The 72,089-nt window shown below is 38.7% G+C and overlaps 3 protein-coding genes and 1 pseudogene across 3 annotated transcripts; 2 read left to right on the forward strand and 2 right to left on the reverse strand.

Annotated features, from left to right (window-relative positions):
• Nucleotides 1-3,203: 3,203 nt before the first annotated feature.
• LOC118828671 (olfactory receptor 1361-like) lies at nt 3,204-4,148 on the forward strand. The gene has a single exon (XM_036735520.1). The coding sequence runs from the start codon at nt 3,204-3,206 to the stop codon at nt 4,146-4,148; it is 945 nt and encodes a 314-aa protein (XP_036591415.1).
• A 2,799-nt stretch (nt 4,149-6,947) lies between these two features.
• LOC118828752 (olfactory receptor 10H1-like) lies at nt 6,948-35,187 on the forward strand. The gene is made up of 2 exons (XM_036735637.1): nt 6,948-7,461; nt 34,238-35,187. Exons 1-2 carry the CDS (start codon nt 6,948-6,950, stop codon nt 35,185-35,187), a joined length of 1,464 nt encoding a protein of 487 aa, XP_036591532.1.
• Nucleotides 35,188-50,989: 15,802 nt separating this feature from the next.
• LOC118857069 lies at nt 50,990-51,792 on the reverse strand (annotated as a pseudogene).
• Nucleotides 51,793-57,116: 5,324 nt separating this feature from the next.
• On the reverse strand, nt 57,117-58,064 carry LOC118857060 (olfactory receptor 10H1-like). The gene has a single exon (XM_036767656.1). The coding sequence runs from the start codon at nt 58,059-58,061 to the stop codon at nt 57,117-57,119; it is 945 nt and encodes a 314-aa protein (XP_036623551.1). The 5' UTR covers nt 58,062-58,064.
• Between the last annotated feature and the right edge of the window lie 14,025 nt (nt 58,065-72,089).

Consider the following 72,089-nt stretch of genomic DNA (forward strand, 5'->3'; position numbering starts at 1 on the left):
CTGCTGCCCCTGGGGTGGTGGCCAAACCTCAAACTCCTTTCACTCAGTCCCTGTAGTTTTTTCCCTTTAACTTTCTCTGTTGTCTTTGGTGTTTGTGGGTTGAGAAGCCTGGCAACTGCCACAGCTCACTGATTCTGTGCTCTACAGCCTGTTCAGCCTGGCTCCCAGTCTGCTTGGTCTGGGCGCGGCCCACGCTGGGCTCTGCTCCGCTCTGCTCCCAGCGCCGTGTGATAGACCTTACCCAGTGACCAACCAGGCTGTTCTAGGCTGGAGCCCTTCCTCCCTCTGCTATTTTGTGGATTTTGCAGTTCTAGAATTTGTTCAGAGCCAATTTCCATAGGTGTTTGGAGGGTCCTGGGGGAGAGCCTTAGGCCATTCCCTGTTTTCCAGCCACCATCCTGGCTCCATTCCCCTGAGATGATACTTATAAACTACTTAATATAGTTCCTGGCTTATAATAGTCAATATATAAATGCTACCTATTACTACCACCGCTACTGCTACTACTACTATGATGACAACAACAACTACTACTACTACTGCTACTACTGCTACTACTATTACTACTACAACTGGTTGGTTGTTGCCCTTCATTCTCGAAGAGGACTAAAATGATATGACTATGTTGGGGACAAAGTACAGTATGTCCAAATTTCTGCTGATCAGACCAATACAAGCTCAGAAGGCTCTACCACAGGTCAGGTACAAATAGACTACATGAACATTTGGAGTGGAAGGTAAAAATGGTAAAATGGTATAGGTAATGTCTTTTGATTTGTGAATAAATTGGATTTAAGTGAGCTAGAGCTTTGAGAAGTTGTCAACCTCAGTCTCTCTTCTGCAGTCACCAAAGTCCATGCGCAAAACAAAGTCAAGATGACCAGTGATGACTTGGGATGCAGTGGATGATCTCGGCATTTTAGATGTCTAACTAAGCTCTAAAAATTATACAGCATCTGTTTCAGTCACTTTCATAGCCATTGGAACAAATTGTTCTCATCTGCTCATTCCACCAGGGGGAAGTCTTCACATGCTTAAGATAGACACTCCCCATCCCCCAAATCATCCCTTGATTATCCTCAACCTGGTTTAGCCTGTCTGTTGATATGGTTTACCAGAGGTGGCTGCTATGCATGCTACAGCTTCTTAGAGCCACTAATCACAGTTGGGTGAATCAGATGGACACTAAAGGTGGAAAACAGCCCTGAAAATGGCTTGGCAAGTCTCACACCAGAATAGTTGCCTTCCTGAACACACTCTATACTCCTACTACTGTGATGATGATCATAATGACTATTGTTGTTAATTTACAAAAGTAAGTGCAACATGCAGTATACAAAATGAATACCAATTAAGTAAATAAGTAATCCCATGTACCAGTTCTTTCATCACCTGAAACCCTAGTTGAACTAAGCTAGATTATTTGAATTCATCTGGATGAGGACACATGATCAGATATCCTTTAGGTATAGCACAGTGGCTGGCATATAATAAGCACCTAATAAACACACGTTGATTGTTTGCTTATTACATCTGACCCATTATTTTTGCCTTGCAAGTGTATAACTGGGACTTTTCATTCCAGCAGAGGGGCAAGTAATACTTGCTCTGGTTAGTTGAAAGTGTTTCCAGCAAAGCAAACTTCTGAGAACTAAAATCCTTGTCACAAAGTTCTTTCCCTCAAGAGTACTGAGTGCAAAGTCACAGAGTGGGAGTTAGGGGAAGGAAAGGTGGGAAGGCAATTAACTCTGTTTGTTTCCATCTAACAAGGTGCTCAGGGAATCCTTACTTAGAAGCCAAAACCCTGGAAAGTCTTCCTTCCATCTTGCCACTATGATCTTTCCACAGACCCTGATAAAACTGAATCTTTTGAAAACTTCAAAGCCGATTCTTTGGAAAGAATGTGAGTCATGGACCAGTTCTTGGCCAGGAATTTGTGGGAGAAGAGAATTAAATGAGTGAAGGAAAAGGAGTCCAGAGCTTTGGCTCAGTGTCTAACATCAACATTTTTTCCAGTAAGTACTTCCCCAAGAAAGCTTCATCTAGCACTGGAGCATTCCTTTATTCATTTGGTCAACATACATTTGTTAAAGACCTACTACACGTGGGAGTATGTGCTATCATAGGTTCCATGGATACACAAAGTCCAAAATCCTGCTCTTTGGGATCTTATACTGTATCAGGAGAAGCAACATATACACAAATAAATGAATATACAATATGTACAAAGTACAACAACCCTGCAAAGTAGGTGCTATTATTATCCCCATTTGAGTAAGCTGAGATTAAGTGACTTCCTAAGGGTTACTGCTAAACTCTCAAAATTAACTAAATCTCTCAGATATGTCATATGAGACTTTGATGTCCATGTCACCTCTGAGGTTATCAGCAAACTATTGAAACTGGGGAGGCCTGACTAACCACTCCCACAACCAAAATATCATCCAGGACTTATTTGAGTAAGGAAATTGTGGTGCAAATTTGGAGCCATTTGGCTGAACTTTACCACCTTGTGGATGGATTTGGGAGTAGGGAGAACAAGAATAGGAAACAGTGTTATGAATTTTGGTGAAGAGCTCCTGAAACCTCAGGGAACCCTTTTGATAACTGCTTTCCATCTCCCTACTGAAGACTTTTATTTGTCCTTATCTTTCTGAATTGTATTTTAGAAGCCTAGAGAAATGCTCCCACTGGAAGGTATGGGAATATATTGTTAGTAAAAGAACTGCTTGTTTTAACCCTCTGTTCTTGAGGAATGCATTGGAAGCGATGAGTAAGTTGGACCCCCACCTTTATTCAAATCATTGATATTAAGCAGCACTGGTCCAAGCCCAAATCCCTAGAGACTGTAGTTGATTTTGACTCATTAATTACCATCACTTGGCTTCAGCCTCTCAACTATTTAACTCTGCTATGATTTAACCCCCAGCCCCCTCTACATGGTAAGGATGAGGAAGTGGTTGTGGAGGAAGAATAATGCCCACTGGACCTTGGTTGTCTCACTATTGGCACCTCTGGACTGGCATGGTGGGTGGTTTGATAAGTGGAAGGGAGCCAAAAGACAAGAGCCCTTGTTGGCCCTGTGCCCTGGCTGTTCTGGGGTGGGTTGGGTATGTAACCCAATTCATTCCGAGCTCTGTGTTTTTGACATATCCTCACTGCATTTTCTTTTTCTTCCTGTCTGGTTCAAGGGATCTATAGAAATGACAAATCAAACAGGGGTCTTGGATTTTCTCCTTTTGGGTCTATCTGACCAACCAGAGCAGCAACAATTCCTCTTCAGATTGTTTCTGGGCATGTACTTCGTCGGGACCCTGGGGAACCTGCTCACCATCCTGGCAATTTGTTTTGATTCCCATCTCTACACCCCTATGTACTTCTTCCTTGCCAACCTATCTTTCCTTGATCTCTGTTTTACCTCCACCACAGTTCCCAAAATGCTGATAAATTACCTGTTAGGGAGTAATGCCATCTCCTATGAAGAATGCCTGGCTCAAATGTATTTCTATATTGCCTTTGGTGCTTCAGATAGCATCCTCCTCTCTGCAATGGCCTATGACCGCTACCTGGCTGTCTGTCACCCTTTACACTATGGCACAATCATGACCTCATGCATTTGTGCCCTATTGGTAACTGTGCCTTGGGTTTCTTCTCACCTCATTTCAATGGTACATACCGTATTGATAGCTCAGCTCTCTTTCTGTAAAAATAATAAAATTCCTCACTTCTTCTGTGACATAAATGCTTTGATAAAACTCTCATGTTCTGATGCCCATGTCAATGAAATTTTGGTCCTTCTTTTGGGGGTACCAGTTGTTTTAATTTCTTTCATATGCGTTGTGGTCTCTTATACTCCTATTTTCTTTGCTGTGTGGAAGGTCCCATCAGCTCATGGGAAATGGAAGGCCTTCTCTACTTGTGGCTCCCACTTGTCTGTGGTCTCTCTTTTTTATGGCACCATCATGGGTGTGTATTTCAATCCCTCCTCCACTCACACAGCCCAGAAAGACATGATTGCGATTGTGATGTATACAGTGGTCACCCCTACACTGAACCCTTTCATCTATAGCCTTCGGAACAAGGACTTGAAAAGAGCTCTGGGGAAGCTCCTTGGCTTGCAATGTTTTTCTAAGGGAGGATTGCAGTAGAATTTGTCCTATTCTAAAAGAGCTAAATACAGTGTAAAATAAACAGGCTAATGTGCTGAGCCAAGATCAATGGATTGGGGCCACCATGAATGGAGGCTTCTAGTGTCAACGGACTTTGCCATTCGTGCAATTGTGTTTGATATTTATTTTAATGAAGCATTTTGAAGATATAGATGGCATGCTTGTCAGATTTGTGGATGACATGAATCTGGGAGGAATAGTTCATGTTTTTTAACAGAATTGCAATGCAGCTTTCAAAAGTTGTGACTATGGATTGAATGTAATAAATAGGTGTAATTTAATAGAATTTAATAAGGGACAAGTATAAAATACGATGCTTTGGTTCATAATTTCAATGGCACAAGTACTAGGAAGGAGTGAGGTTGCCAGACAGCAGCTCATATAAAAATAGACCTGGGATTTTAATGATTGCAGTATATTTTTAACTTTGATAAAAATATAAAAATGAAAAAGCTAACATGATCTTAGGTTTAATGAAAAGAAGCATAGAGTCTAGAATGAAGACAATTATCATGCTCTTTCTTCTACTACCATAATATTTTAATTCATTGTTTCCTATTCTGGTACTGCATTTATGCAAAGATATTAACAAGCCAGAACATATCCAGAGGAGGGTAGCCAAAAAAATGAGAAAAGTACAAATTAGAAATTATTTCATACAAGAGTTAGTTGAATAGAACAGCGATATTTATTTTGGAAAAGAGAGACTCTTGGCTGTGAGGGCCATAGAAGGGACAACATGATAATTTTTAAATGTTTGAAGAGTTTTTATGTAGAAGAGGTACTAAGCATTTTGTTTGAAATCCAAAGGCTGACCTACAACCAATGAAGGAGAACTATAGGCAGGCAAATTTCATCTTACAAAGCTTCTTCATGAAAGCAATCCAAAAGTTTAGTGGAAGATTTAAGAGGTGTAAACTGCCCATCACTGGAAGGCTGCAAAAGACCTTCCAAATAACCATTTGGTAGGATGCCCTAGATGAGATTCTTATATACAGAGTAGAGTAGGTGACTTCTGATATCCTTTCCATCTCTGTAACAATATGATTCTATGATTTAGCATTTAAAAATAATATTGTATTTATGACACAATGAAAATAGGTTATCTATACTCTATATGTCACGAACATGGATATATAAGTAGAAAAGTTTAAAAGAAGAAAGTGTGTTGCATACTTTTCTGGCATTGCATTTAGTATTTTCAATTATGACAATTCTGATCTTTTATGTTATTTTAATAAAAAAATTATGTTATACTTGATTTGGGTCTTCCTATGAATTTCCTACAGAAATTAGAATCTTAGGTATTAGCAACCTTTTATAGTAAAGGACTTGGTTAGGACCCTACCTTCTCTCCTGAATTGTCCCGCCTATTTGGTTCCATTAAGGATCAAAGTCTAAAAACCCTTCCATACTCAATCTTTTTGTATTTCAAACAGTGGGAAAACATCCCTGTAACTGTTAATTCACAATAACAACCCAAAAACTCCCATTTAAATTCTTACTTTATGCCAAGCCAAAGTTGGACAATACCTATACAAAGGCCAAGATGAATTAGTACTTGCCTTCAAGAGGATTACTTTCTTGTGGAGGAAACCAATATGTTCTCATGTAATAGGAGCAAACAGGTAATCCTGAACACCATTCTCCATCTCATAGGGCCTCTGAGATCTAAAGGGCAAAAAATTGTTCAGGCTCTGATAGCAGTATGACAGTATTCTATGCCACAACAGAACTCAGCTAGAGACCACAGGAATTGATAAATGAGGGATAAAGTTGTGTTATACCCCATTAAGTCTTAGGGAAAGAGCCTAGAATTCAGCAGAAACCAATCTTTTCCAGCCAAAGTCACAGAAGACCAAGGTTTTTTTGTTTGTTTGTTGTTTGTTTCTTTTTGAGTTGTTGTTTTCAGTATCAGTAAATGCAATATACCATTGAGAATGCCCCAAAACAATGCGAACCTATACTGCTACAGTAGCTTAACTTCTGCCACTCTAACCTAATGGTAGTATTTTTGGTGTACCAATTACTCTGTAGTGCCCAAGTTTATTAAGGAGAACTTTAAAAATTTTTAAAACACAGGTGAATTAATAGCTACTTTTGTGAAAAGGAGTCATTTACAAATGGGTTACTGACAGTATCAAAATGCTGCTAGGAAAAATATAACAGCAAGGTACTTTGATAAGAGTACATTATTCCACATAGAATCCTAAATTGACTTTCCTCTCTAGCTTCTTAAATGAGTCCTCATGAGACTAGAGACAAGGTTGGATGTATCACAGAAGTAAAATAGAGTTCATATCAGCTGAAGAGTCCAAAAACTTTTAAAGTGTAAAGAAGAATTAAATGTTAATAAACCTTTGGTGTTTACCCATTAACAACATTTCCATTTTAAGTGACGATGAGATAGGTATAGTTTGTGGAGAAAAATAAAAGCAACTTGTTTACACCACATTCCCACTGTAGCTAATTCTTTTCATGTGTTGTTTTAAGACTGTCTGGCCTTAAAACATTTGGTCAATCAGTACAGAAAAGTAAGCCACCAAATATGACAACTTTTCACACTCCAGCAATACTAATGATTAAAATTATTGTATAGCCTTATGCATTTATCTTAAAACATTTTCTGTAAAGTAAAAGAATTATGTAAAAGACAAATAATCCCTTAAAATGTGGATGCCTTTACTTCCCTCGATCTTCTGTCTTTTTTTTCAGTACATTTGTCCCTTTTTCTCTTATTATTTCCTCTTCATTTTGAGCAATATCATTTATAAACACATGAAAATTAAAGCGACTCCACACTCTGAAGGTAGTCTTGCACGAAGCGGGAGAGCAGCCGGTAGCACTCCCAGGCAAGGAGCCCGGCCGCCGGGTACAGCCGCCGCCGCCGCCGCTGCTTCCAGCTACCACACGCTCACCTGCTGCGGCCGCCTGGGCCACCGTAGAGGCAGATCTTACCGCCCCTCTAAGGGCCGCAGCCTGCTGACTCCCTCCGCCATCGCCCTCTGCCGTGGACCTTCATATACCCTTCCGGGGGCACAAGTCCTAGAGGTGAGTGAGATCAGCTGTCCTCCCTCAGGGACCCGGGAGCCGGGATCTCTGGCAGTTCAGCCGCTGTGGTCCAGACGCAGTGCTCGGGCGTCCCGAACGACTGCTGGGCCTCTGTGTCCCCGTCGCTCCCACAATCTGCTCCCGGTTACCTACGTTACTTGGCTTCCACAGACCGTCCCCGCTCTCGTCCCGGACTTTTACCAAATACCCAGCGTGAGAGTGTCGGGGTGTGAGGGCGTGTGTATGTGCAGGTATGTGTGTATGGGCCCCTATCTATTTGGCGCCCCCTTCCCTCCAACTGCAGAAGACCATAGCCGTTGAACCACAAATTGCTCAAAGTTTTAGGAAGCTGAGAGTTTTTGAGATCTATCCCCTAGGGATGGGATGGTGATCCACTCCAGGAGTCGTTGGGGAAGGAGTCAAAAAGTGAGGAATAAGAGAAATAAGAAAAAACAATCAAATTCCGAGAGATTTCTGAAGGAGGAAAAGTCAATGAAAGAAAATTTGCATAAGTAAATAAACGAAAATGGAAGATAAACAATAGAGTAATAGGATACACTGTAGGCTCTAGATTAAGGAAATGGTTTTAGGTCTCTTTGAATAAATACCATAAAACAAAGGAAAATGAACCATCACCTGATGAGATAGCAGACCCTGTGGAATCCTAAAAGAGCACAGAGCAATGGCGTGATATTCCTGAATGCTTTAAGAGAGCAATGAGAATTGTGAAAGCAAAATTTGTGGCCTACATAGAAGAAATAATTGCCTGGAAAGAAAAACATGGATCTTTGGTGCCAAGTCTCAACAAAGAAATGAAAGAGAGGATAATCGATAAAAAATACAAGTCTGAGCCTTACAACAAATGAAAAAAGTTAGATGACCAATAAAAAGGAAACATTCTTAGAAAGAAAAGCAGACCTGAAGAAAGCATTTGCTTCCCAAATAGCCAGACAACAGAAATACAAGAAGTTTAAGTACCAAAGCAACCAAGGACAACAATAAGAAGAAGCAAATAACACCTAAGATGATCAAAAGATTTCTTTCTAAATACACATCAAGAGACAGGGGTTAAAGTAGAAGTCAAATAAAAGTTGTGGATGAGAAACAGTCCTGAAACATCATGGGGTAAACATCATAACACCCCACATACTGAAGATTTTATTTTGGTGGGACTAAATTACACAATGGGAGATTGAACAAAAGATGGGATGTGAGGAAGAAGATAGAGGGGAATAGATGATGTACATTTATCAAGTCAAAGGCTACTAACAGGGAGAACAAGTCTTGTAGTTTCTTTGGAAGAAGAAATTCTATAGGAATATGTGTGAGGAGGCAATAGTAGGGTTTTGAAAAAGGGAGAAAGAACTGGGGAAATTATAAATCCATGGTGGGAGGGGGTACTACTGATGAGTGTTTCCATGGGAGAAGAGAGAGAATCTATACAAGGAGATAGAAATAATGATTATAATTTTCAGTCATCCTGCCTCAGAAGAATAAGCAGAGCTCCTAGGTACAACTAACATACAAAAGAGTGGCAACTCGTGGGCCAAGGCAAGAGATTTTGAGGCAAATTGAAAAAAAGGGCTAATGGAAAAACCAAGGTTAGTAATGAACTGAACAATCAGGGATGTAGGAAAATTCCTAGCATGGAGCAATATCCTCTCTAACATGAGTCTGAATTGGTATTTATAAAAGTGAGACATCCAAATAAAGGGAACCAAGGGACAATATCTGTAAGGCAATAACATATAAAATATTTAGAAGGAATTTAAAAACATACCTCAAAACTTTAATTCCATGCAGAATGGAGAAACTAAAAAAGCACTATATAAAGGTCATGAATCAAAGGCAAAAAAAAATCTGGAATAGACAAAAAGGAAGATAAATAAGAAGAAAAAAACTTTTTTTGGAAAAAGTCACAGGAAATGAAAATTTAAAAACTATTGAACAAAACAAGTTGAAGGGGAAGAGAGAAGAGGCATTCTACTTGACTACTTAAGTAAGGGGAAGAATTAAGTAAATAGATAAAAGCAAGAAAGGAAAAGAAACTAATAACCAAAACTCCAAAACAAAATAAAGACATAAAAATTTGGGGCAGGGAAGGTAAGAAGATAAGATCTGGTGGAAATGGGCTTGCATTAAAATAGATAAGGTTAGGATAACTGAAAATACTGTCTTGTGTTTACAGAGGAGGAAAGAAAATAATCCCAATTTAGGAAAAATATTAGAGACAAATAGAGGACAATGTAAATGTAACTCTTACAACTTCAAATATGAATGCCTTAAACAATCCAATAAAATGAAAAAAGTGACAAATTAGATAAGAAAACAAAACCCCACAATATTTCAGCATTGTGCATATGCTCACAGGAAATTCATTTAAAGAACGAAGACATGTAATATAGAAAAATGAGAGATTGGAAAAAATTTACTATGCAGCAAGATTTTAAATAGAAGCTACGATCAGATCATCAGACAAAGAAAAAGCAAACATTTACAACATAAAAGAGATACAAAAGGAAATTACATTATGTTGAAAGTAACTATAGAAACAAACCAGTGTCAATACTAATATTGTATGCTCCAAATACCTTAGTGTCTAAATTCATATAGGTCATAGGAACTAAACTAAAAGTAGACATACACAAAGCACAGTAACATAGACAGTAACACAACAGTGCCTGGAGATTTCAGTGTCCCTTTCTCCATTTTGGATAAGTGTAATGGGAAGATAAAAGATAAAGATAAAATATAGAACTGCACAAATTACTGGGGAAACTAGAGTTAAAGATTTATGGGATTTCAGCATTACTTGGAACTTTTACAAAAATTAACTGTATATTTGGGCAAAGAGATATTGTAAACAAATGTAAAAATGTAGAAGTAGTAAGAAACCTCCACTATACAATAAAAAAGGGACAAGTTCAGGGATCTCAAGAAAAAGACAAAGACCCAAGTGGAGACTTAACAATGAAATCCTAACTAATGTGTGGCTCAGTGAGCAAATCATAGAAATAATCAATAATATTCTGAAAGAAAATTATAATGATGCAACAACATACCACAGTTTCTAAGATAAAGATCTAAAATTTAAGAAAATAAAAAGAGGAATAATGAATTGAATATACATTTAAGACTTAGAAAGCCAAGAAATAGAAGTAAATAAACTAAAAAATGCAAAAGAGTAAATATTTAAGACTAGAATAGAAATAAACTAGAAACCAAAAAATTTATAGAAATGATAAAATGAAAAGCAAGTTCTTTGAAAAGACTAAAAAATTGATAAACTTTTAGACAATCATTAAAAATATGAGGATGGGAAATGAAATAAGCAAAATGCAAATAAGGCAAATCCATCATAAAATCAGAAGAAACAAAAGGAATAAACAGACAAAATCAAGAATACAAAACAAATAAGAAAAATCTTCAAAAATATAAAATATCTGAACAGACAGAAGGTGAAATAGAGATCTTAAATAAACTAATCTCAGAAAACAGAATAGAACTAACTGTAAGGGAATTATGCAAGAATAAAATTCCTGGTCTTGATGGATTTATGGGCAAATTCTATCATCTTTCAAAAAGCAATTATCATCCATACTAAACAAATTATTCTCAAAAACTGAGAAAGCATTCTACTAGGTTTGTTTCAGGAGGTAAAAATAATTCTAACACATAAATCAGAGAAGTATACAACATAGTACTATATAGACCATAGAACTATATAGACCAATATTATTAGTGAGTAGTTATCCAAAAAAATTAAAACAAAATCTTATCAAATAGATTAAAGTGATTTATCCAAGAAATCATTCATTGAGATCAGGTTGGATTTATACCAGAAAAGAAAGGAAAACAATCATCATAATATATTAAAAACCCAAACACCCAAATCTGTGTGATCATAACAATTGATATAAGAAAGTCTTGATAAAGTGTGAGACTTATTCTGGCAATACCCCCTACAAAGTATAGGCACAGAGCAATTTTTTTAATGTCACAAAAGTATCTATCTAAAACCAAAGTAAATATTAGATATACTAGGGATATACTGAAACCTTTTCCAGTAAGTATGGGAGTAAAGTAAATATGCCCTTTCCTTCCACTATTACTTAATAGATTTCTGGAAATGCTAGCAATAATAATGACAATAGAAAGAAATTAAAGGCATACAGATAGTTGTAGAAGAGAGAAAAATATTGCTACTTGCTGATGATATTTACTGGAAAATGCAAGGTAATCAGCAAAGATACTAATTGAGACAATTTTCAAAGCTTTAGGAAAGTTGGAGGCTACAAAATAATCCCTCAAAATAGCTGCATTTTTTATATTATGTTAATAACAAAACTCAAAATGCAACAATAAAATGAGCTAATTTTCATTCTGAATAATGGTTTTCCAAAGTATTTGGGATTAATCTGCCATAATAAATAAAATATTTATGCAAGTATAAGTATATAAAGAAATAACAAGCAACTTAAATAGCTGGAGGGACATAGAGTATTCATGGCTAAAATATAATAAATATAAATAAGTATAAATGTGAGAAAATATAAATAAAATATCATAAATATAAAATAAATAAAATATAATAAAGTGATAATGACAACAATATCATTTAATATCAAGTGAAATAATAGGTTTATTATTATACCAAAAAAGTATCAAAGGGGGAATTTTATGGAACTTGACAAGATCATAATATTCATGTGGAGTATAAAAAATCCAGAATGACAAAGGAAATGATGAAAAGAGGGAAGGATGAAGTAGAAATAACACTTCCAGACATCAAACTCAAACATAATTCATCAAAACCATCTAGTGTTAGTTAAAAAACAGAGAGGGAGATCAATAGATTCATCTAGATATGAGAATCAGAAATAATAGAATTCTACAATCCAGTTTTTGTTATGCTGGAAAACAATTACTTAGAAAAACTCCCTAGGTGATTAAAAAAATTGCTGGGTAAATTATAAATTATTCTGGCAGAATGTAGGCTTAGCATAATATTTCAGAATTTTCCACAATAAATTCTAAACGGATATATGACCTGATATTAAAGATCATAGTATAAAAATATTAGAAGAAAAGCAGGTCATACACCTCTCATGGCTACAGGTAGGAAATATTATCTCAAGCAACCATGGTATAGAAACGGTTACAAAAAATAAAATAGATATCTTTGAATATGTGAAAATGAAAAGTTTTGTACAGACTAAATTAATCCATCTAAGATAAGAAAGGAAGCAGTTGTTTGGAAAAAACAACTTCTCTGATAAGAGTTTGGTATCCAAGATATACAAACAATCAATATGCACACAAACACACATATACACCCATGTGTGTCTCTGTTTTATATACATACATACATATACATATATAATAGCCATTTCCCAAGATAAGTTGTCAAAAGATATGAACAAATGATCACTTGAACTGAGCTCCCTTAGCAGCAAATGTGTGTACACAAAAGTGATATAAGGAATAAATATGAAATCATGAGAAGAAAAGAACTAAAATTAAGAGGCATTGGGAAATACTTCCTGTAGAAGGTAGGATTTTAGTTGAGATTGGAAAGAATCCAGGGAAGCCAAGAGATGGAAATGAGGCACGGGGGGTGGGGGTGGGGGTGGGACAACCAGAGAACATGCCTGAAGTCCAGAGACGCAGTGTCTTATTCAGGGAATAGCAAGAAGGCCAGTGTCATTAGATCAAGGAGTATATCAAAGATATAGGGTGAAAGAAGACAGGAAAGGTAGCAGAAGGTTAGGTTATGAAGGACTTTTAGTGCCAGAGGTGGCAAAGAGCCACTAAAGTTTGTTGATTATTGCAGCGACATGGTTGGACCTATGCTTTAGGAAAATCACTTTGGCAGCTAAATGTAAGATGGATTGCAGTGAACCCAGAATTATAGTTAAGGTTTTGTTCCCTAAGGCAGAGGTTTTTAAATTGTATGTATCCTGGAATCCCTTGGTAGTCTGGTGGAGCATATGGCCCCCTTCTCAGTATAATGTGTTTAAATATATAAATTAAATGTATAGAATCATAAAATAATGACATTCAAATTAAATTATCAAAATATTTAAAAAAAACAAATACACTGCCCTCAGGTTAAGAATCTCTGGACTAGAGTCTCCTACTATAAACTGTTTGCTGAACCACTGGATAGATAGTCAGAGAGAGAGAGAGAGACAGACAGACAGAGACAGACAGACAGAGACACAGAGACAGAGACAGACAGAGACAGAGACATAGAGACAGAGACAGAGATGTATACACCAGACACACAGAGACACACATAACACACACACACGTAGATACACAAGCACATACCTATCTATTTCTCTATGTCTATCTAGACTTGTATCTTGGCACATGCCCCTTGGCTACCCTTGGAGCCATCCTCCAAACTACTAGTTAGTATTTACATAGCAGTTACTATGTGCCAGGTGCTTTAAAAATTTGTTTCTCACAACAATCCTGGGAAGTAGGTACTATTATTCTCTTCATTTTACAATTGAGGAAACTGAGGCAGAGACATTAAATGACTTGCCCAGGGTCACCAAGCTACTAAATTCTGAGGTGAGAAGTGAACTCAGATCTTCCTGATTCCCAGACCCAGCACTCTATCCATTGGACCACCCAGCTGCCTCCTGGTACTTCAGAGGGTCAATCCAACTAGGTTCTAGGTTCTCTGGTCTGTAGTGGTAGAGAAAAGATACTTGGGACTGCCATTATTTTCCCCCATCTTTTATGTACCACTGGCAGTGGCTCAGGAATCACATCGAATAATTATTCAACAAGCATATATTAAACATCTGCAATGTGCCAGGTGCTAGCTAGGTAAAACCTGAGTATATAGTAGAGTTGAAACAATCTCTGCCTTCAGAGAGCTCATATTCTGTGGCAGAGGCAAGTACATATTTAAATAAAAGCAGAATACTAATACTAATTAATTCAAGAATGTTAATTGATTAGAAAAGTAATACCATATGCCAGTTCTTTGATCACCTGAAGATATAGCTGAATTGAGCCAAATAACTTGAATTCATCTGGACCAGAACACTTGGACAGATATGCCCAGTGCCTAGCAAACTACCTGGCACTTAACAAGGACCTAATCTATGAATGGCCATTGATTGCTTATTAAATATTGCCTATCAATTTAGCCTGCTGAATGCACAACTGGGGACTTTCGTTTTAGCAGAAGAGCAATGGATACTCATCTTTGGTTAGCTGAAAGTGTTTTCAGCAAAGCAAACTTAATTTTTTTATTTTTAATTTATATAATAAAATAAGCATTCCTACAATACAGTATAATAAAAAAAGATGTTTGCACATGAAACTGCAAAAGTACTATGTACAACTTGTTATTCCTTGTAAGTCCTCCCCCTTTTATTCCCTCCTTCCCGCTCAACCCTAGAGATGGCCACCACTAGACACAAATAGGTATAGATAGATAGATAGATAGACAGACAGACAGATAGATAGACAGATAGATACATATAGATATAGATATAGGTATGGATATGGATATGGATATGGATATGGATATGGATATAGACATAGATATAGATATAGACATAGATATGTAGATATAGATAGATATAGATATATATGTAAAATTATTCTATAATTCTATTTATCAGTTCATTCTTTAGATGCAGATAGTACCTTTATTCATATGTCCTTTATAGTTAATTTGAGTATTTATAATAGACAAAATAACTTACTGTCTCGAAGTCGCTCTTCAAAGAATATTGCTGTTACTGTATACAATATTCTCTTGGTTCTGCTCATTTTCTCTTCATTATTTCATGCAAGTCTTTCCATGTTTTTCTAAGATAATTGAGCTCATCTTTTCTTATAGTGTAGTAGTATTCTATCACAATTATATATGCAACTTGTTCAGCCATTCCCCAATTGATGGGCATCCTTGCAATTTCCAGTTCTTTGCTACCACAAAGAGAGCTGCTTCAAACATTTGAGAATATATAGGTTCTTTTCCTTTTCCCCTAGTCATCTTAGAAAATTGACCTAGTAGTGATATAACTGGGTCAAAGGGGATATTTAGTTTAAAAACTTTTGGCATAATTCTACAAAATTCTACAGCTCACAGTTTCATTAACAACGAATTAGTGTCTCAATTTTTCCACATCCCCTACAACAATTGTCACTTTCCCCTTCAATCATTTTAGCCAATTTGGTAGGTGTAAAATTATATCTTAAGGTTGTTCTAATTTGCATGTCTTTAATCAATAATGATTTGGATTATTTTTTCATATGATTACAAATTGGTTTTATTTCTTCATTGGAACACTGCCTGATCATATCTTTTGAATCAATTGGGAGAACTTCTCAGAAGAATTAAAATCCTTGTTACAAATGTCTTTATCTCACAAATATTTAAAGTCACAGAGGTGGAGCTGGGGGAAGAAAGGAGGGAAAAGAAGCCAATTAAGCCTGTTTATTTCCATCTAACAAAGTGCTCAGGGAATCCATTCTGAGAATGGATAAACATAAACACATACAAGTGTATGTTTGGAACTTTACATATCCAAGGTTAAGAACCAATGGAGAAAAGAAAGAAAGTCCCTCACCTTAAGAAGGTTTCATTCTAATGCGGTGGGGGAAACTCATAAATAGAAGAATGTTGACCCATGAAGAGAGATTTTTGTGGGGATGGTAGGTTGATTCACAGGGCATGTGATTAACATGCCTTTTCCAGAGGCCACAGTAGTGTTGGTTTAGTTACAATTCCCAGAACAGCTGGAAAGCAAAGCAGTCAGTAGATGTGCTGAGGCAGGGCAGATGACAAGATCCATGGGGAAGATGCCTGAGTGGGATATAAAGCCTGCTGTGGAGCTGGCTAGTTACACGTGGTTAGGTACATTTGCATTCACTCCCTCACCCCTCAGGACAGTTCAGCCCCAGAGTTCCAAAGCTCAGTGGGTTAACTACCTCCAGGTTATTGGGGGAGGATGGTGTGTGGAATAAATTTTTGTTGCTCAGTCATTTTTCAATCCTCTCAGACTCTTCATGACCCCATTTTCTCAGCAAAAATACTGGTATGGATTGTCGTTTTCCAGTTTAATTTACAGATGAAGAATTGAGGCAAATGGGGAGAAACGACTTGCCCAGGATCACACAGCTAGTGAGTGTCTGAGGCTAGATTTGAACTCAAGAACTGACTTCAGGCCTAGCACTCTATCCACTCTGCTGCCAAGCTGCCCCTGGACTAGATTGAAAAGTATTATTTAAGGTGGTGACAAGGTGGCCAGGGGCAGAGAAGATGACAAGGAACCTGTAATACAGGGCTAATTGGGATAGGAACGTGTGTTTGAGATAAGATTGGAAGGAAGTGTAGTTGGGTGGCAGATTGTGGAAGGCCTTGAATATCATGCTAAGAAATCTGACCTTTACTTCAAAGAAAATAAGGAGCTACTGAAGACTTTTGAGTGCACAAAGGAGAAGAACAGGTCTACTTGTGGGTCAGTCAGTCAATAAGCACTTATTAAGGGCCTGGTATGTGCCTTTATTTGCCTAATGTGCCCAGTGCCAGGCACTGTGTACAAAGGGAAGGCACTAGAAATACAAGGGACTGGGAAAGACTTCCTTTACAATGTAGATTCTAGCCCAGACTTCAAGGAAGCCCAGGAAGCCAGGAGGCAGAGATTAAGATAAAGAGCATTCCAGACATGGGGGACAGCCAGTGAAAATTTCCCAAGGTGAGAGTTGGAATATCTTGTCCTAGGAAGAGCAAGGAAGTTAATGTCCCTTGATCCTTTAGCATGTGGTGGTGGTGGAAGAGGAATGGAAGATGCAGGAAGACTGGAAAGGTTTCTGTGGAGGGTCAGAATGTGAAGGGCTTTAAACATCTGGCAGAGGATTTTATATTTCTTCCTGGGAGTTACAGAATGCCACTAGCATCGATTGAGTATGAGCGCAACATGGTCATAAGCATACTTTCTTTTAGAAGGAAAGAATTAAAAAATGGTGGAGCCAAGATGGTGGCTTGAAAGCAGGGACTAGCATGAGCTCCCCTCCAGGTCCCTCCAAAAACCTATAAAAATGGTTCTGAACAAATTCTAGAGCTACAGAACCCACAAAATAGTGTAGGGAAGCAGGGCTCCAGCCCAGGACATCCTGGATGGTCACTGCTTAAGGTCTATTGCCCAGAGCTGGGAGCAGAGCAGAGCAGAGCCCAGCCTGGGCTGCACCCAGACCAAGCAGACTGGGAGCCTGGTAGAACAGGCCATAGCACCCTGAATCAGTGAGCTGTGGCAGTTACCATATTTCTAAGCCATAACTACCAAAGACAACAGAGATGCTTAGTGGGAAAAACTGTGGGGGACAGAGTGAAAGGAGTTTGTGGTTCAGGTGCAACGGAGGAGGTGCAGCTGCAGAACAATAGCTGTAGTTGCTTCCGGCCCCAGGCCCATCTGGTGGGAGGAATAAAGTGGCGAATTAGAGCATGAGTGCAGAGCCTGCTTAACATCTGAGTCACAGTCCAAGTTGGTGGTTCTTGGGGGAGGAATAGTGCTGGTGTGGCAGAGCTTGCTGTTTAGAAATAGTTCTGAAAACAACAGCACAACCTCTCAATCTTGGGACAAAGTACTCTGTACTCTACAAGCAGTCACACCCCTACACACAGCTCAAGGGTCAAGTAGTTTGCTGGGAACATGAACAGGCAGCGAAAATGGCCTGAGATTCAGACTCAGACTTTGGTATCTTTCTTTGGGGACAAAGAAGACCAAAATGTACAGCCAGAAGAAGTCAACAAAGTCAAAGAGCCTACATTGAAAGCCTCCAAAAAAAAAACCCCAAAAACCATGAACTGGTCTCAGACCATGGAAGAGCTCAAAAAAGGATTTGGAAAAACAAGTTAGAGAAGTAGAGGAAAAATTGGGAAGAGAAATGAGAGTGATGCAAGAAAACCGTGAAAAACAAGTCAATGACTTGCTAAAGGAGACCCAAAAAATAGTGAAGAAAATAAAACCTTAACAAATAGAGTAACTCAAATGGCAAAAGAGCTCCATAAAGCCAATGAGGAGAAGAATGCCTTGAAAGGCAGAATTATCCAAATGGAAAAGGAGGTCCAAAAGACCACTGAAGAAAATACTACCTTAAAAATTAGACTGGAGCAAGTGGAAGCTAGTGACTATGAGAAATCAAGATATTATAAAACAGAACCAAAGGAATGAAAAAATGGAAGACAATGTGAAATATCTCATTGGAAAAACCACTGACCTGGAAAATAGATCCAGGAGACAAAATTTAAAAATTATTGGACTACCTGAAAGCCATGATCAAAAAAGGAGTTTAGATATTATCTTTCCAGAAATTATCCAGGAGAACTGCCCTAATATTCTAGAGCCAGAGGGTAAGCTAGAAATTGAAAGAATCCACCGATCGCCTCCTGAAAAAGATCCCAAAAAGAAAACTCCTAGGAATATTTTTGCCACATTTCTGAGCTCCCTGATCAAGGAGAAAATACTACAAGCAATCAGAAAATAACGATTTGAGTATTGTGGAAACATAATCAGAATAACACAGGATTGAGCAGCTTCTACATTAAGGGATCAAAGGGCTTGGAATATGATATTCTGGAGGTCAATGGAGCTAGGATTAAAACCAAGAATAACCTACCCAGCAAAACTGAGTATCATACTCCAAGGCAAAATATGGATTTTCAATAAAATAGAGTACTTGAAAGCTTTCTCAGTGAAAACACCAGAGCTGAATAGAAAATTTGACTTTCAAACACAAGAATCAAGAGAAGAATGAAAAGGTAAACAAGAAAGAGAAATCATATGGAACTTACTAAAGTTGAACTGTTTTGTTTACATTCCTACATGGAAAGATGATGTGTATAATTCATGAGACCTCAGCATTAGGGTAGATGAAGGGAATATACTTACATACATACATACATACATACATGCATACATATATATAATATACATATATATATGTGTGTGTGTGTGTATATATATATATATATATATATGTATAGACAGAGGGCACAAGGTGAGTTGAATATGAAGGGATAATATCTTAAAAAATCCAAAATAAAACTAAGTGATGAGAGAGGAATATATTGAGAGAATGAGAAAGGGAGAGATAGAATGGGGTAAATTATCTCACATAAAAGTGGCAAGAAAAAGCAGTTCTGTTTGGGGGGAAGAGGGTCAGGTGAGGGGGAATGAGTGAATCTTTCTTTCATCAGATTTGACCTGAGGAGGGAATAACATACACACTCAAATGGGTATCTTACCCCATAGGAAATAAGGAGGAAGGAGATAAAAAGGGGGGACAATAAAAGGAGGGAAGATGGGGGAGGAGACAATCAAAAGCAAACACTTTTGAAAAGGGACAGGGTCAGGGGAGAAAACTGGATAAATGGGGATAGGATAGGAAGGAGCAAAATATAGCTAGTCTTCTACAACATGAGCACTGTGGAAGGGTTTTGCGTAATGATACACATGTGGCCTATGTTGAATTGCTTGCCTTCTTAGGGAGGGTGGGTAGGGAGGGAAGAGGGGAGAGAATTTGGAACTCAAAGTTTTAAAAGCAGATTTTCAAAAAAAAAGTTTTTGCAATTAGGAAATCAGGAAATAATTAGGAAATAAGGAATTAGGAAATTCCTAGGAATTAATTAGGAAATAAGATATACAGGCAATGGGGTATAGAAACCTATCTTGCCCTACAAGAAAGTAAGGGAAAAGGGGATGGGGGGAGTGGGGTGACAGAAGGAAGGGCTTACTGGGGAATGGGGCAATCAGAATATATGCCATCTTGTAGTGGGGGGGAGGATAGAAATGGGGAGAAAATTTGTAATTCAAAGTCTTGTGGAAATCAATGCTGAAAACTAAAAATAGTAAATACAAAAATACAAAAAAATGTCAAAGGGCCAGACGAGACATCAAAAACAAGAGAAACAGTGCTCCATGTCTTTTCAGGTTCCAAAGAAAAAAGGCTAAGGGAAATAAGTCAGAAATTTGATTCAATCAGCTGGTCAAACAGTACAAAAAGGAAATAGTAGGACCCAGAAAGAGAGCCCCTTTTGGAAAGAAGAGCAAATGGTTTGACATTTAACCATGGCATTGCGCAGCATAAGTGCCTGCGTCCTTTGCTACATTGCAGAACATCCTGATAGTTTTGTGTTTTGCATTGTTGGAAGGAGATGATGGATGGCCAAGGTGGAGGGCATCTTCTTGGTCATGAACTGGACAACTCAGGACATCAGTTTCTCTCTCTGGGGTCTGATAGCCACAGAGAGAAATGCCAGAAAGATGTTGTGATAATCATTTTGTATTTATATCCATACTGTTCTATGGAGCTGTGTTTCATTGCTCCATATTTATTCTTGTTTCTTGCGTGAAAATAATTGTAATAATTCCTTTTCATGATGATTTTTTGATAAGGATCCTTTCTCAAAGAAAAATTTCTGATGTTTTGAAAATAACAGATCATCATGCTGTTCATGAACCATAATTTTTTTTAATGAAATGTAGTTTTCCTGCTTATCTGTTTTAATGAGGTCTATTTTTGACCATGATTTCTACCTAATTTTTTTCTTCAGCTGAAGGATAACAGATTCTGCTTCATCCTATTATTTTACTGTATACGTGTCTCTGTTTCAAGTGTGTTTCTTATAAATAACATATTGTTTGGGGCAGCTAAGTTGCATAGTAGATAGAGCAGTGGCCCTGGAGTTAGGAGGACCTGAGTTCAAGTGCATACCCAGACACTGACTAGCTATGTGACCCTAGAAAAATCATTTAATCCTTATTGGCTTAACAAACATATTGTTGGATTCTGTTTTTTAATCCATTCTGCTATCCATTTCTGTTTTATGTGTGAGTTCATCTATTTCACACCACAGTTCTTATTATTAATTGTGTATTTTCCTCTGTACATTATTTTTCTCCTTATCCTTCTCTGTCTGTCTCTCTCCCTCCCTCCCTCTCTGCTGTCTATCTCTCTTTGTTTATCCCTTCCTCCTTCCCTCCCCTACCACTCCCTCTCTCCTGTCCCTCCTCAAAAGTCTGTTTTGCTTCTCACCACCACTTCTCTTAACCCACTTTCCCATCTATCAACCCCCTCCCCTTCTCTTATTGTCCTCCAGTCCTGTCTCCATATTGGTTAAGATAGATTGCAATGTCCAAATGAATATCTATGTTATCCCCTTTTTGAACCAATTCTGGTGAGAGTAAGGTTCAAGCTTTACCCACCACACCCCTTCTTCTCCTCTATTGTAAAAGCTCTTCTTTTCACACCTCTTTTATGTAAGATAATATTCCTGTTCTTCCTTTCCCTTCCGCATTCTCTCAGTACATCCCCTTTTCTCACATCTTTTATTTTTTTGAAATCATCCCATCATAGTTATCTCATACCCATGGCCTCCATGTACACTTCTTCTAACTGCCTTGATAATGATGAGGAGTTAATTCTTCTTAGGAGTTACAGTTACCATCTTCCCATATAGGAATGTAAACATTTTAACCTGATTCCCTTTTGATTTCTCTTTCATGTTTACCTTTTTATGCTTCTCTTGTGTCTTATATTTTTTTTTATTTTAGACTCAAACACCAGAACACAAATACAGAATAGAGAAAAGGAAAAAAAACATATACAAAACTTAAATGCAAAGTAACACAAAAAGCATGTCATGTGCACAGCAGAACATAAGTGAGTATTCAAAATATGTAGTGATAAATTTTCATTTGAAAGCCTGTATGATAAATACTACACATTGTGTTGAGAGCTGTCCATCTTTTCTTTGTTTCTTTGTTAAGTTGTACTTTGTTCTCTGCTATGTACTTTTTACTTTGTTCTTTTTCCTACCCACCCACAAGGCTACAATTAAGTGAGATATGTTTAGATATAGATACAGATATATACATACACATATACATATATAGACATAGATACATATGTAGATATATAGGCATATACTTTTCCTAACAATTTTTATTCCTGACCTTTGTTTTTATGTTTGTATGTATCTCTTATTTTCTATCCTTCCTCACTCTTTTACTTTGTGAAACTTGGACAGTTTACCAGTGCCATGTAAGGAAACTGAATTGCTTCTATTTGAATTGTCTTAAGAAGATTCTGAAGATCACCTAGCAGGAAAAGGTACCAGACAGTGAGGTCCTTACTCAAACTAAACTGCCAAACACTCAAACTCTGCTTCTGAGAGTTTGATTCCAATGAGTGGCCATGTTGTTTGGATGCAAAACATACGCTTGCCAAAAAGACTTTTATGGAGAACTCACACAGGGCAAGCCTTCACGTGGTGGTCAGAAGACACAATACAAGGACACTCTTGAGGTCTCCCTTAAGAACTTTAGAATTAATTGTGTGACATGGGACACACTGGCACAGGACCACTCAGCTTGGCGTGCCCACATCAGAGAAGGGGCTGTGCTCTATGAGCAAAGCAGAATTGAAACAGCTCAAAGGAAATGCAGGATGCACACATTTAGAGTATCCACCCCAAATGTTCACGTGGACTATTTGTGCCTGACCTGTGGTAGAACATTCTGAGCTCATACTGGTCTTAGCGGTCACAGTCAGAAACATTGAAACTTGACTCTAGATAGTGATGTCATTTTGGTCCTCTATGAGAATGAAGGACAACAACCAAACAACTTTACTTCTGCTCTTTACCTTGCCCTGCTATTACTTAGCCTACCCCCCCACCCAAAGATCCCTCCCTTGTCTGCCCATTCCCACAAATGTAAACACCCTTCTGTAACTCCATATAACCTATTTCCTCATCCTCCCCTCTAGAGAGCCCTCCCTTATTCTCTTCCCTTCCCCCTTCCTGTGCCTTTACTGTTTTATTTCTTCTGAATTTAGAAGACTTTTATATTCTTCTTCATTCCTGTTAAACCCATTCCCCATGAAAGTAGGCTACCAGAATTACCAACCCTCCTCCTCTAATTTCTTGAGTCTTTTATTTGAAAGTCAAATTTTCTATTCAGCTCTGGTCTTTTTTAGAATCAAGAATGCTTCAAACTCCTGTATTTCATTAAATATTCATTCCTCCTACTGCCTATTCCCCTCCCTCCCTCCCCCTGCCAAGGATTATGCTTAGTTTTGCTAGATAGATACAAAAAGACAAAAAAAAATTTAGAAGTCTTCAGAGTATACCCGGGCCCTTCAGATCAAAAGAGGAAGCCTTTAATAGAAGGATTGCTTAGAATTTTCTTATCAGTGTTCTTCATTTTTTTTTAACATATGCAGCTACAAGTAACCAAAAGCTACAGAATCTGAACTCTTGTAACTTTTGCCCATTTGTTTTTACATTAAGGGATGGAGCTTAGTGCCCAAAGGCCATCTGGCAGAGTCCATCCATACCAGGAAAGGATTACAGCAAGAAAATCATTTCAAAGACTACATAGGTAGTTTTGTAACCAGCCACTGTGTAGTAGATTTCAGGGAGTGTGTTTGTGTGTGTGTGTGTGTGTGTGTGTGTGTGTGTGTGTGTGTGTGTTTGTGTGTGTTTGTAGAGCAAAGACCAAGTGAGATTGGCAGGAACAGTGGGGTTAGTGTCCTAGGCTCCTGCCTCTACCCAATGTAAAAAATGGTCAATTGAACCAGTTCTTCTGCTAAACAGAGAACACACAGAAAAAGAATACACTCATTACCCAGAATTTAAATAAAAGCAACAATCATCATTGATGTTGAACACCTTGCCACAATTATTTGATTTGATATTCCTAACATTTCAGTGTAGTAGATTGAGAAGAGAACTGAATTTGGTGTCAGAAGCCCTGGGTTTGAAGTCGGACTCTACCACCTTGTGGCTGTGAGACCTCTGCAAGACTTACTGGGTCTCAATTTCCTCATCTGTCAAATGAAGTTGTAGAAATAGATGGCCTCAAGATTCCTTGCAACTCTAACTTTCTGATCCTAGGATCCATTCACTGATTTAATATGCACATTTACAAGTGAAAAATAATCCTCATTTTGCCCAAGGAAGTTCCCTTCTCTTATCTTCAATGTTTTAAAAATTCAGGATGCTGCATTTAGAGTTTAACACAGACAAAGCCATAGGTCCTGACCAATCACAATTTTTGGTAGCAAATATAACCCTAGTCTTGTGTGTGTGCTTATTTTGTTACAAGCTGCTTTGTCTTATCTTTTTGGTCTTATTTCACAGTATTCCCCTCTACAGCTTCTATGCTCCAGACAGACTGAGATATTCTTTGTGCCTTGAATATGCTCTGTATTTTCTCACTGCCGTGGCTTTGGTTTTTGTGTTTCCTATGCCAGGAGTACTTTCCCCTTCTATCCCTGTTGAATTTTTGCCTATCTTTTAAAGCCCAACTAAAATGCCATCCTTTCCAGAAAGCTTTCTCTGACCCACTAGGGTCAGTCATGCTCTCTCCTTATGACCTCAGGTAGATATTGACTGGTACCTTTCTGAAGCACTTATCTTGTGGCTGTATTGCAGTCATTTATCCATGGGCCACATCACCCTCCTAGACTGTGAGCTCCATGTGGGCAGGGGTTGGCCCTTAATAAGCTATATCTCCCTTAAAAACAATAAGGAAAAAGACCTATATGTACAAAAGTTTATAGCAGCTCTTTTAGCAGGACATGGCATAGCAAATTGAGATGTTCATCAAGTGGGGAATGGCTGATCAAATTGTGATATATGATTGTGATGGAATACTATTGTGCTGTAAGAAATGATAAGCAGGGTGGTCTCAGAAAAAACCCAGAAAGACTTACACTAACTGATGCAAAGTGAAGTGAGCAGAATCAGGAGAAAAACCTACATAGCAATTACAATGATTGGCTGTGAATGACTTAGTTATTCTTAGTATTAGAAAATTCCTAAGGATTTGTGATGAAAAAATGCTATCCATTTCCAGAGAAAGAACTGGTGGTTTATGAATGCAGATCAAAGCATACTTTTTTAAAAATTCTTTTTTTGTCTGCATTTTCTTTCACAACATGACTAATATGTAAATGTTTTGCATGACTGCACATATATAACCTATGTTAATTGTTTGCCTTCTAAATGAGGGGCAAGGGAAGCAGGAAGGAAGAAAATTTGGAGCTCAGAGTTTTAAGAAAGAATGTTAAACATTGTTTTTATATATAATTGGTAAAAATAAAATATTTTCAAAAGTAAATTATATCTTCCCAACTTTCAGTAGTGTTTTGCACATAATTGGACCTTAATAAATGATGAACCCAATAATGTCAACACTCAAGTGGAGCCTCAGCTGCCCTGGTCTCTTCAAGAGCGCCAGACTCTGTTGTTCCTCTCTCCCCAGTTGCTGCTGGCTGAAGTTTTTCTATCCAGAAAATGGTGTTAAAAATTGAGAGACTATAGAGAGTGAGAAGGAGGGAGTGCCTAACCTTTGGGTGGAGATGACACCTTAGGCAGCAAGACTGGTCCCAGGGATACATGCAATGTTCCAGAAGAACCTACCTGTCCAAGTAGTTGGAGCTGGGATCCAGGGGTCCCAGTTCCCAGTCCTCAGAATCCCAATCACTAGAGTTCAAACCTGAGCAAGCTCTGAGTGTCCCCCAAGAGTACCTCAGCCTAATTACCTTGCCCTTGGCACCCAGGGGAACTGGAGTGGGTGTGGGAGTGAGCCCAAGTCTGTTGTCATGGCTCCCTGAGGTCTCTTTTGGAGGCTGGACTGCACATCTGTCTCCAGTATACTTGGCCTAGGGAAAGTACCAGGTTGTGAAAAGCAAGACACACATACATGGCCTGTTCTGCTCCCTCTAACCTCCTTGTCTGCGGCTGACCTGTGGGGTAAACTGCTGTTACCTCACTTCACTCTGGTGACAAGCCCTGACTCAAATCCAAAGGTATTGTTTTTGGGGAAGGCAGAAGCAAGTGGGGCTGGTTGGGGGCCCATTCAGTAACCACAGGCTCCTAGACACCCAGCCTCGTGGGCGATCCTTTTTTCCCCTCAACTCAAGAAGGGGATTGTCTCCACCAATTTTTCAAGCCTGTAAAGGGCAGTGGTGGGGAGTGTTAAACCTGAAAGTTTGGTTGAAGGAAGAAAACAAGCTAGGTGATAGAAAAATTCATGTTGTTTATTATTTTCCCCTAAAGCATAGCTAAGTTATCTTACTTGTACATACAAGGAGTCAGAGCATAAGCTCTGGCTGTCTGAACAAAGGGATGAGAAAACTTATATATGTTATTTTAGCAGACCCAGCAAGCCTGTGTTACCTCACTTTTATGGCCCCCATGTATGTTTAACCATGATACAAGAAGAGGATTTTCCTTAATGGAATAGGGTTGTAAAGAATGTTGACAAAGGTCACTTAATATTAAGTGAGGTAATCTCTCTTGGGGTTAGGGTCTCATCCTTTAATGGCTAACAGGGATGAGAATGTCCTTAGGTCAGTCTGATCTGGCCTTGTTGACAGAGGTAAGGGTATTCTGAGTTTACTCAGAGAATAAAGAGACTGTTAGGATCAGGCTTTTCTTCTGGTTAATCAGTTCAGGCTCTGAGTCTTATTGAAATTACAAAAATGATGTAAAATGGTATAAAATGTTCCACAGGAGAGAGAGAGAGAGAGAGAGAGAGAGAGAGAGAGAGAGAGAGAGAGAGAGAGAGAGAGAGAGTGAGAGAGAGAGAGAGAGAGAGAGAGAGAGAGAGAGAGAGAGAGAGAGAGAGAGAGAGAGAGAGGTGGGTAATAACAGCAGGAGGGACAGGTGTTGTCAGTTTGACTCTGACATAGGCTATTGCTCCAGAAAGTGACAGAAGATGGGCTTAGGAAGACAGGAAAGAGGGGAAGCTTGTGTCAGGACAGAGGCTGGGCTGAAGCAGATTCCCATCTTAGATTCCCAACATTTCCTCTTAGAGGAATGTATAAGTGAGAGCAGCAAGGAAAAGGCATTCTCTGCCCTTATCAAGTCCCATGAATATTGGGTACTTGACTGATTACAGCAGAAAGTCAGAGATAGAATCTGAGAGGAACTACAAGGGGCATTAGAACATCAAATGTAAATCTAGAAGCCACCTATGGTGATGAACACAGACTGTCAGATAGAGAAAGGTCTTTAGCATGTGGTATTTAGAATGTCACATTTAGAAGAGAGCTTAGAAAAATGAACCTTAGAGTATACTTTGTTAGATCTAGAAGAGGGCTTAGAATATTGAGCACAGAAAAGGCAGAACTCGGGGCAGGGGGAAGGAACCCTATAAAATGTAAAAGCAAAAAGGCATGTCAGACCATAGACTATAGAAAGTGTGCTTGTGTGTGTGTGTGCGTGCGTGTGTGTGTGTGTGTGTGTGTGTGTGTGTGTGTGTGTACCTCAGAGGTCATTTAGGAAGGACACAAACAAACTTAGATGCATGCAGAGGAGGGTGGTAGGTTTGGCAAAGGCACCTGATGCTTTGCTGGGGCAGCAACTGTGAAGAGAAGATTCAAGCAGACATAAGAGCTGTCAACAAGCGTCCAAAGGGCTGGCTTGTGGAAGAAGGATTTGCCTAGTTCTGCTTGACTCCAGAACACAGAACTAGGAGGTATGGTAGGAAGTTGCAGAGAGGCAGATTTCTGCTCAGTTTCTGATTAAAACAAACAAAACCCAACCAACACTTTCTTATAACCAGATTTGGTTATAAATAGAATGGGTTTCCCCACAAAGCAGGGCATTTCCTGCTGCTAGTCATCTTTAGGCAGAGACTCAGGGATGCCTGCTCATTTATGGGGTAAACTAGGGATGACTTTCCAAATGGGGAATTTTATGCTGATTCTAAGGGATTATCCCCTGGAAAGTAGGAAGATGAGTTATTCCTAAAGGGCAAGGATGGGTGAAAATTGACAGTGAGAAGAGCTCTGGATTTGGAGTCAGAAGACTTGAGTTCAAATCTCAGCTGTGACACTTACTGCCTGCATAATCTCAAGCAGTTTACTGAACTTCTCTGGGATTCTATTTGGGCGTCCATAATATGAGGGGGTTCCGTTGAATTCCTTTCCTGTGGTTGGAGAGGGGTAACAATGCAGGAGGTGGAATACCCCAGAGGGGAAGTCATCTGTAGGCAGGGGTATTCTAATGGCAAAGAGCTGGGGAAGTATAAATGGGAAAGTTACAAGAGTAAAATGCAGTGTAGACATTGAGGGGAGAAGAGCAGCTGATGTGGATGACAGAGAACTTATGGACAGATAAAGATGAGTACATGTCTGAGGTGAAGCATGAGTCATTGATAACAGCTAGCTTGGAGGCTGCCAAAATGGAATTGCTGAGTTGGGGTGTAGCTGAGGGGAAGAAGCTGACATGGGAGACAACTGAGATAGGTCATATAGGCAGAGGGAGCTGGGAGCTCCTCTTGGGAAAGCTGAAGACTGGGAAGTTCTGAGTAAAGTTGGTGAAGAAATGGGCCCCAAGCTAGAGGCTATCAGTACTCTAAATAAAAGAAACTTTTCCTTAGAGAAGATTAACGTAGGGACCAGGAACTTTTTTGTTTCTTGAGACAATGAGGCAGAAAGGTGCTCAGGGAAACCAACCTCCTTAATTGTCTCTATAGCCAGGGAAGCTGGAGTTAGTTGGGGATATTAGCAGGTAAGAGTGTTATTGGGTGAATCTTGGGGCCCCAGGCAGACTCAAGAATGCTAGGAGAGGACAAAGGCTTCTTTAATCTTTTCCTAATCTGAATGATGACTTCAAGACTAATCTTAGTATGAGATATACCCTGGGTCATGTTCCTCAGTTTCTTGGGGTTTGTAAAACAAGCAGTTCTATTTTAAGTGGAGGTCATTCTTTAGGTTCTGGGAGGAGGCTTCCTAGTAAAACTCTAAAGCTTTGAAATGCTCTTAATATCATATCTGTGGACCCAAGGCTTGATCACACTGAAACTCATGGTTCTATTACTTGGTAGTTCCATGACTGTGAGCAAGTCCTATCTTCCAGGCAAGGAAGGCAGGAAAGCACAAGGCTGTGTTGAGGACAGGGTGGGACGGGGGGGAGTGAGGGGGGGGGCTGGGGCAGCATTACAGGAAGAGGGCCATGAGCAGTCTGAATGGAAATGCATAGCAGGAATAACATGGGATTAGTCTGGATAGGTGAAGTGACCTGAAATTGTGGAAGATCTTGGATATTAGAGTAAGGATTTTTTATTGCTGGGCAGTAGGGAGTTAGGGAAGACTTTTGAGTAAAGGAGTGATATGAACCCATCTCTATACACACAAGGGGCCTGAGTCTGGCAGCATGTGAAGGCAAGGGGCAGGGAAAGAAAAAGTAGAAGTGGAAAGAGACCAGTAGGAGACTATAGCAAGATTTGAGGCAGATATCAATGAGGTCCATACTAGGACAATGGGAATGGTGGGGTTGGGGGATAGATGCTGAAGACACTGTAGAAATAGCATTCCCAGTATTTAGTCACTGATCAAATAGGAAAGATGAGGCTGAGGGAAGGGTGAAGGGTGCTAAAACAGACAGAAATCATGAAGGTAGCAAGAGGATCAGCTTTTGGGGGAAAGATAATGAATTCATTTTGGGAATGTTGAGTTGGAGGTACTAGTGGGAAATCCAGGTGGAGATGTGGGCCTGGAACTCAAAAGTCAGGACTGGAGAGCAGGATGACCAAATCCCTACTCCTCTTCTTCATTAGGATAGCATTGCAGAAGGGGGAAGAGAATTTTTATATTAATAGTGACATAGTAACACTCTTCATGCAGAAATGAATAATCTAATCTCTCAGTGACATCTGTATCATTTACTCCCTCACCATTCCCTTTTCTCCTTGACCCCTGGCTCCAAAATGTCTCCGATTCCTCTCTTACTGCCTGTATTTATAAAAATAACAACAGATGCTCCCATTTATCTTGCATTTTCCAAGATGAAGATCCTGATTACTCCACTATTACTATTATCTTACTACTGCCCTCCATTGGAGACCTTGTGACCCACTGACATTGATATTAACAACTACTCTTTGGTTCCAGTCATGAGGAAGAATCATCTTCATTTCATAGGTGAGAAAATGGAAGTCCCAAGAGAGGAAGTGAATTGCCCATATTGATACAACTAGTGATGGGTGCAGCAGGAGCTCAGTGCCCAGCTTTTCTGCCTCTAAGTCCAGGGCTCCTTTTACTATATTTCTCTCTTTTGTTTTATTTTTTAAAGTTATTCATTTGCCTTTTTTCTTCTTTAAAATTTGTTTTATTGGTATCTTTTGTTTTTGCGTTACTTTCATTTTTGAATGTGTATCTCCTCCCCCTGCCAAAGGAAGCTAGGCCTGAAGCCAGGAAGGCATGCATTCAAATCCAGTCTCACACATTTACAATGTTGTGATCTTGAGTAGTCACTTAACTTCTGTCTACCTCAGTTTCCTCAAGTGTAAAATAGAGATAATTATAACAACTTCCTTTCAAGGTTGCTATGAGGATCAAATGAGATAATATTTTAAAAGCACTTAGTACAGTGCCTGGCACATAGTAGGCACTTAACAAATAATTGTTTTCTCCCTCTTTCCTACCCCCTACTTAATAAGCCATCTCTTATAACAGAGAACAAAAGAGAAAAGAAAAATAATGCAGCAAACTGAAGCTGACATTTTATGCCACATTCAATATCCATAATTTCCCACCTTTGTAATGAAGGGAAGAAGGCAGATGTTGTCTCCTTTAGATGGTCATCTGCAAGCAAGAGCTCCATTCATTTTCTTCTGCCATTCCTGGGGTCATCAGATGCCAGTCAGTGTCCAGCCACCCTCCACTCTCAGTCCTATTTCTCTCTCGGTCTCTCCACCTTCATCCACTTCTTTCACCTCAATCTCTGTATTTTATCAGCATTGCTCAGCCAGTACTTGAACTTGAAGCACAGAGCCCCATCCAAGGTACTAGAGGAAGCAAGGCACAGATGGGTCAGTCAGGGAGGCAAGAGACAAGTCTGAAGACTTGATCTGAAGACAAAGTCTGAAAAGATCTCAATAGGCTATGGCAAAAGGTCAGATTTAATAGAAATGGAATTTATTAGATATAAATGCAAAGTCCTATTTTGGGGTCAAACCTCCATCAAAAATACAAATTGGGGGAGGTTTTACTAGACACTTTGTGTGAAAATGATCTGGAAATTTTAGTAGAGTGCAAACCTATAGTGAATGAATGGGGTAACAGGGTAACTCCATTGGTTAATGTGATACCAAGCTACATTAATTAACACAGTTACAAAGTCCAGAAGGGAGGGCACAATTTTGCCCTGGTCAGACATTTAGAGTATTGTTTTAGGAAGGATATGGAGAAGTTGGACTGGCCCAGAGGATGTCAACTAAGAATGTAAGAGGATTAGACATTATGATATATGAGGAGTGATTGAAAAAAAAACATAGTAGTTTTCAACTAGAGAAGAGAAGGTTTAGAAAGGAAATGTTTATTGTCTTCAGATATTTTATAAAATTCCAGAATTTGAGAGATAGAAAGGACTTCAGTGGTTATCTAGTCAACTCATACATAGAAGAATCTCCATTATAACACATTCAACAAGTGTGCATCCTGACTCTACTTGAAGACCTCCAAGGAAAAAGAAACCATCACCTCTTAAGACAGCCCATTACATTTTGGAATAGCTGTTAAGCATTAGGAAGTTTTTTTTCTGTTATCAAGCCTAAATTCACCTTTTTGCAGTTTCAACTGATAGATTACTTCAGCTTCTGCCCTATAGAGTCAAATGAAAGAAGTCTAATCTCTTCTCCATATGACAGACTTTTAAATACTTGAAGACAGCTATCATTCCCTGTCCTTGCCCAGAGTCTTCTTTTCTCCAATCTACATATGCCTAGTTCTTTTAATTGATCCCTATATAACATGGACTCAAGACCCTTTACCATCCTGATTGTTATCCTCTGTACACTTTCCAGATTGTCAATTGTCCTTTTTAAACCATGATGTCCAGAAGTGAGCACAAAACTACAGATGAGGTCTGATGAGAGCAGAGAACACCAGGACTATTACTTCAATATTCTAAGAAGCTATGTCCTTAAATGGAGCCCAAGATTACATTAGGTTTTTTTTGGCGGCCACATCATACCACCGACATTAAACTTTTAGTTTAATAAAAACCAAGATGTTTTTTAAAGCAGATTTCTTTCTTGTAATTATTTTTGCCCTTTCTAAATATTGGCCTGCCTTTTCTTTAATGATTCAGTATAGAATTTTCCCAGGAATCAAAATCAAGCTCTTTGGCCTATAGTGGACAGAGTCTGTTTTTTCTTCTTTTTGAAAGTTGAGATAATATTTTCCCTTCTCCAATCTTGTGGTACCTTTCTCATTTTCCATACTCTTTATTAAAACATTGACAGTGTCTCAGAAATCACATTTCTGTTTCTATCAGTACCAGGGGGTATAATTTACCAGGGTTAAGTGAATTGAATTCATGAAAAGAACATATTTCTCTTAATTTAAGGGTCATCATGTGGAAAAGAGAATAGTCTTGTTCTTTTGTGTTCTCAGAGGGCAGAGCTAGGAGCAATGAGTAAAAGATGAAGAGGTTAGATAGATGTTGGCTCAAGGAAAGGAAGAATTCCTAAACAATCAGAGCTATGCAAAAGGAGAGTAGGCTTCCTCAAAGAGGAATGAGGTCTCCATGGATTCAATTCAACAAATAAGTATTAAGTGCCAAGTACCGTGCTAAGTGGCTAAGTGCTGAGGGTGCACAATGAAATAATCCTTGTCTTCAAGGAATCTACATTCTACTGGGGGCAGAGAAGATAGACCCCTTTACACACATAATTAGACACAATGTTTTTTTTCTTTTGAGGAATAAGAGAATAGCAATATACTTTGAGGGCAGGAAATTTTGTTATCTTATTTTGTAGGCATTCTGAAGTCCAGGCAGAGGAAGAGAAAACATTTTCCTTTTTCTTTTACCTGCCAAACATCATAGGTAGCAAGTGGCAGGGCTGAATCTAGAGCCCAGGTTTCTTAATTTGGGAGAATAAAGTATTGCTAGAGCACCTAATCCCTGAAAAGGTATGGGATCATCCTTGACAAAAACAGAGTGTAGAGCTGGATTTTTAGGAGCCCTTTACCATTTCCCATTAAAGCACAACACCCTCCCCATCTGAATTTGTCCAGAAAAGTCTAGGACAGGGATATCCAAAGAGTATCCTTAAGAGACCAATTCAAGGATTTCATATGGTGATAAAGGCTCTGTAAACCTTGTCATAGAAGGACTGGTTCAGTAAGCAGGGATGCTAAGCCCAGAGAAGAGAAGACATAGGGGAAATATGGAAATTGCATCCAAATTTTGGAAAGGTTGTCACTAATAAATCAATAAACATTTATTACCTATTAGATACCAGGCACTGTGACAAGCACTGGGTATACAAAAAGAGGCAAAAGACAGTCCCTGCCCCCAAGGAGCTTACAGTCTAATGGAGGAAACAACATGAAAGCAATTCTATACAAAGCAACTTATATACAAGATAAAAAGGAAATAACAGAGGAAGGCACTAGAATTAAGAGGAATTGAGGAAGTCTTCCAGTAAAAGATGGGTACTTAGTTGGTACTTAAAACAAAGCAAAAAAGTCAGTAAGTGGAGCAGAGGAGGGAAAGCATTGCAAGTATGGGGAATATCCAGAGAAAATGCCCAGAGCATTACCACTACTTCTACTACCACCACCACTGCCACAATCACTAATTGAACATAATGCTTTAAGATTTGCAAAGTGATTTAGAGTGTTTATATATAGAGGGCATTAGATTTGCTTTCCTTGGCCCTGGGAAGCATTCTGGGCTCAGTGAGGGAATGTTACACAGAAACAGATTTTGCCTGGATATAAGAAATTATTTCCTAATAATTAACACTGTCCGAAGGTGGAATGGACTGCTTCAGATGGAAGTAGGATCCTACCCACTGAAGTCTTCAACTGGAGACTGAATGACCACTTCTTGGGGATATGGTAGAGGGGATCCATGTTTTGAATAGTAACCAGAATAGATGCCATCTGAGGTCCTTGGAATTCTCAGAGTCCATGATTATATGATAATTCTGCTTTTTTCATGTCTAACTCTGGTATAGCCTCCACGCTGGGGCCAAACCACACCACAGTGTCTGAGTTCATCCTCATTGGCTTCTCCACGTTCCCTCGTCTTCAATTGATGTTCTTTGTGCTTTTTCTGCTGATGTATTTGTTCACACTGCTGGGCAACCTTCTCATCATGCTGACCATCTGGAGTGAGCGGAGCCTCCACACACCCATGTACTTCTTCCTGTGTGCACTCTCTATCTCAGAAATCTTCTATACTTTTGCCATTATCCCACGACTACTCACAGACTTGCTCTCTACTCAACATGCTATCTCCTTCATGGGCTGTGCCAACCAGATGTTCTTCTCCTTCACATTTGGATTCACCCACTCTTTCTTACTCACAGTCATGGGCTATGACCGCTATGTGGCCATCTGCCACCCTTTGCGCTACAATGTGCTCATGAGCCCACAGGGTTGTACCTGGCTGGTGGTCTTCTCATGGTTTGGTGGCATGGTAATGGGACTGGTGGTCACACTTGCCATTTTCCACTTGCACTTTTGTGGGCCCAATGAAATCCACCATTTTGCCTGCCATGTACCCCCCTTGGTGAAGCTTGCCTGTGGGGACATTTGGGCTGTGGCCATGGGAGTGGGAATGGTCTGCATCACAGCCCTATTGGCTTGCTTCCTCCTAATCCTCATTTCCTATGCCTTCATCGTGGCCACTATCTTGAGGATCCCTTCCGCTGAGGGCCGACACAAAGCCTTTTCTACCTGTGCCTCCCACCTCACTGTGGTTGTGGTACACTATGGCTTTGCTTCTGTTATATACCTAAAGTCCAAGGCCCCAGAGTCACTTGAAGGAGACACATTGATGGGGATCACCTATACTATCCTTACTCCCTTCTTGAGCCCCATCATCTTTAGTCTGAGGAACAAGGAACTGAAGAATGCCCTACATAAAGTCTTCTTCAGCAATTTCTTCCCTCAAAAACTGTAGGGCTCTGGAATAAATCCCCCAAAGACAACTTACTACATTTATTACTTTGAGGAAACAAAAAGTAGTTGGCAGATATAGAGTGAAATGGTCAATTTTCACCCTCTGGAAGGGTTGCTACTCTTCTGTCTTCACTGATATCCTGACTTAGGGTATAATTTGTTACAGCCAGTACATTGGCCAATCCAGCCATTAATAAGAACACTAGAAATCCCATCTTTTGTGAGGCCCATAGTTTGTTCAGCCCTGAGTTCTGTCTTGTAGTTATGACAATCAAGGGATGGATCATAGATGGTCCTAAGAGAAATTTTTAATTTATGAAGAGAACATATGGGCATGTATTAGTTGAGGAATGAGAAATACAGAAGAAAAAAGACACATACCTTTGTCCTCAAGGAATTTTTATTGTAATATGAAAGCCAGGTCAGACATGTGTAGTGTTGTTCATGAGAACAAACCTTTGAAATCTGAAATAGTTTTAGGAAGAAATTTATTAAGTCATTTGGTAGAGAGAAACAAGCCTGGAAGCAAGTGTGGCTCCTCTCATACAGGCTCTGGGAGGTTTACATTATACAGGATTTAGGTAAGGGATCAAGTACATTTGTGTAATTGGTCTTAAGTAGGCAGTATATAGTCTTTAAGAGAAGGGAAATTTGAGGTATATATCAACAGGTAAGTCAATTTATTTGTGGCAACCCAAAACATAAGCTTTGAGTGGACTCAAAATAAAACCTAGGTGTGGAGATCCAACGTAGGAATGCTTTGGGTAGGTTCAGGACTGGGGGAACCCAAAATTCCATGAAGGCATCTCAGGATTCTCTGGAGAATTACTAAAGTCAGGGTGACATTCTAGATTCAAGCAATCTTTAGTCACATAAGTTAAATTCCAACAATATAATGAATGATAAATAATAATACACAGTAGTCAGACACATAATATAGGCCAATACTAACAGCTAAATCAGGGGAAAATTCTACCTATCCTCACAAGTAAAAGGGAGCTTTGAACTGAGAGAGCCTACAACAGGCCTGCACAACATATGGCTAATGGGCCACTTGAGGATTTTGGGCCGCCCATGAAAAATGTAGGGTTGCCACTGAGCACTCTCTTGTTTTGTCATGTGATTCATGGCAACCAACCATTGTCAATCTGTCTCTAACCTCACCTATCTGTGGCCTAAAGAATTTTAGTCTATTTTAATTTTGGCCCCTACATACTACCAAGTTAAGCAGGTCTGGCCTACAATAACAAGATGATGGAGCGAGGAGGAATCATAGAAGTCATTTTAAGAAACCCCTTCATTTTATAGAGCTGCATTCAGGTCTTGACTCTGCAACTTATTTGTTGTGTGACCTTGTGCAAATGCCTTGACTTTTCAGTGCCTCAGTTTCCTCATATATAGACTAAGGATAACAATGCTTGAACTACCTACCTCCTAGAGCTGTTAGGAGGTCATAATGAAATAATGTCTGCGAAATTCTTCATAAACTTCTTATAAATCCCAGATTGTTATTTTCATAGAACCCAGTGAAAGTGATCAGTCTATTTCTCTTCACTGGAAAAATAAAATGGATGAAAAACTTACAGTGCCCCAAATATGCCATACGGTTGGATGAAAAGTCCATTGACTTCATTCATGAATATATACTACATTACCTTGGATAAGTATTGCAGATTGACAAGGAGGTAGAAAAGTATATTTGGATGACAATTTAATTTCTATTTCTATTATTTTTGATCTTGACCACTAGAATGGTTTGTTTTTGTGAAAATAGTCTAGGTGGCAATGAGCTGATCCTGAAGAACTATCATAAACCCCTTCCGTTTCTATAAACACATCAACTTGATGTGATTATTTGTTCAACACATCTTTGTTAATGTTATTGTTGGATGGGTGATCATGTGGATGTCAACCATGGAAGGCTTATGGATTTGACTCTTGAATTCTGATCATTCCATAGCCTCCATCTAGAGATAACTCTCAGCTATAGTCAACAAATCCATTGATAGATACATGTTGATCTTTCTATTGCTTGTGAAGTTGTTTGTTTGTTGCACAAGGGTATCTTTAAATTCTTAGCCTTTTAATCATGTGCTCTGAGACTATCTATCAATATTTTCCTTCCTTTTGGTAGGAAATCACAAATCTTTCTATAGCTATCTTGAAGTGATGAACCCTGTATAGAGGCTCCCAAAGTGGGTGATACTGTCCTCTAGGGGGCACTGGAATGATCTGGAGGGGCAGTAGTAGCCTCAAGTGCAATTCAGGGCCCTTGAATTAAAAATAAGGGGGTGGTGGAAGTATAAGGAAAGAAGAAAAGACAAGAAAAAATTGGAAAAATCATTTGTACATGTTTCATCTGCTATGTAACACAGTTAAATTTATAGTGATTACATTATTTTCCAAATGCAAAATGCCAGTTATAACTGATCAGTGGTCAAGTCTGCTGACACGTCTTAACAAGCAAGTGTTGGTAGGTGAGCATGTTGCACATTGTTGGTAAGTCCAGCATACATTGGCAGGAATGTGTGTGTGTAATTACTTGTTTACAATATGATACTATACAGTTACATGACACAATATTGCATCATCAAAATTTCCATGTAGGAAAAAACTACAAATTTGCAATAAATGATTAAATTTAAGATGTCACTTGAAAAGTATTTGATATTTTTTGAAATGGTGCAAATTTCAAAAAAAAATTAAAACGTTAAAGAAAGTAGATTTCTGGGGGGGAGTCTAAGTAATTTTTTTGAAAAGGGAGTGATAAGTCAAGGCAAGAAGTATGCATATAAGTAACTGAAAAGCAAATACAAGGTAATTTTTAGGGAAAAAAGAGTAGTTGGGGGAAAGTGGAATTGATCAGTTAATAAATATTTATTAAAATCCCAAAAGGGGTGACAAAGAGTTGGTCATGACTGAAAAACACTATCTACTATAAGACAGGTCCTGTACTAAGCACTGGAGACATGAAAAGAAAGGAAAGATAGTCTCTGCCCCCAAGGAACTCACAGTTTAATAATTACAAAAGAATTCATATGGAGGTAACATTTGGCTGAGCTTTGATGGAAAGCTTCCCATTCCTCTATGCTGTGTATTGTGTATGGTCAATTATGAAGTCCCATTTCCGCGATAGCCTTTGACTGTCTTTGTTCTCAGATAATCTCAAATTCCAACCCTGTGCATTTCTCCTTTCCCCTAATACAAAGCCTGAGCCTGTTCTGTGAGTTTTCTCATCACCTTTTCCTTGGGCGTATTTAGTGTTCCTGAAACCATAGAACCAATGGTGAAGACTCATTCCTGACAGTTTCTGGCATACTGAGGATATATTTCTGCAGGCTATCCAGAGTCATAAGGTTGACAGACTTGAACACGTTCAGGTAGCTGCTGGCTTCAGCATACCAACCTGACACTTCACCTGCTCAACAGAGAGAGAAATAACGTGTATTCCTGAGCTTCTTTTAGCTCTTGACACACTGGTCCCAGCCCCTATAACAGTCCCTGGAAGGAAAGGATGGGTCTCTAGTTGCAATGGGGAGTAAAATGGGTTACATGGTAGTCAACTTTTGTTGTTGTTGTTATTCAGTTGTTGAGTCCTGTCCACTCTTCATGACCCCATGGACCATAGCACACCAAGCCCTTCTATTGTCCACTATCTTTGGAAGTCTGTCAAAGTTCATGTTCACTGTTTCCATGACACTATCTATCCATACTGTCCTTTGCCATCCCATTTTCCTTTTACCTTCAATCTTTCCTGACATCAGGGTCTTACCCCAATGAAACCTGTCTTCTCATTATGTCTAAAGACTTTACACTTTAGCTTCAGCATTTGACCTTTCAGTGAATAGCCTGAATTAATTTCTTTAAGTATTGACAGATTTGACATCCTTGCTGTCCAATGGGCTCTCAAAGGTCTTCCCCAGCACCACACTTCAAAAGCATTGACTCTGTGATGCTTCTCTTTCTTAATAGTCCAACTCTTACATCCATACATTACAATGTAAAAAGTCTAGCTTTGACTATATGGACCTTTGTTGTCAAGGTGATGTCTCTGCATTCTAATATGCTGTCAAGATTTGCCACAGCTTTCTTTCTAGGGAATAGGGATAGTCACCATCTGTAGTGATCTTTAAGCCCAATAATATAAAATCTAACAGCACTTCCATTTCTTCTCCCTTTATTTGCCAGGAAATGATGGAACCAGTTGCCAGGATCTTAGTTTTTTGATGGCTTCAAGCCATCTTAGAAAGACAAGATCTTTTCAAGAAAATTAGAGACATCAAGAAAACATTTCATGCAAAAATAAGCATGATAAAGGACAAAAATGGTAGAGATTTAATAGAAGCAGAAGAGATTAAGAAGAGGTGGCAAGGATACACAAAAAGGGGAAAGGATTCTGGGAAGATGGTGGAGTAGGTCAGAAAAATCCAAGCTCTCAAGATTTTCCCCCACAAAAGAGCTAAAATAACACCTTAGGGTGAACAAAGTGTGGGCGGAGACAAAGACGAATAGGGGCACAACCAGGGTCTTCCTGGGACAATTTGAGAAGATCAGAAGAAAAATCACAGGACAAGGTTCAGTCCCTGTGAAGAGTAAAAACCTCCAGGTAGGTTCCATTTTAACAAGCAGGAAGTCCTGGGGTCAGTTGATTTGAAAGGCTGCCATGGCCCCATAAGGGGAATTTGGCATTTGAGCCCAGGAAGATTGAGGGAACCTCTGATGATGAGGAACCGCCAGACCCAGCTGTGCTGCAAAGAGCAGTGGGAGTGAGAAGGAACTAGCGCATGCCGGGTGAGTGCAGAAGCAGTGGGGCAGAAAGCCCCTGGCTGTGGGCACTTACAGGAGATGGGAGGTTTGGCTTTGGTTCCAGGCTAGAGGGAGAACTGAAGATCTTGGGCAAGAGGCACAATTTCCCATACCCTAGGGCTAGGGGTGATTACAAAAATCAAGCTATTACCACAAAAAAAGCACAGGCAAAGAAGAAAGAATCCAATCATAGAAAGCTATCACAGGAATAGAGATGACTGAGCTTCAAGAAAGTTATGAAAGGAAAGTCAGTCAATTCGAAAAGGAGAGCCAGAATCTTGAGGAGGAAAATGACACCTTAAAAATTAGAATTGGGCAAATTGAAGCCAGTGAAATTATAAGAGATCAAGAAATAATTAAACAAAACATTAACAATGAAAAAAGAGAAGAGAAAGTGAAACATAAGAAAAATAACAGATTTGGAGAATAGATCAAGAAGAGAAAATATAAAAATAATTGGATTAACAAAATTATGATCAAAAAGAATCTTGTTATAATAATACAAGAAATAATTAAAGAAAATTGTCCTGAAGCATGAGAACAAGGCAGGGAAGTAGAAACAGAAAAAATCCATCGATCATCACCTAAAGGAGATCCTATGAGGAAAACTCATAGGAATATCATAGTCAAATTCTAAAACCTCCAGCTCATGGATAAAATATTAAAAGCATTAAGATTAAAACAATTTAAATATGAGGGTGCCACAATTAGAATTACACAAGACCTAGCAGTAGAGAAATTAAAGGACCACAGGTCTTAGAACAAAATATATCAAAGAGCAAAAAACCTGTGGCTCTAGCTGAAAATATCATACCCTGCAAAGTTAAGTATTATCCTGAATGAAAAAAAATGGACATTTGGTAAACTCTCAGACTTTCAAGACTTTGTTTAAAAAGTCCTGAACTTAACAGAAGATTCAACATACAAGAACCAAGAGAAACATAAGGTATATACCAGAGACTGATCATAAGGGATCCATAAGGACAGACTGTTTACCTTTTACGTAATGTAAAATGTATGTCTAAGATTCTTATTAATAATTGTCAATCTCATAAGAAAAATTGGGGGTAAATCTGACTATGATATGAATTTGAAAAGTAAAACCATTTAGAAATAGCTAAAAAGAGTAACTCTTTTACACAAATAAGGTACAAGAGGAAGAAAGGATACAGAAGAATTAGATGGGGGAGGGCTGGTAGTTCTGGTAACCTACTTTCATTGGGAATAGGCTTAAGATGGTGTAGGTTTAAGAGTATAAAAGTCTTCTAAATTTAGAAGAAATAAAATGGTATGGGCATAGAGAGGGGGGAGAGGGCAAGAGAGGGGTTTTTAGAGGGAAGAATGAAGGAATAGGTAAAAGGGAGTATAGAAGGGAGTTTAGATTTATTGGAATGGGAGGATAGGGGAGGGATCCTTGGGGTGGGGTAGGCAAGTAATAGGAGGGCAAGGTAATCTGTAGAAGTAAAGTAGAGGAATCAAGAAGGATAGGAAACAAGAAATATGCACAAGCATAAAAACAAAGATCAGGAGTAGAGTATGTTTAGGAAAGCATATGCCTATGTATGTATGTATGTGTATATGTATATATATACATATGTATATATATATATATACATGTATGTGTGTGTATGTCTATACCTAAAGAGAAACATATCTAAACTTTATTGTAACCTTGTGGGGGGTGGGAGGAGGGACAAAAAGAACAAAGTAAAAAAATGCATAGCAGAGAACAAAAGAAAACTCACAAAGAAGCAATGAAAAGATGGACCATTCTCAATACAATGTGTATTATTTATCAAAAGGGCTGCTATGCACATGACATATTTTTTTCTTTCTCATTTTGCATTTAAGTTTCAACATTTAAGTTTATGATATGTCTTGTTTCTTTTCCCTATTCTGTATTTGTGTTCAGGCCCTTGAGTCTAAAATAAAATTTAAAAAAAAGAATACACAAAAGAACTGTGCAAGAAAGATCTTAGTATCATCAATAACTATGATGTTCTGCTTACCAATCTAGAGCTAGACATCCTAACTGGGCCTTAGAAAGGATCACTAACAATAAGGGCAATGAGGTAATGAAATTCCAGCTGAGCCACTAAAATCCTAAAAGAAGATGTTTTTAAAGTGCTGTGTTTAATATACCAGCAAATTTAGAAAACCCCGTAGTGATCACTGGATTGGGAAAGATTTATTTATATCCCCATCCTAAAGAAAGGCAATCCCAAGGAATGTTCCAATTGCCAGTTGTGCTCATTTCATAGCAAGGTTGTGCTTAAGTTTGTACAAGCTAGACTTCAGCAATATGTGAACTAGGAATTACCAGAAGAACAAGATGGTTTTCAAAGAGACAGAAGAACTAGAGACCAAGTTGCTGATATTCACTGGATTATGGAGAAAGAAGGGGAGTTCCTTAAAAGAAACACATCTATTTCTGCTTCCTTGATTACACTAAAGCCTTTTGCTGTGTGGATCACAATAAAATGTGACAAGTCCTCAAAGAGACAGGAGTACCAGATCATCTTACATGTCTACTGAGGAACCTGTATGAGGGCCAAGAAGCAATAGTTAGAACTGAACATGGGATGAACTAATTCTTTTAAGATTGGAATAGGAGTACAACAAGGGTATATATTGTCACTTTATTTGTTTAACTTATATGCAGAGTACATCATGTAAAATGCCGGGCTAGTTGAATAAAAAACTGGAATTAAAGTTGCTGGGAGAAATATCAACAATTTTGGATATGTAGATGATACCACTCTGATGGCAGAAAGTAAAGAGGAATTAAGAAGCCTCTTGATGAGGGTGAAAGAAGAGAGTCAATCAACAAGTATTTCTTAAGTGTTTATTTTATGCCAGGGCACAAAATAACTTGCCATTGGAATGGAAAGAAGCATTGAATAGAAATCAGAATGAGGTTTAGCCCCAGCTCTGCCCCACATTCACTGTGCAACCTTGGTAAAATCATTTCATCTCTTTTGGTCATAGTTTCTTTCTTCAGAAGAAATTCTTAAGCTATTATCAATGATCTTTGCAAGATCATGGAGTCTGGAAAAAAGGCCCCAGGGCTGGAGTTGGGCAAATACCCAAACTTTCACAAAGTGAAGAAGATTGAGTCTGTGACTTGTTTTTCTGGCAAAATTCTAGAATATCATATTAGTAGATTGGATTATAGGCATTTAGAGTGAGAAGTAGTGATTGCTAAATATCATCAAGGCTTCATCAAGAATAGTCCATATCAGTCTAAGTTCATTTCCTTTCTTGACAGAATAACTGGTATGGTAGAACAAGGTGATTCTATGAGCATAGTTTACTTGATTCCAGCAAAATGTTTAACTAAGTCTCTGTGTTATCTTTGTGGGCAGGATGGAAAGATATAAGCTAGATGATAATACAGTATTCATAACCAGTTGTATGGTCAAAACCAAAGCATACTCATTAATGGATCAATGTCAACTTAGAAGGAGGTATCTAGTGGAGGACCCCAGGAATCTGTTCTGGCCTTGTGTTAGTCAATATTTCAATTTGATTCATATGAAGAAAGAAAATGTAACTTGTCAAATTTTCAGATTACATGAAGTTAAGAGGGCCAGCTCCGAAAAAGGACAAAAGAAGCATCATCTAAAAACAAAACAAAACAAAAGAATTACAACAGAGGAGGTAAAGTTTGGACCATATCCTGCCTCTGATGCTCACTACCTGTGTTACATTGGGCAAGCAAAAAAATGAGGAGATTGGCCTAGATGATCTCTGAGATCCTTTCCAGATCTAAATCTATGACCTTGTGATGCTAATAAAATGAAATTTATTAGGCACAATTGTAAAGTTCTTCACTGGCATTCAAAACATCAACTTTTGAAGGTTGTGTAGACATGGCTAGGGAGTAATTCTTATGAAGAATGTCGTGGACCTTTAGTGGACCACGTGAGCTGCATAAATCAGTATGACATGACAGTAAAACAACAAAAGAAAACTAATATGGTGCCAGGCTGAAATAAGATGGGCAAAGTGGGGAACTTCTGTGAGCCAAGATAGCAGGGTAAGCAGTAAATCACTGTAGTTCTCCCATATTCACCACTAAACAGCCATAAAATATCACCCCACAACAAATCCTAGAACAGTGGATCCAGCGGGAAGATGGGGTGGAATAGTCTTTTAGTCCAGGAGACTTCGAGGATCAGAAAGAAAGGCCCATATCACTTGTATGAAAGGGGAGCACAGCTCAGGATCATCTCAGGATAGGAAGTGTCCTAGCAAGCCAACAGCAAGCCCACCTCAGCAAACCAGCAGGAGATCCTGAGCCTCAGTGTAGGTGAGCAGGGAAACACCAACACCATGTGCCTTAGCATAGCCAGGGCAGACTGCTGCTCCAAGTACCATCATGTACTTCAGTATAACCCTGGGCAGGCATGGTGTCCTCCAGTGGCTGGTCCTCTACATGTTTCAATGCAGCCCATGGCAAACAGGCATCCTCCAGGGGCCAGATCTTGACGAGCTGCAGTGTAATCCTGGGGAAATGCAGAAAAACCTACTTGGCCTCAGCACATATCACACACCACCAGAAGGATGTTAGATCAATAGTAGGTAAGCTGCCAGACCCCTAGAACCTCCAGCCACAACCACCTGAGTCCCCAGTACACAAAGTCAGAGATCAGACCCCTGGTTCCCAGCACAAGAAGCTTGGAACAGTGCCCACTGTGCTCCAGTAGGAAAGCTCAACTTTAAAAGGCCTAAAACAGGCAAAAAAATGAGCAAGAAGCAAAAATGAACATGGACCATAGAAAGTAACTATGGTGACAGGGAAGATGAAAACACAAACTCAGAAGAAGACAACACTGTCAATATACCTACATCCAAAACCTCAAAGGGGAATATGAATGGATCTCAAGCCCTAAAAGCCTTCTTAGAAGAACTCAAGAAGGATTTTAAAAGTCATATAAGAGAGGTAGAGGAAAGATTTGGAGAAGAAGAAAGAGGTGTGCAAGAGACAGTCAACAGCTTGGAAAAGAAAGGACAAAAATTGATTGAAGAAAACAACTACTTAAATGTAGAATTGGCCAAATGGAAAAAGAGGTACAAATGCTAACTGAAGAAAATAATTCCTTAAAATTAAAAATGGGCATGTGGATGCTAATGACTCTATGGAACATCAAAAATCAGTGAAACAAAATCAAAAGAATGAAAAAAATAGAAGAAAATGTAAACTATCTCATTGGAAAAACAACTGACTTGGAAAATAGATCCAGGAGAGGTAATTTAAAAATTATTGAACTACTTGAAAGCCATGATAAAAAAAAAGCCTGGATAGCATCTGTCAAGAAATTATCAAGGAAAAATGCCCTGATATCTTAGAACCAGATGTAAAATAGTCACTGAAAGAATCCACTGATCACCTCCTGAAAGAGATCCCAAAATGAAAACGCCCAGGAATATTATAACCAATTCCAGAAGTATCAGGTCAAGGAGAGCATATTGCAAGCAGACCTAAAGAAACAATTTAAATATTGTGGAACCACAAACAGGATTACACAGAACTTGGAAGCTTATACATTAAAGGATCTATGGGCTTGGAATATGATATTCAAGAAGGCAAAAGAGTTTGGATTACAATCAAGAATCGACTACTCATAAAAATTGAGCATAATTTTTCAGGAGAAAAGATGACTTTTAATGCAATATGAGACTTTCAATCATTCTTGATGAAAAAACCAGAGCTGAACAGAAAATTCAGTCTTCAAATACAAGATTCAAGAGAAGGATGAGAAGTTATTTAATAAGGTTAAACAGTTTGTATCCCTACATGGAAAAATGATAATTGTAACTCTTGAGAATTTTACCTTTATTATGGCAGTTAGAAGGGGTATACATAGATAGAGGATGTGGGTATAAATTGACTTGGATGTGATGATTAAAAATTAGTTAATTAAGGCATGGACAAAAAAAGAATTGTGCTGGGAGAAGAGGAAAGGGAGAGACAGAATAAGTTAAATTACATCACATGATGATGTGAAAAGACCTTTTACTGTAGAAGGAAAGAAAATATGGAAAAAAGATTGGTGAAATGGCTGCAGAGATTCAGAATCTAGACAAAGAAAATGACACCCCGAGAGGCAAAATCAACCAATTGGAAAAGGAGACTCAAAAGCAAAATGAAAACACTAACTCATTAAAAATTAGGCTTGAGCAAGTGGAAGCTAATGAATCTATGAGGCACCAAGAAGTAGTAAAACAAAATGTAAAGAATGAAAAAATAGAAAAAAAATGTGAAATATATGATTGGGAAAACAACTGACCTGGAAAATAGATCCAGGAGAGACAATTTAAGAGTTACCGGTCTACCGGAAATCCACGATGAAAAAAAGAGCCTTGACAGTATCTTCGAAGAAATTAACAAAGACAACTTCCCAGAGGTCATAGAACCAGAGGGCAAAATAGTCATTGAAAGAATTCATCAATCACCCCTTGAAAGAGATCCCAAACTGAAAACACCAAGAAATATCATAGCCAAATTTCAGAACTACAAAGTCAAGGAGAAAATACTTCAAGCAGCCAAAAAGAAACAATTCAAATATCATGGAACTACAGTCAGGATCACACAGGATCTCTCAGCTTCCACATTAAAAGACAGGAGAAATTGGAATATGATATTCCAAAAGGCAAAGGAGCTGGGACTGCAACCAAGGGTCAACTACCCATAAAAACTAAGCATAATTCTTCAGGCAAGGAGATGGACGCTCAACGAAATAAGGGAATTCCAGACCTTCCTGATGTAAAGGCCAGAACTCAATGGAAAATTTGATCTCCAAATACAAAACTCAAGATAGACATTAAAAGGTAAACAGGGGGGAAAACCCCCACAAACATTATTAATCAATAAGGGCAAATTATTTGCATCTTTGTATAGGATTATATCATCTTATGTATGTTTTATATATAGACATATATATGTCAGTCTTGAGAATGGTACAGCTATTATGATGATTGAAAGGGATACACATAGATTGTGAATGCCTGTATAAAATAATTGATATAAGGATAAAAAACATAAGTAAGAGATGTAAAGGGAGGGCTATGAGAGAAGAGGTAAGGAGGTAGTAGAAAAGGGTAAATTACACCAAATGAAGAAACACAAAAATGTATTATAGTAGAGGGAAAGAAGGGAGGGAGAAGAGTAGTATTTGAGCTTCACTGTCATCTGATCTGGTTCAAGAAGGGAATAACATACCCTGATAAGTATAGAAACCTAACTTGTCCTACAGGACGTAGGAGGTTAAGGGAGGAAAAAAGGGAGGGGTGGTCAGAAGGGGGAGGAGAAGTAGCAAGTAGGTAACGGTAAGATAAGGGAGGGGAATAAAGAGGGAGAGGTAACTGAGGAAAGCGGCAGTCAAAAGCAAAACTTTGTTGAGGAGGAGAAGGGGAAAGGGAGAAATAAAAGCATAAACAGGGGAAATTAGGATGGAGAAAAAGACACAGATAGAAATCATAACCCTGAACGTGCAGGGGATGAACATTCTCACAAAACAGAAGCAGATAGCAGAATGGATTAAAAACCATAATCCTACAATATCCTGTTTACAAGAAACGCATTTGAAACAGGGGGATACGCATAGGGTAAAGGTAAAAGGCTGGAGTAAAATATATTGTGCCTCAGCTAAAGTAAAAAAAGCAGGTGTAGCAATCCTAATCTCAGACAAAGCAAAAGTAAAGATAAATTTAATTAAAAGAAATAAGGAAGGACATTACATCCTGCTAAAAGTCACCATAAACAATGAAGCAATATCATTGTTTAACATATATGCACCAAGTGGTATGGCATACAGATTCTTAGATGAGAGGTTAAGGGAGTTACAGGAAGAAATAGACAGCAAAACTATAATATTGGGAGACCTCAACCTCCCCCTTTCTGAACTTGACAAATCTAAACTCAAAATAAATAAGAAAGAAGTTAAACAGAATTTTCGAAAAGGCAGATATGATAGACCTCTGGAGAAAACTGAATGGAGATAAAAAGGAGTATACTTTCTTCTCAGCAGTACATGGCACATACTCAAAAATTGACTACGTCCTAGGGCATAAAAACCTCACAATCCAGTGCAGAAAGGCAGAAGTAGTCAAATCACACTTTTCAGATCATGATGCAATAAGAATTATTTGTAACAAAGAACCATGGAAAAATAAGCGAAAAATTAATTGGAAACTAAATAATCTAATTCTAAAGAATGAGTGGGCCAAAGAACAAATCAGAGAAACAATTAATAACTTCATTCAAGAGAATGACAATAATGAAACAACACATCAAAACTTAAGGGATGCTGCAAAAGCAGTTCTTAGGGGAAGTTTTATATCTCTAAATGCTTACATGAATAAAATAGGGAAAAAGGAGATCAATGATCAGGACATACAGCTGAAAAACTAGAAAAAGAGCAAATTGAAAACCCCCAATTAAATACCAAATTAGAAATACTGAAAATCAAAGGAGAGATTAATAAAATTGAAACCAAGAAAATTATTGAATTAATAAATAAAACAAAGAGCTTCTTTTATGAAAAAAAACAATACAATTGATAAACCTTTGGTCAATTTGATTTAAAAAAAGAAAGAAGAAAATCAAATTACCTGTATCAAAAATGAAAAGGGTGAGTTCACTTCTAATGAGGAGAAAATCAAAACAATAACTAGGAATTATTTTGCCCAATTGTATGCCCATAAATTTGACGACCTTAGAGATATGGATGAATATCTACAAAAACATAAATTGCCCAGGTTAACAGAAAAGGAAGTAAAATTTCTAAATAACCCCATCTCAGAAAAGAAATTGAGCATGCCATCAATGAACTCCCTAGGAAAAAAATCTCCAGGGCCAGATGGTTTTACATGTGAATTCTATCAAACATTTAAAGAACAACTAATTCCTATACTTTGTAGACTATTTGGGAAAATAGGTGAAGAAGGAGTCCTACCAAATTCTTTTTATGACACAAATATGGTACTAATACCCAAACCAGGTAGAGTCAAAACACAGAAAGAAAATTATAGACCAATTTCTCTAATGAATATTGATGCAAAAATTTTAAATAAAATATTAGCAAAAAGATTGCAGCAACTTATCACCAGAATAATCCACTATGACTAGGTAGGATTTATTCCAGGAATGCAAGGTGGGTTCAATATTAGGAAAACTATTAACATAATTGACCACATCAACAACAAAACTAGCAGAAACCATATGATCATCTCAATAGATGCAGAAAAAGCCTTTGACAAAATACAATACCCATTCCTATTGAAAACACTAGAAAGCATAGGAAAAAATGGAACCTTCCTTAATATTATAAATAACATCTACCTAAAACCATCAACAAGCATCATTTGTAATGGGGATAAGCTAGATGCATTCCCAATAATATCAGGGGTGAAACAAGGATGTCCATTATCACCCCTACTATTGAATTTGGTACTAGAAATGTTAGCTATAGCAATAAGAGAAGAAAAAGAAATTGAAGGAATTAGAATAGGAAAAGAAGAAACTAAATTATCACTTTTTGCAGATGATATGATGATTTATTTAGAGAATCCTAGAGAATCAATAAAAACTACTTAAAATAATAAACAACTTTAGCCAAGTTGCAGGATATAAAATAAACCCACATAAATCCTCAGCATTCTTATACATTACTAACAAAGCCCAACAGCAAGAGATAGAAAGAGAAATTCCATTCAAAGTTACTGTAGACACTATAAAATATTTGGGAGTCTATCTGCAAAGACAAACCCAGGGCCTATATAAACAGAACTACGAAACACTTTTCACGCAAATAAAGTCAGTTCTAAATAAATGGAAAAATATCAGTTGCTCATGGTTAGGCCAAGCTAATGTAATAAAAATGATGATTTTACCTAAATTAATCTATCTATTCAGTGCCGTACCAATTGAACTACCAAAAAATTATTTTACTGAGCTGGACAAAATAATAACAGAATTCATCAGGAAAAACAAGAGGTCTAGAATATCTAGGGTATTAATGAAAAGAAATGCTAGAGAAGGTGGCCTAGCCATACCAGAAATTAAACTGTACTATAGAGCAGCAGTCATCAAAACTACCTGGTACTGGCTAAGAAACAGAGTTGTGGATCAGTGGAATAGGATAGGAGCACAAGATGGAGACGTCAACAACTATAGCAATCTACTCTTTGATAAACCCAAAGAGGCCAGCTTCTGGGCTAATAATTCACTAAACTGTTTGGAAAATTGGAAAATGGTAGGGCAGAAACTGGGCATAGACCAATATCTTACACCATATACCAAAATAAAGTCAAAATGGCATCATGATTTAGGAGTAAAGGCTGATACTATAAGTAATTAGGGAGAGCAAGGAATAGTTTACTTATCAGATTTATGGAAAAGAAAAGAATTCATGACCCAATAAGAGATAGAGAGCATTACAAAATGCAAAATGAATAATTTTGATTATGTTAAATTGAAATGCTTTTGTACAAAAAAAGCCAATGCAACAAAAATTAGGAGGGAAGCAGAAAATTGGGAGAAAATCGTTACAACTAGTATCTCTGATAAAGGCCTCATTTCTAAAATATACAGGGAACTGAGCCAAATATATAGGAATACAAGCTATTCCCCAATTGAGAAATGGTCAAAGGATATGAACAGGCAGTTTTCAGAGGAAGAAATTAAAGATATCTATAGGCATATGAAAAAATGCTCTAAATCACTACTGATTAGAGAAATGCATATCCAAACAACTCTTAGGTACCACATCTCTCCTGTCAGATTGGCTAAAAGAACAAAACAGGAAAATGATAAATGCTGGAGAGGATGTGGGAAAATTGGAACATTGTTACATTGCTGGTAGAGTTGTGAGATGATCCAGCCATTTTGGAGAGTAATTTGGAACTACGCCCAAAGGGCTATAAAAATGTTCATACCCTTTGACCCAGCAATAACACTTCCTTTTTTTTCAATTTTGGCACAGGCATTTTTATTAACAGACCATTAGAAAAATAATCATGGTAGAGACCTTTAGTTCATTCTTCTAATAAGCCTGTTGATCTGGTCTTCCCTGTCACCAGCATCTCCACCTTCCACAAAATGTGTAGTGTTTTTCTTCATTCCATGGAGAAGATAATTTGAAGGGCCACAGGAAGTTGTTGGCAGCTTCGAAGTGCTTGCCAACAGTGTAGATCTCATGGATCAAATCCTCCATGCAGATAATTCCATATTTACCAAGAGATTTTGCAATAAGGGCATTATCCATCAGGGCAATCCTCTGTTTCTTGATCTTGCCATAACCATGTTTGTAAATCAAGTCATTCACAGACTTCAGGTTTGGGTAACCCCATGCAATGTATGGTTCCACAATCCTCAGCATGTTAATAGAAGCCTTGTTAAGTTTAACAAAAGTGCCATTGAAGATTTGGCAAAGACGAAGAAGTTGCAATACTTTTCGGACCTTTGGGCTAACACCATTGATACCTCTGATTCTGATCACAAAAGCTAACTTGGGTTCAGCAGGTACATAGTAGTTGCCAGCTTTGCGTGCCATTCTAGGCAGCTGGATTTCACTCCTGTACATCTGTCTGTACTCCTTATGGTAGGCTTTAGCTTTTTCATAGATAATTTTTCTCCTTTTTTACGGAGCTTTTTAATAGCCATCTTCTTCTTCAAGCATTTGGCCTTCAGTATTGCAAAAGCCTTTCGCTTTTTCAGAAGGGATTCTGGAATGGATGGTAGCTTCTTCTTTTCTTCTGTGCCTGTCATGATTCCGGCTGGAAAAAGAGGACCCAGCTATACCACTTCTAGGGTTGTATCCCAAAGAAATCACACAAGCGGGAAAAGGACCCATATGTACAAAAATATTTATAGCAGCTCTTTCTGTGGTAGCTAAGAATTGGAAATCAAAGGAATGCCCATCAATTGGGGAATGGCTGAACAAGCTGTGGTATATGAAGGTAATGGAATACTATTGTGCCATAAGAAATGGGGGTGATACGGACTTCATAACAACCTGGAAAAACCTACATGACATAATGCTGAGTGAGCGGAGCAGAGCCAGGAGAACATTATACACAACCACAGATATATGGATTCTGTGAGGACCAACCCTGACAGACTTTGCTCTTCTCAGCAACACAAGGTACAAAGACAACTCCAAAGGACTCACGATGGAGAATGCTATCTACATCCAGAGAAAAAACTATGAAATATGAATACAGATTGAGGCACACCTCATGCTCGCCTTTTACTCCCCCTTTTTTTTCTTCTCTTTTGTTTTTGTTTTTGGGTTGTTTTTTTTTTGGTTCTGTTTCTTCTTTCTCATGATTCATTCCACTGGTCGTAATTCTTCTCCACAACTTGACTAGTGTATAAATTAATTCAATGCGAAGTTAATCATGGAAGTTATATGAGATTCCATGCTGTCTTGGGGAGGGAGCGGGGAGGAAGGGGAGAAAATCTGGAACTCAAAATTATGTAGAACTGTGTGTTGTAAACTAAAAATAAAAATTTAAAAAAAATTTCTCTTTCCTAGGCTAAACATCTCGATTTAATTGATTCATAAATGATAGTTTCCAGTCACCTTCATACTTCTTGATCCAGCAACACTGGCCTCCTTGCTATTCCATGAACAAGAAACTCCATCTCTTGGCTTAATGGCATTTTCTTTGGCTATCTCCCATGTTTGGAATGCCCTCCACCTCATTTCCATTTCCTGGATTCCCTAGCTTCTCAGTCTCAACTAAAATCCTACCTTCCATAGGAAGATTTTCACAATCCCTCATAATTGTAGTCACCCACAATGAATCTCTTGTAATGGTTTCAGTATTTGAATTTGTGCTACTCAAAGTTATAATTATGTAAATTATGGTCATTGCTTCCAACCCAATGGGACTACATAGTGTGAATTTGAACAATTTGACCAATTCATGGGACTCACTGTTCACATCAATGGATACCTAGCTGTCTTATCCCCTTATTTGAAAGATCAGAAAACAGATGGAATGATTCACTCCCATAAGGTCCCATAAGCAAAAAATGGCAGATCTAGGCCTCAAACTCTTGGCTTTCTGCTCTCAGATCCAGGGATCCTTCCACTATCCCCTAACCCTGACCTCTCCCATAATGACTTCTCCAAAAGGCAGAACTTAGAAGTTAAGGGTAGAAGTTATAAAGGGGAAGATTTCATCTCCTTTAAGTTTTTTTAAAAGAAGTTTGCATACATTAATTCAGTTAATCATGTCAACAAACCTGTGAAATTGATAGCATGGATATTATTAGTATCATTTCACAGATGAGGAAATTATGTCTCAGAGAGGCTAAGGGATTTATCCATAGTCACCAGGGGCATGTAAGCATCAGAGGTGGGATGTGAATCCCAATTTTCTTCTCTCCTTGTTTGGGCTCTTTCCATGCATGACACAGTATTGCTTCTTATTTAAAATTTACATCTGTCCAAAAATGGAATATGATGTCTTGGGGGGAGCGGGTAATGAGCTTTCCGTGATTGGATGGTAGAGCATGATAGAGGAGCAGGGTAATACTTGTCAAGGATGCTACAATAGGTGCTACAAATGCTATTCATGTACAGGTTGGACTAGCTGCCCTTGGATGTCCCTTCCAAACTATGAATCTGTGATTTTGTAATGGAGACACAGCTACGTGAAAATTGATGTGAAAAAGACCTGGAAAATTTTAATAGAATATGAACTAATTGTAAGTTGTGTCATGTGTCAATGTGTCATGACAGCCAAATAAGCTGAAGTGATATTCAGCTGTACTAGTTGTTCCCTAATACTTCTAGGACCATATTATCCTGATTGGCACTTAAAACCCTTCCCAAGCACGTACCCACCGTGTGTTCCCAAGTATGTTCCCAGCCTTATACATTAGTCCTCTTCACTAGTCAGACTGACCTCCTTACTATTGTTCCCACAAAATACCTTATCTCCCATCTCTCTTCCTTTACTCTATCTCTCTCTCATAACTAGAAGATGATAACATCTCATCCTTGCCTCCCAGAATGCCTTATTTCCTTTGAAGCTCAGCTCAAATATTGCCTCCCACATGAGACATTTTCTGAACCCCCCAGCTGCTAGTACCTCTTCTCATTACTATACACATGCACACATATATAAATATATAGATATAGATATAGATATATACACACCCCACACATAGATATAGCATATACTTATTTATCCACACACACACACACACATATATATACATATATATCATATACATATATATCTGTCTCAATATCATGTACTTATACACATGTTTCTCTCTTGATAGAATGTAACCTCTTTAAGGTCAGGGACTATTTCAAGTATTTCTTTGTAACTCCAGTGCCTAGCACTACAAGTAGCAGGTGCTTAATAAATGCTTGTTGTGTCCAGTAGAAGTCACAACGTAGGAAGCTGTCATACACCCAGAGGGGAAAAACCAGAATGAGAAAGTCAATCATCCAAAAAGAATTGATTAAGCACGCACTCTGTGCCAGGTACCATGTCAAATATTGGGATTACAAAGAAGGTCAAAAGATAGCCTCTGCCCTTGAGGAGCTAACAATCTAATGGGGAGACAACAAGCAAACAAATATATACAAATCAACTACATACAGGATATATATACACACATATATACATTTGTGCATATATATGTGTGTATATATGACTGAGATGAGAGTTCTTCTTTGTTGCAGATAAAAATACATTTTATATTCAGTGCCTAGCTAGCTTGGTGCTTGCAAGAGAATTAAGGACACCTAGATGAGAGCCAGAGGCAAGTCAAATTCATATATTGCCAAGGGAAATCTTTGGTTGAAACATTAACCAAAGAGTAAGATTATTGATACTCACTCAAGAATGAACTTGCCTCTGTGTGAGCTCAGAGGTGCAGGAAATTTCCATAAGATACATCATCATCATTATCACACCATTTAATAGAGTAATTTTAAATTTAAATAAAAGTGACAGTGAAACAGCAGGGGACAGAAAGACTAAGTTCATTCAGCTTAGGAGAAAAGTCTTCAGATTTTCTTCTTCATGGATACTTCTGAATCCACATACCTGAAACTCACTTCTTCCCAATCTAGAGACCTTTGGCTTTAGTTCCTAATAATTCTGCATTCTCCATATAGTAGGAGAGAGGCATAACAATATTGCGAAGTGTGTTGGGCTTGGAGTCAGAAAGTTTGAATCAAAGTTCTGGGTCTTACACTTTAATAAGTCACGTCATTTGGGAAGTGCCTTGTCTTTTCTGAATTTCAGTTTCCTCATCTGTGTAATGGGATAATAACACTAGCACTCCCTGACTTGGTGGGTTGTTGCTTTGTAAAGCTTAACAGTGATGGGATTCATTTTTCCCTACTTTCTCTCCACAGATTAGCCTCTGTGTGTGTGTGTAACCTCAACAGTTACTGATTTCAAAACTCTTTCTATCTCTGAATATCATACAACCTGACATGGGAAGAGACCTTGAAGATCATCTAATTCTAATCATCCAATGCTCTTGTTATTCAGATGAGAAAAGGGAGACCCAGAGAGATTAAGTTCACAAGGGAAAACAGGCACTAAGGGTCAGAGAAGCATTTTTGGTGAAACCATTCATGATAAACCATCTTTCTAAATGAACAGTTGTGAAAGCACAAGGATTCCCAGAGAATTCACATTTTCTGACATGGACAAAGGAGGAAATTAATCATACAATGTCAGTGTCACTCTGGCTGTGATCTCACTGCTACAGGCAATGGTGAGGTTAAAGCATGTGCTGTCTCCCCAATTTCAGCACGAGCTTCTTGAGAGCTGGGGCAGACTTGCTCTTTCTTTTTGGAATCCCCCGTGTCTTACACATAATAAGTGCTTAGCAAATGCTTTTTCATGTATAATGGGAAACTGACAAAGTCCAGCCCTTAAGAGCTTGCTAATGTATATGGGTAATGCAGTTCCCATGTGTACTTTGGAGCACGAATAAACATTATGTGATTTTTTTTCCAGTCTGGTTGCCTCATGGTGAGGATACAAACTATGGAACTAAGAATGCTTTTTAAAAGGTATTGAATGGCCAAGATGCTTTCTTTTTTTCTGCCTGTAAGCCTCTGGATAGAGTTTTTGGCCCTTCTCACCCAGAACCAACATAACTCCTATGAATATGGGCCTCTGTTCTTTACCTTATTGTACTTATTATTTCTTGTTTTTAGGTGAAATTATATTGGGGAAAACCATGACATTGTGGGATTTTAAAAGTCAAAATGGTCAGCTAGCAGAGGAGAGTCCATGCCAGAGTGTGTGGGCAGTTGACTATTATCTATTAAAATGTCTTTGAAGATCTACTGGAAAGCAGCCCAGCAGTAAATTGATGTGGTGCCCTTCATTCAAGGGAATGAATCTGTCCATTGGTTATGCCAAACCTAGAAATGAACTTGGAGGGACAAATGCTTTGTAGAAACCCCTTTAAGTTTGATGCCACTATTTTCAGGAACAGAGGTGGCATAAGGGAGAGTGTGCCCCAAGTTTTGGTGATGGTTTGTACTTCTGTTCTTGTTATATTTTTGTAAGAAATATCCTTTTTAAAAAGTTAATTGGTGTCAAGTGGCTAAATGATGAGAGCTCCGGAAAATACTGTTAACTCGTAGTTAACATTATGTATAACAAACCTAAATGTGGGTTTGAGTTGATGACATTAGAAAGCTATTCCAACCCCTCAAGGGTACCATAAAAGCATGAGGGAAGATGCGGTCTTGATTTGGAAACAGGTGGCACAGTAGACAGAGTGTTAAACTTAGAATCAGAAAGTCTTGAGTTCAGAATCTTAGACACCTACTAGCTATGTGACTGGAGCAACCACTTAGCCTGTTTCCTCATCTGTAAAGTGAGGACAACAATAATGCTTTCCTCCAATATAGGTGGTTATGAGGATCAAATAATATAACATTTAAAGTGTTTTTCAAAGTTAATTCGCAATATAAAAACTACTATTATTACTCATGTGGGTTGAGAAAATAAGTCCATTCATTCATTTTTCCATTCATTCATCTAAGGGCCATTCCATTGCATAAAATCTCAAAAGAAAATCAGATAATGCTAGTTTCCAACAATCTAGTTATTTCCCTATCAGAGTCTTAAGGGACACTGGCTACTGAAGAGGACTTTCTTCAGGGCATTCTTCAGCTCCTTGTTCCTCAGGCTAAAGATGATAGGGCTCAGAAAGGGAGTGAGAGCAGTGTAGGTGATGCCCATCAGGGTGTCCCCTTCCAGGGATTCTGGGGCCTTGGGTTTAAGATATATGACAGAGGCAAAGCTGTAGTGCACAACTACCACAGTGAGATGGGAGGCACAGGTTGAGAAGGCTTTGTGTCGGCCCTCAGCTGAAGGAATTCTCAAGATGGTGGCCACAATAAAGGCATAGGAGAGGAGGATGAGGAGGAAGCAGCCTAACAGGGCTGTGATGCAGACCATCCCTACTCCTGTGGCCACTATTGAGACATCTCCACAGGCTAGCTTCACCAAGGGGGGTACATGACAAAAGAAATGGTGGATCTTATTGGGCCCACAGAAAGTCAGGTGGAAAACAGCAAGTGTAACCACCATCCCCATTACCATGCCACCAAGCCATGAAGAGGCCACTAACCAGGCACAACATTGTGAGTTCATGAGCACATTATAGTGCAAAGGATGGCAGATGGCCACATAGCGGTCATAGCCCATGACTGTTAGGAGGAAAGAGTGGGTGAATCCAAATGTGAAGGAGAAGAACATCTGGTTGGCACAGCCCAGGAAGGAGATGGTGTGATGATTGGAGACCAGGTCAGTGAGCATTCGAGGGATGATGGCAAAAGTGTAGAAAATTTCTGAGATAGAGAGTGTACATAGAAAGAAGTACATAGGTGTGTGGAGGCTCTGCTCACTCCTGATGCCCAACATGATGAGAAGGTTGCCCAGCAGTGTGAACAAATACATCAACAGAAATATCACAAAGAATATCAGCTGAAGTTGGGGCAATGTGGAGAAGCCTATGAGGATGAATTCGGACACGATGGTACGATTTCTTCCCATCATGAAAGCTATGCCAGAGTTGGACATAAGAAAAACAAAGTTGTCGTTGAATTATGAACTCTGAGAGTTGGAAAAGACTTCAGAGGGAGAGGGTATCTAGTCTAGCTACTGCAGAAAGCATCAGTCCACTCAAGCATACCCCCAAAAGTGATCATCCATCCTCCATTTGAAGACTTCCAGTGACAGAGAGCTCACTATCACTTCAGGCAGAGCATTCCAACTAAGAACAGCTCTCATTGTGCAAATAGGGAATAAGGAAAAGATGACAAGGATAGTTGGGAACCTGGCAGTTCTGCTCCCAGCACAGAGACTAATCTTGAGGGAGGATGAGAATAAGGGGAGGAAAGTTAACCATTTGTTTTCAATACAAAAGGTCCCTTTGCCTTACTGTGTACAAAAGCAAAGGGAATCAAGGATTCCCAAAGATGGGAAACCAAGATCCTGAGAAGTAGATACATCATCCCACCCAGTCTTTGTCTTACCAACTATTCTTATTATTCTGGGAAATCTTCTCTTTCACCCTTCTCAAACTCCCCTGTCACCCTGATTTCCCTGGCACCTTATATTTCTCACTATAGTTAGACCCATGGGCGCATAGCTAGTACCATCCTGATGGTCTTGGAGATAACTGTCCCTCTTGTCTCACCATATGGTGGCTGGAGTTCCAACCACTATAGTTCTCTGCCGTAGTGAAAACTAAATGGAGTGAATGTGAATGAGGAGGGTACAGGACTGGAGAAATCCAAGGAAACAAAATGACTCAAAATGAGGATTAAATATAGTGGACAGAAATAGTGGGTCAGAAATAGAAATGATATCAGGACTGTTTTCATCAACCAATTGTGTCAGGTCATATTCATCGGGGCTCTATCCATCTCCTTCCTTTATTCCTTGGTGATTGGCCCTCCCTACACCTAACTTGCACTCTCGAGTGAGGCTGGTATAGGACCTTTCATTTCATTGGTATAAGAAACTCATGGTGAGGAACCGCCTCTCTCCCAAGGCAAATAGACACCTGTTCTAAAAATATGGCTCTAAATTCCTCCTGTATCTCCTAATTCTGCCGTCTGGGGCCAAACAGAAGGAATCTAATCATTCTTCTGCATGCCAGTCATCCAGATCCTTGACAACTACTATGTTTCCCCTGAGTCTTCTCTTCTCTCTGGGCCAAACAACCTTAGATTCATCAAGTGATTTTTGCATAGCACTGTTTACAGTCTCCTCTACATCTTGTACAGCCTCCAATGGATATTCTGGAATGTGTCATTGTCCTTCCTAAAATGTGATGCCTGGCTCTGAACACGGTACTTCAGATTCATTTTGAGTATGACCAAGACAGTCAGACAATATCTTTTCCTAGTTTTTGATGAAGCCCGTGGGACAGGGGGAAGAGTGCTGGATTTGGAATCAGAGTATCTTGTTTCAAACCCTGGCTCTTCTATTACATTTATCTGTGTGGATTCAGACCAGTCACTCCACTTCTCTGTACCTAAGCTTGCAAAATGTGCAAATTTACAAAATGACATTCCCTTTCAGTTCCAAACTGATGATTTGTGATATGAGTCTTTCTTAAGGCAACCCCAAACCACCAAGTTGTTGCAGGTTTTTAGCTTCCATTGTACCTTACACTTACTTTGTAGTGTGCTAAAGCCTTACTTTTCCATGCCAACTATTGCCTCGTTGCCCTTCCTCCATCTTCTACTTCATAAAATCATGGAATCATAGATTTGGAGCTAGAAGGGACTGTAGAGGTCAAAGAGTCCAACTCCATTATTTTACAGATGAGGAAATTGAGGCTTAGAGATGTTAACTTATTTGTCCATGGTCACTGAGCTAGTAAGTGTCAGAGGCAAGATTTGAACCCAGGATTTCCTGACTTAAAGTTCAGCATGCTATACTTGTGCAATTGAGTTTTTTGAAACCAAGTATAAAAGTTCATATTTCATTTCATTTTTAAAAATTTAGCCCATTGTTTTAAAATCTTTGGGAATCTTATATACTTGTGTCTAGATAGCTCCATAGGCTTACCAATGCCTTCTATTTCCCTCATCTTCATCTACAGAATGCAGGCAACGTCCTCCAAGCAGAGGGATTTGAAGAATGCCAACTAAGTGGCACCTTAGATTTGGGTGGTTGAGGGAGTAAGAGGTCAGTTGAGGGAGTTGGAAAAGAAGATTTGAGTCAGAGCACAAAGAACCATTCAGAAGAGGGGAAGGACTGAGAGCAGAGGGAGACTTTAGCCACTCTTGTGTGCAACATCTCTAGGAGTGGGGAGAAAAGGCAGGAACAGAGCTCCTGGGTGTAGATGCCACTCTCAGAGGCACTATAACGTACAGAAAATAACCCTGGATTCGGAGCCAGAAGCTCCAAAGATGTTGAGCTCTAACTGTCTCCACCACAAGCTGTGATAGTCATAGTTTGGAAAATTCACTTCCTAGTTTGGGCCTCCATTTCTTCAACTGTAAAATAGGGATGGTGATACTTGCACTATATACCTCACGGGGCTATAGTGGGGAAAGTTATCTAGTAAGTATAAGGTAAATAGGAACCTGTGTGGTTATTCTTCACAATGTAGGATTTCATGCAGTGAGAGGTGAAGATATTGAGAGTCAAGGAATGAGAGGAAGGGGGGTACTAAATGAGATGGATATCTTTCAGAGAATTTTAGATTATTCTCTAGATGAAGGGGAAATCTATGCCTCTATTAATATGAAGATGCACCCCCTTCATCACCCCACCACCTCTGATGAAGGGAAGAAGGGGTGACTTGTTCATCTTTCTCTGCAGCCCTGATCTGTCTTCTTTTCAACTACAGACTCTCCAGCTGCCTAGAGGACACCTTCTCTCATTAGAACGTAAGCTCCTTGAAGGCTTAAGGATAGTGATTTTTTTTTTTGCTTGTGCTTAGTATGGTGTATGACATATAAGTGTTAAATGCTTTTTTTCTTTCTTCCTCTCTGCCCCCCACACGTACTCTTCCTACCTTCATTGTCCTGGGTGTAGCAGCACCCTTTGCCCCAGCTTGTTCCAAAGCTGGGGGCTGTCTCATCTCTCTTGTCTTATCAGTCACCAAATCCTGAGGGTGCTACCTTGACAATGTCTCCAGCATCTGTTCCCTGCTCTCTGTCCTAGTATGGTTCTCATTGCTACCTTCCTTGTCTCCTGTCCCAGTCTCCTGCCAGGTCTCTTTCCACCTGCACTCTCGCTTCCTTCGACACACCCTCACAGGTCCCCCTTGTGCATAAATAGATGGGCTTATATCACTCCTTTGAGCAAAGGTTTCCCCTAATGCCTTCTCATTCCCTTAAAGTTCAAACATCTCACTTTGATGTTTGAGCCTCTCTCATCATCTTGTACACCTTTCCTATCAATCTAATTTTACTCTTTGCCATATACAATGTATGATCCAGCCAACCTGGATTATTTATGCCTCACATTTTCTTGCCTTCGTGTCTTTATTTTTTTTTGCATTGCGCTCTCCATATCCTAAAAGTGTTGGGTTCTTACCCATCCTGTAAATTACAATTTACGCAGTGCCTCTTCCCTAATAGCACTTAATAAATAATACTTGTTGACTGACTGATTGTTCTGGTTTCCAGTTTTGCCTCTAATAATAACTGTGGGGCCCTGAGCAAGTCAAACTTTCAGAGCCTCATTGTTCTCATTGGTAAAATGGGGATAATAATGTCTGATCTACCTCATTTGGAGTTTTGTGGACTCCAGCGAGATAATATATGTAAAGTTTGCATTGCTAGTAGTGCTATATTAGTGTCAGTATTACTAAACCTGTCCCAGAAGTGATTATCAATGTGTGGGAGAGGGTGGAAAGGGGGTTGGGTTCTGGAGTCAGGATCTCCAGATACGGTGCAGTTGGCAGGAAGAGGGGAGAACAGGAAGCCAAATTATAATGACAATCACATTTCTAAGGTACTTTCCAGTTTAGAAGACACTCTCTGAGGGAGCTCCTACAAGGATTATCACCGCCATTTCACAGGTAAGTTAGCTGAGCATCAGAGAAGTGATAGGAATTGCTGTTCATAGTCCCACAGTCATTATATGGATGATTAGTGAGCTTCAGCCAGGAATGGAGGAGCTTACCCAGACCTTTGTTCAAAAGGAGGGCTGGTTCCAAGGTGACCTTCTAGAGAAGGAATAGAATGGAGAAACCTGTGACCCCTCTGACCATAACTCAGGCTGACTGAGTCCTAGGGTGTCACCTGACTTTTTCCTCTCCTAGTCTCTTCCTCCACCTTCCACTCCAACTGCCTTGGCTCCTGGGCAAGTTGACTATGTCTATATCCCACACTTCTATGAACTCCTTGGCCTAACTGGCACAGAAAATAGGAAACAAGAATGGCTCTCCCTCCCACCTTTCTCCTTGCTAACCTCCTCCTCTAGAGCTCCATTTGTTTGGAAATCTGAAGTCCCTTTCCCTACAGACATTGCTCAGACCTCTCCAGCCCCTTGTTTGCCCAAAAGGAAATGTTTGTGATCCAAAGGGTCATACATTTAAAACCAGAAGGGATTTCCAAGGTCATCTAGTCCAAGCCCCTCATTTTAAATGTGAAGAAACTGAGGCCTGAAAAATGAGAGGAATGTATCTAAACCTAACCAGTAGCAAGTACCTGAGCTGGGACCTGGGTTCACTTTCTAAAACTCTAGATCAATAGTTTTTTCCACTATAACTCAGTGAGTCCCAGCCTTCTCCTCCATGGGTATATGTTCCATCTTAGTCCTGCCCCAGGCATTAGCTGCTTCCCATCTCAGTTGCTCTTCCTCAGCGTCCTGTCAACATTCTGTCCTTTTTGCCAACTGTCTAACCTCTTTGTCTACACTGATTTTTATTCTTACAACTTTATCCTTAACCTATTTCCAGGTAGTAACATTAGACACCCCCCCCCAAGATTATCTTTCCCCTGACTCCCTCTCTGTGGTACCTTCTTCCCCATCTCTGCTGTGTCTGAGTACCAAGTCTTTGCTTTTTAGCACATGATACCTTCTTCCTTCTGAGAGACCATAATGGATCTCAGAGGGGATCTAAGCAGCATGGAGAGAGAGCTTGGGACCAGATTTGTTATTTCACTGATGTCGGGAACTATGAAGAAAGAAATCCTCTTTACTAGTATATAGGGCCACTTTCTCTGAGACTTAGACAATTGCCTGAGGCATTGAGAGATTAAGTGACTTACCCAGGGTCATGCAGCCAGGATGTGTCAGAATAGGACCCTGAATGGGAATCATTTCTGAAATGTCTCCAACAGGTGTTTATCTGATCCTTGCTGGAAGACCTCCAGCAGCTTAGATCATAGATCATATATATTAGAGTTCTACCTATACAACCTATTTCTTTTTATAGATGAGGAACCTGAGGCACAGAAGAACAAAATGGTTTTCTCTAGTCCACTTAGAGAGCTTGGATCCTTATGAATTTCCTCATAGGAAGCAGAAATCTATCTCTGTGGCTTCTCCTCAGTGCTCCTTAGTTCTGCCCTCTGGGGTCAAGCAGAATGAAGTTAATCTCCCTTGTACATGGCTGGTTTTAGCATATTTGAAGGTCTTAATCATACCTTCCCCTAATTCTTCTCTAGGCTAAACTGTCTCTCAACTCTCTCTATCCTGGCTGCCTTTTTCCATCTGTGTCCAAACTGGCCAAAATATTTCTTCAGAGATCTACATAGAGGTTTCTCTCAAATCTCTTAGTCTATGTCCTGACAGTCCTCCAAGTTCTGATATTCTAGGATCTTAAGGACCGCCCCCCCACCCAGATCTGAACTCTGTGCTCTAAATCCTTCCCAATTCTGTTGTGACTCTTAGTGATCATCAGAAATGAGCACAATTCTGCAGGAGAGGAGGGGTGGGAGCCAGGCAGAGCATACTCATTTTCTTCTCCCCTACAATCACATCCTCTGGACCTCACACAAATTCTGCCTGTCTACCATTCCCCTTCTTTTCTCTGGTCTACCACCCATGTGATCTCCATACCCTTTCTGCTCTTCCCACTTGTAGAGAATGTGAGAAATATATCTGACTATGCGGATGAGGTTGAGGATAAAAATTCCTTCTTTCTTGGGATAAGGGGGAGAAAACAATGCCTAACCAGAGGGTGCCTGGGAGCCTTGGTCATTGGGTGGGTCCCCTACCAGCCCCACTTGCCTTTACCTCTCCAAAGCAACAGTTCTGTGTGTGAATCCAACTTTGCCCCACAGCAAGGTGAGATAAAAGCAGCCTGCCCCACAGGTCAACCCCAGTCAGGAAGCTGGAGGCAGCAGAGTACCCCATGTATATGTCCTGCTCTTCTTAGCTTCTGCTTTGCTCAGGCCAGGGACTTCAGGCCATGGGGGCCTGGCTCCCCAAGGGTACCAGTACCAGCCCCTGGAGACAGATGTGCAGTCCAGCCTCCAAGAGAGACCTCAGGGAGCCATAAGAGCAAAACTGGGCCTCCTCCCCCTCCCACTCTAGTTCCCCTTGCTGCCAAGGGCTGCGCAATTAAGTGGAGGTACTCTTGGGGGACACTTAGAGTCTGTTCAGGCTTGCAGGGTCCCTGGGTCCCAACCCTGACTACCAGGTCAGGAAGTGGCTCTTCAGGGCAGTTATGTGTACCTCTGGGACCAGTCCAATGGCTCTAGGAGTCATTTCCACTCAAAGAACAGATGTTTGGACCTCACTCCCTCCCTATTGGACCTCTGATTTTTATCACCATTTTCTGGATAGAAAAACTTTATCTGGTAGCCAAGCCACTCCTTCTAGAGAGATCAGGACCATAGAACCTGGGCTTTTTCAGGGGTCAGGCAGTTGTGGCTTCAGAGAACACAGACACAATCTAGTTTGCATTCAACATACATTTATTAATCTGCTATTGTATTCAGACCACTGTGGAGATACAGTTTAACAAAAACGCAGTCCTGCTCTAATGCAACAATCAAGTAGAGGGTTATAGACTATACACAAATGACAACAACAACAACAACATTTTTATGGTGCTTTATGGACTGAAAAGTGCTCTATCTACATATCTCATTTGCTATTCGCAATAATCCTGTTAACATAACTATTTTACAGTTGAGGAAACTGAGTCACAGAGTGGTGAAATAATTTGTCCATGATGACACATCTAGCAAGTGTCTGCAATATTACTGTACCATAAGAAATGGTCTTGATGATTCTAGGCCACATGACCAATTGGACAGAGAACATGTTCTCCAATCCCCACTAACACTCAAAAAAATTTTTTTTATGAAAAAGATTATACACCAAAGATAGAATCCATAGGACAATAGAGTAAGAAGCAAAAGGTAATAATAGCCCTGTAAATTGACACTGAAAAATACTCATACTTAAGATACTCCCACCCCTTACATCATAAACTATCAATTTCTAGCAGGGTGAACAAACTGATTCATTGACTTGTGCTTTGGGATTCACCAAAGGATTCCGCTTCTGCTGCAGAGACTCTACTGGCACAACCTACCATCTTATAATCTTCCATTCCAACACAGAAAGAACCAAGAATGAACTATGCTGAGCCAAGTCGGGAGAGGTGTGGAAATCAAAGTAGGGAAGAATTGTGCTTCCTTCTGCCTGGTATGGGTCCTGCATCTGAGAACCTTAATACTGTAGAAAATCTGACCAGAATATTTACCTTCCCCTCCCTTAACCATGCAAAAAGTAAAGAAAGACTACCCAGCTAAGTCAAAAGAAGAACTAGATTGAGGGACAGAACTGTGGAAGGGATCCAGTGAGTAGCTACAATAAGCATGAAGGAAATGGGTCTGAAACTAAGTTAGAGCTAGTTCTTTCTTGCAGAAGCTACAGGGACTCATCCAATAAAAAGTGAATGCACCAACATGATAGGAAGCTGAGTTTTGCAACCTAGTCCTACCTAGGAGCATATCTTCCATTAATGGAAGAGTCAGAAAGGGACATCAGGAAATATACATATATGCATACTTATCAATGTATATATAACTAAAATTGACAAATATTTCAAGAGGAAGAACATTTGATTAAAAACCATCTAGGAAACAAGCAGATAGAGCAACAGAGGGGACACTAAAATTAAAATGAAGAATAAGTACTAAAATATTAAAGAATTGCAAGCTTCTTTGAATAAATATTATAAGGCAAAGGAATTAAAACGATAGTTGAGAAAGATAGAATTCTGTGGAATGCCAAGATAGCATAGAAAAAAAAATTTCCAGAATGGTTTAATATAGAAATAAAAAAATAGGAAAGGTAGAACAGAATAAGTATCAGAACTTATGGTTTATGTAGCAGAAATAATTGGCAGAAAAGATAAACTTGTACCCATGATGGCAAATCTCTCCAAAGAAGCAAAAGAGAGAATTACAATTTTGGAAGACAAATATATTAAAATGAAGAACAGTCTGGCAAAAGGCAAAAATGCTAAAAGAATAAATTACAAAAGCCGAAGATTTCAAAGACAGGATGTGTAAATGCAATTTAAAGAATAGAGGTCTTTCAGAGAAACATTTTAAGTAAAAAAACACCCGAACATAATACAAGATAAAACACAAGAAAACTGCTCATAATTTCTGAATGTGGAAAAATAAACACAAATTAAAAAAACCACAGATTGCCTCTGGAAAAACAAAAACTCTTTGCTTCAAATTCCAAGACATATAGTTGGTAAATACAAGAATTCCAATGGCAATGCCAAATTCTGCAGGTGGTCAGGAAAAAGAAATTCAACTATAAAAGGTAGGAAACTCAAGCAACACTAGACTAATCTGTACTACCCCTAGAAACCATAGACAGGAATGAAATGATATGTTCCAGAAAGCAAAGCAACTCAAGATACAAACCAAAAGAAATATCCAACAAATGTGAACACAATTACTGGTGGAAAAGGCTGAATGTTCAACAAAAGAATCCTTGAAAAAAGACATAGATTATTTGGTTTGTAGATACTCCAAGCAATGAATGCAGGAGAAATATTTGAAATTACAAATATCAAGTAAATAATAAGTGACTAAGTAATTCACCAATCTTTAGAGATTATTTTGAAAAACACAAAGTTTAAGACTAATATATAGGGTTAAAAACATCGGGGGGGGGGCATTAAGAGATTTTTTTTTCTTGAAGTACACAAAAAGGATAAAGATGAAAGCTAAATTTAAAGAAATAGAAGTGGCAGTGGAGGAGCAGGCCTGAAACACACAAACTCCCCAGAGATGAATTAATGTATTTTGTGAGACTTAATTGCCAGATGGGAGGGTGCATAAAGGGGAAGAAGGGAGGGGGAGATAGAAGAGAATCTGTGATGTACTCTAATCAAGTACATGCATGAACAAAGGGATGGTAACTTTTTTATTCTCTTGGCAAAAAAAATAGGGTGAACCTGAGAATCAAATAAGTGGCAAAATGGAGAGACTGAAGCAGGGTAACAAAAAAGGAGGTCTCAATTCAATGGACGGGGGAGGGCACTCCCATGGGTTAAGTTGTATTTATCTATCTGGGTGTTTCAACAATCTGGCTGGCAACTTCTGTGGGGGTGTAAGATCCACCCACAGCCAGCACCCAGAAGGCTGCCAATAGCACAGGTTCTTTTGATCTGCTTAACTAAGGAAAGCAAGCTGAAGGGGTTGACAAGCTTACTTTAATTCAGCATACAAATATCATTCACTTAGCTCAGGGGAAAAAGCCAGCACCCTGAACTTCAGAGCAAATTACAAACAAATTACAAACATCAACAGACAGACCAAATACAGATTCATAGTTACCAACATCAGTCCAGGAGCTCAGAACAAGGGCTGGCCCAGAGTCACGTGCACCACCACGGCTGTGGGTGAGAGCTCCCAAGAAGAGAAGTCCAACCCCCGGTTTTATATCTTTTTCAGCGTCAGGGGTGAGTCACACATGCGACTCACTCACATGACCTAGAATTGTCAAAAAGAGGTGACTTAAACCCACATGGTCTAAAAGCCTCTGCTGTCTCAGACATGTAAACTAGGCCCTCCCTGGAGTTAGTCCCACCTCGGGCCCCACCTTAGTTGCCAATCCACACCCACTAAGGTTTTACACCTAATAGAGATTTGGTCCTGGGGCTTAGCACATAATAAGACTCAATGAAATACACTGAATTACTCAAAGCAAACAAAAGCCAAACTCTTCAAGCGCACTTGTTGAACTAAGTGCTAAGGAGCCCATTTTGCTTACCAACACACTGGGGACATAGAGATCTTACAACAGGTATGATCTGTGAAGCTTCAGTACATGAGGAGACCACTTCCTTTGAGAGACTATTGTTCCTCCATGGACAACACCCTACTTCAAGAAGAGGAAAATGGAACTCCCGGTGACTACTGGCACCCAGAAAGTTATGACAACATGAATGCAGAGAAGACATTGAATAACAAAAGGGAAGAAGAACAATGTTGGGAAGGGCAGTGAGTAGAATTGGATTTATGACACAGGGTGATTTTATACCACAGGGCAATGATTTTATTTTTCTTATTTCCTTAACTAAGTTTTACTTTTAAGAATGATACACAATAAAAAATAGGATGGTCAGGCATAAGCTAAAGGCAATAATACAGAAATTGGTTAGTAGAAAAAGCTCAGTTGTAGTACTGAAGAAGCTTTAATTCATGAGGAACACAAAGACACTTAAGAAGGAATAACTAAGCATATAGACCATAAATCAGAGAATAAAAGTTCAGAATAGGTAGAAAGGAAAGAGATTTAATGAAGACAAGGTTAAGATGCAAAGTGAGGTAAGCAAAACCAGAAGTGCATTATACATGGTAACAGTAATATTCTAATTATGATGAACTGTGAAAGACTTAGCTACTCTGATCAATAACAGTGACAAGGGAGTCATGACAAAAAATGCTATCTACCTCCAAAGAGAGAATGATGAATTCAGAGTGCAGATTGAAGCATATTTTAAAATTTTATTTATTTTCCTTGCTTTTAATTTTTTTGTGTGTGTGGCTAATATGGAAAACTTTTTTTCATGACGGCATGTGCATAAAGGGCATCGTATTGCTTCCATTCTCAACAGGTAAGGGAGAAGAGGAAGAGAGGGAGAGAATTTGGTACTCAAAATTTTCTTTATCTGAATATGGATAACTGATGGCCTCTGAATGCAGATCAAAAAATTTTTTTCACTATATTCCTTCTCATGTTTTTTTTAAATCTTTTCTGCTTTCACAACTGTGACTAATATGGAAATATTTTTTGCATGACAGTACATATAAAAACTTTATCAGATTGCCTACCATTTTCAGAAGAGAGGAGGGGAGGAAAGAAGGGAGAAAAATTTAGAAATCGAAATCTTGTAAAAATAAATGCTAAAAATTTTCTTGATGTGTAACTGAGGAAAAATAAGATACTCTAAAAATAAACAAAAGTTGGTTCTCTGGAAGGACTAATATTGATAGAGCTATAACTATTAATCAATCTATAAAATAGCAGAAAAGCAAATCAACAAAATTAAAAATGAAGAAGCTGGAATCACAAGATATCAAATGGCATAGTTGATTTATGGGAAAATCATATTAAAGTTTGAAGAGTGATTAATGCCAATATTATGCACGTTATTCTTAAAAATTCAGAAAAAAAACCACTTAATGTTTTTATTAGACAAATACAGTCTTAATGTCTAAACAAGAGGTTTAATAAAAATAGACTATAGACAAATGTCATTCGTGAATATTGATTCAAAGTTTTATATATTTTATTTTTCTGAATTACCTGTGAAGATAATTTTTAACATTCTTTAAACATTTTTTGAGTTCCAAATTATCTCCCTTCCTCATTCTCCTTCTTCTCCCTAAAATGGTAAGCAATTTGATATAGGTTATACATGTGCATTCATGCAAAACATATTTCCATATCAATCCTGTTGTGAATAAAGATACAAACAAAAAATATGAAAAAAAATAAAAAGAAAAATTGTATGCTTTAATCTTCATCCAGACTCCATCAATTCTTTCTCTGGAGGTAGATAGCATTTTTCATCATAAGCCCTTTGGATTTGTCTTGGATCATTGTGCCATTCAGAATAGCTAAATCATTCACCATTGATCATCTCACAATGTTGCTATACTGTGTACAATATTCTCCTGCTTCTGCTAACCACACTTTACATCAGTTCACGTAAGTCTTTCCAGGTTTTTCTGAAATCAGCCTGCTCATCATTTCTTTTTTCTTCTTCTTTTTTTAATTAAGATTTTTTATTTTTTAGTTTACAACACTCAGTTCCACATGATTTTGAGTTCCTGATTTTCTTCCCTCCCCAAGATGGCATGGAATCCGATATATCTTCTACATATAACTTTGCATTAAACTTATTTACACAGTAGTCAAATTGTAAAGAAGAATTATGATCAGTGGAATGAATCATGAGAATGAAGAAACAAAAGAGAAAAAAGAACAAAAGAGAAAAAGGAGAGCAAATAGTTTGCCTCAATCTGTATTCAGACTCCATAGTTCTTTCTCTGGATGTAGATAGCTCTCTTCATCGTGAGTCCTTTGGAGTTGGCTTTGAATGTTGTATTGCTGAGAAGAGCGAGGTCTATCAAGGTTAGTCATCACAGATTCCATATATCTGTGGTTATGTATAATGTTCTCCTAGTTCTGCTATGGTCACTCAGCATTATATTGTGTAGGTGTTTCCAGGTTATTATGACGTCCGTATCTTCCCCATTTCTTATAGCGCAATAGTATTCCATGCATATACCACAACTTGTTTAGCCATTCTCCAAATGATGGGCATCTCCTTGATTTCCAATTCTTTGCTACTATAAAAAGAGCCACTATAAATATTTTTGTACGTACAGGTCCTTTACCCACTTGTGTGATCTCTTCGAGATACAGCCCTAGAAGTGGTATTACTGGGTCAAAGGGTATGAATATGAACATTTTTATAGCCCTTTGAACATAGTTCCAAATTGCTCTCCAGAATGGCTGGATCAGTTCACAACTCCAGCAGCAAAGTAACAATGTGCCAATTTTCCCACATCCTCTCCAGCATTTATCATTTTCCAGTTTTGTCATTTTAGCCAATCTGACAGGAGAGATATGGTATCTAAGAGTTGTTTGGAATTGCATTTCTCTAATTAGTAGTGATTTAGAGAATTTTTCATATGCCTATAGATGTCTTTAATTTCTTCCTCTGTAAACTTCTTGTTCATATCCCTTGACTATTTCTCATTTGGGGAATGACTTGTATTCCTATAAATTTGGCTCAGTTCCCTGTATATTTTAGAGATGAGGCCTTATCAGAGACACTAGTTGTAAAGATTTTCTCCCAATTTTCTGCTTCCCTCCTAATATTTGTTGCATTGACTTTTTTTATAGAAAAACCTTTCAATTTAACATAATCGAAATTATACATTTTGCATTTTGTAATGCTCTCTATCTCTTGTTGTGTCATGAATTCTTTGCTTTCCCATAAATCTAATAGGTGAACTATTCCTTGCTCTCCCAAATTGGTTATAGTATCAGTCTTTATTCCCAAATCATGAACCCATTTTGACTTTATTTTGGTATACCGTGTAAGATATTGGTCTATGCCCATTTTCTGCCCTACTATTTTCCAATTTTCCCAGCAGTTTTTGTGAAATAGTGAATTCTTAGCCCAGAAGCTGGATTCTTTGGGTTTATCAAAGAGTAGATTGCTATAGTCATTGACTGCTGCATCTGGTGTACCTAAACTATTCCACTGATCCATGCTTCTGTTTCTTAGCCAGTACCAAGTAGTTTTGATCAATGCTGCTTTACAGTACAATTTAATATCTGGTATGGCTCGGCCACCTTCCCTAGCATTTCTTTTCATTAATTCCCTAGATATTCTGGACCTTTTGTTCTTCCAGATGAATTTTGTTATAATTTTATGCAGCTCTGCAAAATAATTTTTGGTAGTTCAGTGGGTATTTATTCAGTGCTGAATAAATAAATTAATTTAGGTAAAATTGTCATTTTTATTATATTAACTCAGCCTAACCATGAGCAACTGGTATTTTTCCATTTATTTACATCTGACTTTATTTGTGTGAAAAGCGTTTC

The sequence above is a fragment of the Trichosurus vulpecula genome, chromosome 1 (genome assembly GCF_011100635.1).
Source record: "Trichosurus vulpecula isolate mTriVul1 chromosome 1, mTriVul1.pri, whole genome shotgun sequence".
NCBI classification, from domain to species: Eukaryota; Metazoa; Chordata; class Mammalia; order Diprotodontia; family Phalangeridae; genus Trichosurus; species Trichosurus vulpecula.

What these genes read in the sequence shown, in the direction of transcription:
- LOC118857060 (XM_036767656.1), bottom strand. Translation starts at nt 58,061, where the DNA reads ATGATGGGAAGAAATCGTACCATCGTGTCCGAATTCATCCTCATAGGC.
- LOC118828671 (XM_036735520.1), top strand. Translation starts at nt 3,204, where the DNA reads ATGACAAATCAAACAGGGGTCTTGGATTTTCTCCTTTTGGGTCTATCT.
- LOC118828752 (XM_036735637.1), top strand. Translation starts at nt 6,948, where the DNA reads ATGAAAATTAAAGCGACTCCACACTCTGAAGGTAGTCTTGCACGAAGC. An exon ending in GTCGGGGTGTGAGGGCGTGT is followed by an intron (nt 7,462 to 34,237) that starts GTATGTGCAGGT and finishes ACTCTGGTATAG; the next exon opens with CCTCCACGCTGGGGCCAAAC.